This window comes from Cyanistes caeruleus, chromosome 25 (assembly GCF_971803275.1).
Source record: "Cyanistes caeruleus chromosome 25, bCyaCae1.hap1.1, whole genome shotgun sequence".
Classification (NCBI taxonomy): domain Eukaryota; kingdom Metazoa; phylum Chordata; class Aves; order Passeriformes; family Paridae; genus Cyanistes; species Cyanistes caeruleus.
In genome coordinates, this window is record NC_141725.1 from 1946839 (window position 1) to 2016218 (window position 69380).

The window sequence follows — 69380 nt, forward strand, 5'->3', positions numbered from 1 at the left end:
GACCAGCAAGGCCAGGGCTGGACCCTGCCCTGAGTCTCACCAGCACACACTGGAACTCCTGGGTTTATTTGTGGTTATCCTGGTCCCCTCAGGCTCAGGCTCAGGCCTGAAGCTGCTGATCCATCACGTCCCCACCGTGCCTGGCATCTCTGAGCCCCATTGTGCCCGGCAGGATCAGCATTACACCCTGCTCTGCTCAGCACCCCCGTTCCCAAACGGTGCCAAACAAAAGCACAGCTTGTTCAGCACCTGCAGCTGGCACAGGCAGGACACTCCATGGGGCTGAGAGCCCTGCAAAGGCAGCCAGGAGTGCTCCCTCTTGCCAGGGCCTGGGGCAGGGGGAAAGGGGAAAAAAAAAGTGATTCAAAGCACCGGAAAAATATTTTCGAGGAGGTATCCGAGAAACCTCGGTTCCAAGAAAGCTCTTGACAAACCTCACTCATCACCTGAGTAATCAGAGTAAAAACTGCACTCTGGGGAGGCGGGAGCAGGCTGGAGGTTGGTGCCAGGGCTCCGTGCCAGCCCCAGCCACACGGGTGGACACAAACCCAGCCCGGAGCTCCCTGGGGGGGCAGGGAGGGTTAGCGATGGCCAAAGGCACGGGACATCCTGGGACCACTGCCCCACACCTCAGCCAGCCCAGCAGGGAGCTCTGAACCCACGAGCTGATCCCCCAAATCGTCCCCCGGGATGAACCGGCCGGTCCCGCAGGGAATGTCCCATCCCGGAGCTCTCCGGCTCTGAAACATCCCCGCGGTGCTGCCGGGCGCTAAAAAGCCCCAAAGCGGAACTTTCTCACCCCAAAAATTCCCTTCTGGGCTACTGGAGGTTTGCAGGGCTGAGCAGAAGTCGGGTTTAAGGAGGACCGGGCACGGCGCCACGAGGGTTTGGCCCAGGCTGGTGAAACACGCGGAGATTTATGTCCCTGGCTGATCCGAGCTCTGCCACGGGAATTCTGTGCAGGTTTTGTTCCTGAAACCACCGGCTCAGCGCCGAGCTCTCCCTCCGTGCCCGAATTGGTGTGAGAATCCCCGGGAGCTCCGGGCAGTGCCCCCAGCCGGGGGTCCCTGCTCCCCTCTGTGCCCTTGTCCCGGTCCCGGGGCTGCCACACGCTCCCGTCACCCCTCCCGTGGGTGCTGCTGCTCTTTCCCTGATCCCAATGGCCCCGTGGGACTCCAGCCCCCACCGCCAACCCCGCACGGCCCCGGGCCAGCCCGTGTCACGACAGGCGACAGTGCCAGCGGCCGGGCTGGGCGGGTGGGCGCTGTCACCTCCCGTCCCCGGCACGCAGGAAACGCCCCCGCGCCCCGGCCGGGCGGCTCATTAAACCTCTCCAGGGTTATTTCCCCGGCTCCCAGGACGTGCCCGAGCCATGAGTTTCCCTCCTGTTTTCCAGCAGCCTGGATGTGAAAAGGCGGCCCCGCCATCCCCGAGCGCTGCTCCGTGCTCGGCATCCCCGGCAGCCCCGGCCGAGGGGCGGCCCCGGCCCCTCGCTCCTGCCGGGGGCAGATGCGGCTCCCCGGAGCCCCCAAGGACCTGCCAGCCGTGTCCCCTCCCTGTCACCGTGCCACGCTCCCCTCGGGGTCCCCGTACCTGCACCGACAGCCCCGGGCAGCGCCGCGCTCCTGTCGCCTCCGCCGGACTGCTGCCACCCGGCTGTGCCACGCGGGCCCGTGGGGACAGCCCCTGCCACTCCCCCGGGGTGTGCCAGCTGCCCTCCCCTCCTGCCCTCCCCTCCTGCCTCCGCTCACACCGAGCCGGCTGCCGCGGGACCGGCCCGGGCCCCGGGACACGGCCGGGGTGGCCCTGTCACCGTCCCAGGGTGGCTCCAGACTGGATCCCAGGACAGGGGGGTGCGGGGCAGATTTGGGCAGCTTCTGGGGAGCACCGGGGACCCCCAGAGCCCCTCGGGGTGTGGCGGCAGCTCGGGGAGTTTGAGCCGAGCTTTGGGGAGCGAGGCAGGCGGGAGAAGGGGACAGCGAGGAAGAGGAGGCCGAAGGCACAAAGGAGCCGCGGCAGCTCCGGGCGGTGCCAGCCCCGGGACTGCGAGCCCAGCTGGGGACAGAGGCCACCTCGTTGGTGACGGCAGCTAATGAGGCCAGAGCCTGGTGTCCACCCCGCACTCATCCTGCACACCCGCAGTGGTCCCGCGATCGCCGTCATTACGTTAATTACTGCCTGCAATTAACCGCAGAGACCCGGAGGCGATCACCCAGCGCCAGCCCCACAGCCCATAAAGCATTTACTGCACAGCCGGGAGCGGTGCCTGCTCTGTCCCTGTGTCCCCGTGTCCCCCACACGTGTCCCCGTGTCCCCCACACGTGTCCCCATGTCCCCCACACGTGTCCCCATGTCCCCCACGTGTGTCTTTGTGCTCTCCTGAGTGTACCCGGGTCCCCGTACATGTCCCCGTGTCGCTTTATGTGTCCCCACACATCCCCCCGTTCCCCTGTTCCCACACATGTCCCCATGTCCCGACATGTCCCCATGTCCCCACACGTGTCCCCATGTCCCCGTACGTATCTCCACGTTCCCCTGTGTGTCCCTATATTCCCGCTGTGAAAAACGAGGTTCACTCTCTTAATAAATTATAAAAAGTTTAATATAAACCAAAAGACAATTAGGAGACAAAGGAAATAAAGCAAAGGGTTAAAACAGCTGGGTACTCTGGCGCGTTGCACCCCCGACATCTTTGGGACACCCTTTTTATCCCATCCTGCTGTGAGGGTTTAATGCATATTCAAACTTTTCCAAGAAGTATTTTGCATGGTCACTCCTTGATTTCACCTTTTTAGAACTTTTCTCTGCAAGTGGTCGGTGCTGGTAACAGTCTGGGCTCCACTGTCCTCCCGATGACAACAGTTTGTCTTTGCCCTCTGGGGTTATCTTGCTTTTTACACAGGGACATCGCTCTAACGTTTGGAATTCTTCTAAAACTTGTTAGCAAGAGAAAAAGGACAGCCATAGCCAAAAAGAATTTAACATAAAATACTCATCCTAATACTTGCGAAAGCCAATGTCACAATATGGATTTACAACAGCACTCAGGGTGACACCGGCAGCATCTGACCCGCAGTGGGGACAGATTTGGGCACATCCCATCCTGAGGTCGCACCTCAGCTCCCGAAGAAGAGGGAGAAGCCTCCCCCAGGCTTTGTCCCAGGGGCCGGTGCTGAGCCGAGCTGCTGTTCCTGGTCCCGCAGGGCTCGGGGGCTGCTGAGGGGGGTCCAGCCCCAGGGGAGAGCTCCGGGCACTGCGGGCAGGGCAGGTTTGCATTTGAGGGTCTGGGCAGGGGCCACAGCCGGGCCGGGCCGGGCTGGGCAGTGACGGAACCGGGACTGGTCGGGGTCGGAAGGGATTTAAAGCCCAATTCACCCCCGGCCCTGGGCACTGAACCAGGGTGCCCCGGCCCTGAGCCCATCCCCTGCCTGTCGCTTCTGCGGAGATCCCGCAGGGCTGGAGCAGCACCCACCAGGAATTTCGGTGTCTCTGCCTTCACCAGCCGCTGTCCCCTCCCCTCCTGTCACCCCGAAGCGAAGGTGGCCCGGGCACCGCAGGAAGGGCCACTGGCCATTCCCAAACCCGCCTGTCCCGGCTGTCGCTGCCTCTCGCCGTTTCGGGAGCTCCGGGCTGGGTTGGAGGAAGGAAAGGGATTTCACCCCCCGAGCGCTGTGTCCCCCCCGCCGGCCGCACAGCGGGCGGCTCTGGGCGCCCGGAACGACAACGGCCGAGGTCACCCTGGCAACAGAGGCCGGTGAAGATGACATTTCCCCAATCAATCGCCCTCTGCAATTAGCTGACACCCCCCCTCCCTTGCCGTGTAATTAAGTGAGCGCCGGGAGGCCGGGGCAGAGGGTGGCCCTGGGGCGCCGCCGGGGCTGTCCTGGCGTGTCCCCTCGCCGGGAGCCCCCTGGCAGCCCCTGCGCTCACAGGGAAGAGTTAAAACCTCTGAGCCAGATTCTTCCCTCTCCTCGAGATCCCAGCGGCTCCAGGTGCCCCGTTCCGAGCGGCCGAGCAGCTACAAAGAGCCGTTTGTTGGGAGAAAATGAATAGTAATGTTAACAATATTGATATTAATAGTAATAGTAATATTATTGGTGATAGTGATAGTGATAGTGATAGTGATAGTGATAGTGATGATGATGATGATGATGATGATGATGATGATGATGATAATAATAATAATAATAATAATAATAATAATAATAATAATAAATAATAATAATAGCATTTCCCTGCGGGACAGGGGTTGTTTCCCAGCCTGGGAGCAGCCCCATGAGCATTCCCCAAACTCCAGCCGACACCTCCTGGGCTCCCATTGGTGTCCCACACTTTGGTCTGAAGGTGGTCCCCAGAGTGAGTGATGCCCTCAGCACCCAGAACCTGCCTCCAACACGCAAAATCCCCTCCCCAAATCCGCACCACCGGTGGCTGCTGCCCTTCCTGCTCCTTCCAGCCTCCTCTTCCTCTGTCCCCAGCCACCACGGGCCAGGGGACAGCTCTGGGGAGGGGACAGAGCTGCTCACTGGTGCTGACCCTGTTTCTTGCCCACCACCAGCCCCTGCTCCCAGTCTGGCCAGTTCTCCTCTCACTGGAGGCTGGAGGGTGCAGAAGGACCCGGTCCCTGCGGTGACACAGGTGTCACTTGCCCTGCAGCAACAGGGACCCAGTGCCTGGGGAGCATCACAGCCCCCCCGCCCTTTGGAGCACAGGACCACCCCTGGTGGGAGCACAGGCATCCCGTGCCGCCACCCAGGAGAATCCAAGGCACAGAGCAGTGACCGAGGCTCAGCCAAGGACCGTCCCTGGCTCCAGCCAAGCCCAAGTCCGGAGTGAGGAGGAGAGTGGAGGCAGCAGGGGCTGCGTGAGGTCCTTGTCCCCACCGGCTGTGGCAGAGGAGCCTCTCCGATGTCACCACATGAGGAGCTCTCCGGACACACACGGGACGGACACAGCCCTGTCCCGGCCCCAGCGCTCCCCGTCCTGGAGGGGCTGCACGAAAGGTGATAAAAAACTCTTTAACGAGAGGATGGATGCCCGCGGTCACCTGAGACCTGTGCCAGGCAGCTCAGGGGCAGGAGTGACACAGACACCCGAGGGTGTCCCTCCCTTGCTGGGGGGAGATGCTGCAGGACCAGGCGGATCCTGCTGCAATCCTGGAGCTCCTGCAGACGCGGGCTGGGTGTGCGGAGCTGCCCGGTGTCAGTCGGGGACGTGCTCAGGTGTCAGCTCAGTGACCCTGAGCACCCCACGGGCTGCCCAAAACCTCCCTCCCCCTGTGGGGCGGCAGCTTTGGGGCCGAGGCTGCTTTGATTCAGGTTTGGAACATCCCTCCATCCTTGGGAAGGAAAGGGTGGGGTCAGGGGGCAGGGAAAGCCAGGCAGGGCCCTCCTGCAGGGCTGGGACACTCTGCCAGCGCTGCCAGGGACCCTGGGGGACACTGGAGCCCTGACAGCTCCCAGGACCAGACCAGCAGCACCAGTTCACTGCTAGAGCTCAGACTGGGACAGGCTGGAGGTGGTTTCCATGGATATGGACACAGAGAGGAATCAGGGGCTGCACCCCAGTGAGGGGCAGCAAAGTGGTAGGATTCGTGACCCACCAGCCCCTCCAAGCTCCCCCCTTGCTCGGGGGGAAAATGGAGCCTTTTCCCCAGGATCTGCTTCCTTTCATCCCCCAGGTTCCAGCCCAGGGGGTTTTGGAATGGAGTTCTGGGATTCTCTCCACTCCTTTGCTTCCCCCGATTCAGCTGCAGGGTCTGACCAAGGTGGGGACGGGCAGTGCCAAGGCCTGGAGCCACGCTCAGAGCCAGAGGCAAAGCCACCCAAAAGGGGCAAAGGTTTGAGAGAGCAAGAAAACCCCTCCTGGGGGGTTTGGTGATGCCCCAGCTCTGGCAGTGCCCTGGGAGACAAGATCTTCCAGGGGAAAACAGGAGGGCCAGACCTGAGGCAGATCCTGAACAGGCTTTGATGTCATTGAATCTTAGATTTGTTTGGGTTGGGAAGGACCTTAAAGCCCATCCAGTTCCACTTCCACTGTCCCAGGGTGCTCCAAGCCCTGTCCAAGCTGTCTCTGTGTCCTCCTGTCCCTCCACATGCCTGGGGCTGGGCTCTTACACTCCTGAAAATCCCACCTGCCTCCACCCTCGACCTGAAGGAGACTCAAAGGCACCGAAAGAGCAACAAAGCAAAATGTTTTTGTCACCACAGGGGTTCCCTGCTGTCACCTCGGGCCGCCAGGTGACCTGCAGGGTCCCACACGGTGGGAGAAGAGGGACCCTCGGGGATGGGGAGGGACTGGAGGCCACCGGAGCTCCCAGTGCCACAAAGGCCGGGGAGGTGGCTGAGAACACGGGCCAGGCGTGACTTTTCCAGCCTCCGGAGCAGCCGCTGCCATCGCCGAGCGTTAAATAAAACACATTGCCAGTGAGGTCATCTAATGGCCCATTATTTTTTTATTTGAACTTTTTACCTTCACCTCTTCCTCCGTGCTGAATCAGCTCCTTGGCTCGGTCTTTAATTCCTGCCCCATTTGGGAGATTGATACGGGCTCGGGGGGAGCCTGGCCAGGGCTGGGGGATGCCGAGGCTCCATCGCGGCCCCGGGCAGAGGCAGCAGGAGCCGGGATGTGCCCGGTGCTGGGGGGCTTTGCACAGAGCGAGGGTCCGGCCACGGCCCCGCTCCTTCAGCCCAGGGGTTGGATCGGGGCTCTCTCCAGAAGGAGCGGCACCGCTTTCATCCCTTTTCCTTTTCCTCGGGCTCATCCCGGCGGAGGGAGGCTCCTGGAGGGGCTGGGAGCGCTGCTGGGGGAGGCTGGGCTGGGCTGCAGCGTGAGCGGGGCCACAGGAGCTGAAGGGATCCAGGAATCCCGGGATGGTTTGGGTTGGGCAGCAGCCGCGTTCCGAGAGGGGCCGGGCTGGGACCCCTCGGGGCTGGGACCCCACTCACCCCCAGCCCGGGAGGTGCCGGTGTCACCCTGTGCCAGAGCGTGGGGACACACCTGAGGGGCCACCCCCAGCCCCAAGCAGCAGAACGGGGTCTTGTCCCCACTGCTGTCACAGAATAATGGAATGGTTTGGTTTGGGAGGGACCTTAAACTCATCCCATCCCACCCCTGCCATGGCAGGGACACCTCCCACCATCCCAGGCTGCTCCAAGCCCCGTCCAGCCTGGCCTTGGGCACTGCCAGGGATCCAGGGGCAGCCCCAGCTGCTCTGGGCACCCTGTGCCAGGGCCTGCCCACCCTCCCAGCCAACAATTCCTTCCCAATATCCCATCCAGCCCTGCCCTCTGGCACTGGAAGCCATTCCCTGTGTCCTGTCCCTCCAGGCCTTGTCCCCAGTCCCTCTCCAGCTCTCCTGGAGCCCCTTTAGGCCCTGCAAGGGGCTCTGAGCTCTCCCTGGAGCCTTCTCTTCTCCAGGTGAGCACCCCCAGCTCTCCCAGCCTGGCTCCAGAGCAGAGGGGCTCCAGCCCTTGGAGCAGCTCCGTGGCCTCCTCTGGACTGGCTCCAGCAGCTCCACGTCCCCCTGATGTTGTTCCCCAGGGCTGGGGCAGCTCTGCAGGTGGGGTCTCACCTGAGCACAGGGGCACAGGGGCAGAATCCCCCCTCCCCTGCTGCCCACGCTGGGGGCTCAGCCCAGCACAGGGGGGTTCCTGGGGTCAGTGCCTGTGGCCGGGGCAGGTTGAGCCTCTCACCCACCAACAGCCCAAGTCCTTCTCCCCAGGGCTGCTCTCCATGAGTTCATCTCCCAGTCTGTGCTCAGGGCTGGGATTGCCCAGGTGCAGGTGCAGGACCTTGGACATGTTGAACTCATTTCTCCAGCTTGGGCAAGGATCTCCTGGGAAGCCTGCCCAGCCCCCCAGCTCCAGGATGGCTCCAGCACCTCCCCTCCACAACTCTTCTGCAGGCAGAGCAGTCCCAGACTCAGAAATGTGCATCTAGTCAACACTCTTTTATTAAAAACAATTACAAAAAGTTACAGGTTACAATCGTTCTGTACAACCCAACCAAAGCTCTGGTACTGGGGAGGCGATGGCAGCCCCGGGCCAGGACTGGCTGTGACCACACTGATGGTGTGGCTGGATATGGTTCCACCTTCCCAGGGACATCCCTTGACACAGGCAACACACCCCCACCCCAAAAGCCTCAGCTTAGACTGGAGCATGGGGAAAGGAAGGGGAAATGATGCCAGGGGATTCCTGCCTGGAGGAACCATCTGCCTGCCCCAGTCCCAGGAGATGGGATCGAGCCAAGCAGCTCCACAAGCAGGACACCAGCACATCGTGTCCATGTTGGAATGCCCTGGCTCTGACAGGGAAGGAGCTGCTGTGGGAAGCAGGGGCTGCCTGTCAGGAACAGGCAGGAGGCAAGAGCCAGATCTGAGACCTGACGTGGCTGCTCCAGGGACATTCCATCGCTGCAGCCAGGGGTGAAGATAAATGGGGGATAAACATGGGAAAGAGGCAGAAGCAGAACAAACCTTCCCTCCCCAGCTGGGAAGCACTGAACTCTGTCTCTCCCACAGTCTGGGCAGGAACAGCACTGTTCCCTACAGGCCAAGGTGTCCCAAGGCTGCTTGGGGTGCAAGCCCCAAGGCAGGGAAGGAGCAGAGCTGGGTGTGGAGCACTGGGGGAGCGGCAGGCAGCTGCATCCCCAAAACCTGGGGTAAGGAAAGGGCTGCCAGGAGAAACACAGATGGGCTCAGCAGTAACAGGAGTCTTTACAGCCCCATTTCTCCTGGTGGCTCCCACAGAGCCTGGCAGAGAAGCTGCCTCCCTGCCTCTGAGGGCAGCAGTGGCATGGGGAGAGTTCACCAGGCCCAGCATGGGGCTGGAGCAGGACATCCCTGTCCTGGAACACAGCCCAGCCCACTCCTGCCCACAGGCTGGGACAGCTCAGCAGGACATGCAGGGGAAACACAGCTGTCCCCAAACCCTGAGCCCAGCAGGGCTACAAGGGAGTGAGCAGGAAACAAACCCCAGCAGCTCCTGTGCCCCACTGCCCCCAGACTGACACAGCCAGCCCATGCCAGGGACACAGCAGCCACCAAGGGACACAATTCCAGTGCTGCCAGGGAGGGCGAGGTGTCACTGCTCTGGGAATGGGGTGAAGGTGCTCCCTGACCCCAGCTGAGAGACCCCAGCCCTGGGGATTGTCCCTTCAGCTCTGCTGTCCCCAGACAGCAGCAGGGTCTGGGCACAGGGACCCACCAGGAGCATCCAGTCTGCCTGGGCTCTGCCCCAGTCACCCCAGTGACAGTCACACCCAGCAGCTGCTTTTGTCCAGGTGCCAGACACACAGCTGGCTCCTTCGCTCTCTACACAATTCCCAGCATGTAAACAAGCAAAAATGAAGGATTTTCCCCTATTGCTTTTGCCTGTACCAAGTCCCAGCACCAGGGGCAGGCTGGTGGGGAGTCCTGCCTTACCTGCACACCCCAAAAAACCTTGTTCTCTGAACACAAGCTCACTGGGGCCCTGCTGGAAGCTGAGGGTCAGGGAAGGAGCCTTGTCCTACCCTGCAGTGATGGGATGCAGGTTCTCCCTGGCTCTGGGAGCTGTTTGTCCCTGTCCTGCCACGTGGCTCCCTGAGGTCTGGGCAAGGTGTGACACTCGTGGTTTCCTCCTTAGCACTGACTGCAGAGCCAGGTGCCAGCCAGCCCTCAGCAAGGAGCTCACCTGGGGCACAGCAGGTGGCAATTCCCAGATCCCACCTCATTCCTCTCCCTCCAGCTGCTCAGAGCCAGCCTCCCTCTTTGCAGCTCTGCAGTGGGATGGCACCAGGATCTCTTGCCAAGTGCTTGATCCTCAGATCTTGCTTCCCACACCAGCTACACAATCCACTCACAGCTGCCTGCCCAACCTTCTTCCATCTCCCCCCTCTCCAAACGCTGCTTTGGAGTACAGAGGCAATTTAACTTACATTTGGGAAAAAAGAAAAAAGTAAACACTCTACCTTTAACTGAACCAGAAAGATCCTTCTGCACATCTCCAACCTACCTCTAACAAGCTTCTCCTAGGAACCAAGAACTTCTGGTTGTGCTACTCAAAACCACCTTACCAGGCCCACAAGGCAGTGCTTGGACCACAGAGAATCCCTCAGGGGAGTCTGAGGATCTGAGAGCCACCAGCTGGACAGAGGGACTGCAGGTGTGAGTCCAGGAGTCCTGCTGGGATGGCTGGGGAGCAGGAACATGCTGCTGGCACGGGGGGACAGAGTGGCTGTGGGCATTTATTGCACTGCTTTTTCACAGAGGTGCAGGAGAACAGCAGAGAGACAACGCGCAGGTCATCGCTTCACTTTCGCATCCTCTTTGATCTTCCACACCATCAGCTCCATGCAGGCTCGGGCATCCTCACTGGAGTCATGTCCTTCCACTGGGGACACAAACACAGGCAGTGAGCCCCTGCTGCCTGTTCAGCACAGCACAGGGAGCTCCCCAGGCAGAGCCAGCTGCTCCATCCCCTGCAGCCACAGCCACACCTGGGAGCACCCTGAGCCACAGCCGGGGATTTAAGGAATTCCACAGAATCATGGAATGGTTTGTGTTTTATGGTTTGTTCAAGATCATCCAGTGCCACCCCTGCCATGGCAGGGACACCTACCACTACTCCAGGTTCCTCCCATCCAGCCTGGCCTTGGACACTGCCAGGGATACACAGCTGCTCTGGGCACCCTGTGCCAGGGCCTGCCCACCCTCAACAATTCCTTCAGAACAGAAGGCACAGAACAATTCCTTCCCAATATCCCATCCAGCCCTGCCCTCTGGCACTGGAAGCCATTCCCTGTGTCCTGTCCCTCCAGGCCTTGTCCCCAGTCCCTCTCCAGCTCTCCTGGAGCCCCTTTAGGCCCTGCAAGATTTTTTTTTCCCACTAAACCCACACTTTTTTCTGGGTTTCATCCTGACACCACCAGCTATGGAACAGTTGGGAGCTTCCCCAGCAGTGTTTCCAATGTGCTCAGGGAATCCAGGAGGGAACAGGCTCCACTTCCAACAGGACCCATCTCAGCTGGCCAGGGTGGGAAGGGAGGGCAGGGCCTGGCCTTGGCAGAGCCACCCTCAGCCTTCCCACACCATTTCCTTTGTCCCACTCAGCACAGGGAGGGAAGCAGAGAGCTCTGCCCTCAGAACAGGGCTCACGCTGAAACCAGCTGTGGCTGAGGCTCCTTATGTCAGCACATTCCCAGCTACCACACACATGCAGGGGAGAAAACAGCAGGAGCAAGAGGATGGGCTTGGGGAGAGCAGAGGAAGGCAGGGCTGAGGAGAGCACACCCAGGAGGAAGTGGGGTCCCTCAGAGGTCTCACCATTGTCCTGGATGATGCGTTTGAGGTAGTCGGCCATCAGCGTGCGCAGGGCCCGCTTGTAGGGCAGCCCCAGGCGGTGGGGGAACACGATGGCTGTGTCCACTACAGTGCCGTGGATCAGCTGAGGGAGGGAGCACAGGAACAGGGTTATTTCCCCCCTCCCACAGGGACAGGCACTCCTTGGGATCAGCCACGCTGCAGCAACCTTCCGGTCACCTCTGGGGCTCTGTGCAATGCTCTCGGCAGCTTCCGACCCAACCAGTCTGGCAGGAGGCTCTGGGATCCAGGATGAGTCCCCTGGCAGGGTGTGTGCACACAGGATTCCCACTGCTGTGCCAGCCTGCTCCCAGAGCCCTGAGACCTCACATGCAGCCCAGCAGAGATTCAGGGCTCATCCAGTTCGGGTAACTCAAGCAGGACAGGCCAATCCTTAATGCCCAAAGCCTGGAGGAGCTGGAACAGCTCCTGAGTCCTTCACAACTGAAAACTAAACTGAAGAGCCAGCTGACTGCACAACAGCCTCTGTGGGAGCTGTAGCAACCTTTCAACTGCTTCTCAAGATGAAGCAGCTCAGTCTGTGGCATCCCTGAGGATTGGAACTGGGTAAATCTTCATGGTGCCTCCAACCAAACCATTCTGGGATTCTGAGATGGGGACAGAAGTGGGCAGGATGTGCACGCCAAAGCAGGATGTACATCACACTGCTGCTACAGAGCAGGCCTGGCCTTCGGGGTGCAAACCAACCCTAAATCCTCCCATCCACCAGAAGTGACTCAACAGGAAGTTTTTAACCAGCACCAGCTCAGCAAGGATGGAATGGGACAAGGAAATTCTATCACTGAATCATATCAGAGAATGTTTTGAGTTGGGACTTTTTAAAGGGCTTCTACTCCATCCCTTGCCATGGCAGGGACACCTCCCACCATCCCAGGCTGCTCCAAGCCTCATCCAGCCTGACCTTGGACACTTGCAGGGAGCCCCAGCTGCTCTGGGCACCCTGTGCCAGGGCCTGCCCACCCTCCCAGCCAACAATTCCTGCCCAATATCCCATCCAGCCCTGCCCTCTGGCACTGGAAGCCATTCCCTGTGTCCTGTCCCTCCAGGCCTTGTCCCCAGTCCCTCTCCAGCTCTCCTGGAGCCCCTTTAGGCCCTGCAAGGGGCTCTGAGCTCTCCCTGGAGCCTTCTCTTCTCCAGGTGAGCACCCCCAGCTCTCCCAGCCTGGCTCCAAAGCAGAGGAGCTCCAGCCCTCTAATCCAACACCTCAGCTATGAATTGTCACCACACTGGAGGAACTGAGGATGCTGAACAGGTCAAAGTGCTCCCCACCCTGCACCAAGGGGCTTGGGGACAGTCAAAGGCCCCACCTGACAAAGTCCATAACCATAGAGCAGGCTGGCTTTTTTTAACACCAATTTCTTCCTCTCAGGCTAAGACAAGATTAATCCTTTGCTGCATCCAGTGGGAGCTAAAGGAATGTGGATGAAGGCAATGCCATATCCTGAGCACAGGAGTGAAGTGCAGGGCTTAAGAGATAAACCTGTGTCCTGTCCCAACACAGATGATTCCAACAGGATCCTGATAATCCCTCTCCCCTCTGCCTCCAGGCACCAGCTCATGTTGCAGGACAAGCCATAACCCCATCAGTAACAGCTCCAGAACTGCCCCAGAACAGCTGCACTGTAACAGAAACAACCTGCTCCCCTCCCTGGAGTATAAATCTGCCAACGTTATGGATAATCTCCCCTGGACTGCACTCAGCTCTGGCACCCTCCCAGACACAGTGGTAATTACTTATGTAGATCAGGAAGACTGAGGAAACAGGATGATAAAGCTTTAAATAAAACTTGAAATGCCATCAGCACTTGGAACTTGCCACAGCCATTAGTGAGATATGGCTTTACTGCCACAGCCCTCGGCCATTCTGCTGTGACACCCCACGGCTCTGCTGGACTGCTCTGGGCTCCTCTTGGCAGAAGCTGTGGTGCTGAGAGAAAATCAAGCCTCTGTGAGGCCAGGGCAGTCATCTCGAGCTGATCTAACTGGAAATAATGTTTTTCTGATTATGATGAAGCCTCTCCAAGGCTGGGATAAAGGGTGCCACGGAGAGGTGAAGTGTTTTACAGGCATTAAAAGCTCCTGCTTCCAGCCCAGCCCTGAGGGCTGGCAGCCACAGAGGCTTCAGCAGGAGAGCTGTGGGACAAAGAATGGCTGAGGGAAGTTGTGGCATGGGAACACAAAGACTTGGCTCCTGCCTGCCACACGCTCTCCTGGTGACCCAGGACAAACCCCTGTCAGGGCAGGACACACTCCCTGGCAGAGGTGGCTGAGGGATGGACACACCAGGCTGATGAGGGCCAGGCAGGAAACAGGACAGGTAAAATGTCAAAATAACTTCATCAAAGTAACACCACAATTCCTAGAAAAGCTGGCACAGAACAGAGAACAGATCTGGCAGGGGTGAGAGGCACATGATTTGGGATCAGTCATAAATCATGGAATGGTTTGGGCTGGAAGAGACCTTAGAGACCATCTTGTTCCATCTTCCATTAGATGAGGCTGCTCAGAGCCCTGGCCAGGCCTGTCACCCTGGGCAGCAGCAGCCACTAAAAGTTCAGGTGACACCATGAATGACACACATGACCCCACTCCCTTGCACTTCCACCACCACCAGCTTCAAACAGGCTCAGAGACTGGACAAGGAATCCTGGAATATTCTGAGTGGGAAGTGACCCTCAGGGATGATCAGTGCAGCCCCTGGCCCTGCCCAGACCCCCCACCAAGCCCACCCTGAGCATCCCTGAGAGCGCTGGCCAAACGCTCCTGGAGCTCTGGCAGCCTTGGGGCCGGGCCCATTCCCTGGGGAGCCTGGGCAGTGCCAGCAGCCTCGGGGGGAAGAACCTTGCCCTGAGATCCATCCCAAGCCCTGGCACAGCTCCAGCCCTTCCTGGGCTCCTGTCCCTGGTCACAAGAGTGAAAGGATACCTGTCCCTCCTCTTCCTCCATGAGGATGTTGAAGACCACAATGAGTCTTCCCTCAGTCTCCTCAAGGCTTAACAAACCAAGTACCCTCAGCTGCTCCTCATGAGGCCCCTCCAGACCCTTCCTCATCCTCACAGCTCCTCTGGACACTCTCCAATGGTTTCATGGCTTTTTTGTACTGTGGTGTCCAAAACTGCACACAGGACCTGAGGTGAGGCCACCCCACTACTGTGAACTCCTGGTCCTTGGAAATAAACAGTTCCTAAATTTGAAGGAGACATCTCACCCCCACCCAGGGTGGGAAAGCACCACAGGGAGATGTGAAGGCAAGAGCCCAAGTTACCTTTAGTGCAAATAAATCGCTTTCCAAGCTGTGCCCTATCAATATGGTGTCTGCACTGAACATGTTCAGTAGGACGGCTTGGACATCCCGCAGGGTGATGCTTGTGTTCTCCAGGTCCTCTTCTGTCACACCTGAGAATCTGCAACAGGACACAGGAGGGGGTCCTTCACTTGAACAAACACCTCAAGGCCCAAAGCCCCTCAGCCCTTAGAGAGTGTGGGCAGTGGAGTTTCAAAGAGTGCTCCCAGCCACTCTGAGCTCCTGGGAGAGCACGAAGCTCTGTCCCAAGGAGAACCATCCTCACCTGGTGTTACAGCCCTTACCTGGTGTTGTAATCCACCACCTTGGAGTCTGGCTTCACAAAGGTGTCGTACACCACTTTCAGCTCTGAGTTGATCACAGTTACTCTTGTCAGCTCCAGTCCTTGTTTAGTGTAGCACTGCAAGGAGCAGGGCAGATTGATGAGAGGCACAGGCCAACCGGTGTGGAGCCCCTCACCCAAGGGCTGCAGCCCCCAAAATGCAGCACATCTGGTGCAGCAAGGCCAGGCAGCAGCACAGCTCAGCATGGGCCAGTCAGAGCCTGCCAGGGCTGCACAGCCTTCAAGTCAAACACACCAATCAATAAGAGCTCATTTACACCTCCAGCACCAATATTCAGAGCAGAGAGAATGAGGTCAGGAAACAGCTTCCCTTCAGCCACTTGTGTCACACCTCAGCCAGTCCCAAAAAGCTTTGTTTTGGCTTTGGACCCACCATTTCACAGTCTAAGGCGTAGATCCCAGGGTAGCCATCAGTCGTGGGCAGCTTCTCAAAAGTCTTCACAAAGCCATCCAGGCTCTCCTTGCGCCCATCGTGCACGTGTTGCTGAAAGGAAAAGACAGGGACAGCTGGTGATGATAAGATCAAGAAGCCAAAGAGCCCACTCCAACAAACCTCCAGTTCAACAGAAATGGGTTTTTAATAATTTCTTAATGAGGAATAAGTTTTGCCCACAGTGAGCCTGAGAAGTTCACAGCAAACACAGCCATGGGCAGCCCTAACTCCAATGGCAGATCCAGGCTGGTGGCATCGTACTGACAGCACGTGGAGGAGCAGGACATCACATGTCTGGGGAGAAAGAGCTTTCAGTCTGGAGTAAAATTAGGCAGAAAGGGTCACTTTGAGGCCTGACACTGATGTAACTCCAGCTCCTGGTTCCTGTGGCCAAGACAAGCCCAGGACAGGATGCAAGTGCAGGATCCTAACCCCAGACATCCCTGTGTGAGCGTGAGCACCAGGTGCAGGTGGCAGCAGACACCCAGCTCCAGAGTGTGTCTCACAGCCACTGCATCCCACAGCCAGCCCACACCACCAGCAGCTCCAGCCCAGCAGCACTTGAGGCAATACAGGGAATTTCCAAGCACTCTGCATTGTTCCCAGCTAAAGCTCCAGGGTCAACAAGATCCAGCAGGAAAACTCAGGGAGTGATTTCACAAGTGGCTTAAGCCAGTGCATGACTGAGCTGCTGTTACAACACAGGTACTCCCACACTCCTCCACAGCACAGATCCTACTGGTTATCCTGAAACCTTCCTGGAACCAGGGGCTCTAAGCTGGATGAAGTTTAATGGGGAAGCAGGAACAGGTAACCAAGGGCAAGGCAGAGCTGTGCCCTTTTGCCTGCTGACATGGTTTTAGGTAAAACCAACCTGCTCCACAGCCAGAGGTGATGCTCTCCCTCCCTCATTCCCCGGTTGTGTTTAAGTTTTGTCTGTCCCTAAATCTCCATGTATTTGTGCACAATCACAGCAGCCTCCTTCACCATGCTCAAAACCATGGAATCACAGAATCCTTAAGGTTGGAAAGGACTCCCAAGATCATCAAGTCAACCCAGCAGTCCCACCATGGTCACCACTAAACCACGTCCCCAAGTGTCACATCCACGTGTTTTTGGAACACTTCCAGGGATGGTGACTCTACCATTGCCCTGGAAATCCCCTTCCAATGCTTTTCAACTCTTTCTGTGAAGAAATTTTCGCTAATATCCGATCTAAACCTCCCCTGGCCCAGCCTGAGGCCGTTCCCTCTCCTCCTGTCCCTGTTCCCTGGCAGCACAGCCCAACCCCCCCGGCTGTCCCCTCCTGGCAGGGAGTTGTGCAGAGCCAGAAGGGCCCCCTGAGCCTCCTTTTCTCCAGGCTGAGCCCCTTCCCAGCTCCCCCAGCTCTGTTCCCCTCTCTGGACACACTCTAGCTCTTCAAGGTCCTTCTTGTCATGAGGGGCCCAAAACTGACCCCTGGATTTGAGGTGGGGCCTCAGCAGTGCCCAGCCTGGTACAGGGCTTCCCATAGGTCTCACCCTACAAAGAATTAAATTGTTCTGGGTTGTCTCAGGATTAAAGGCTGGAGAGATGAGGAACTGAGGCCCTTGTAAAGCTGACATGTGTGGGCAGAGAGGAAACCAAAGCAGGATTTGCATATTTTCTTGCACAGGTCACTACTGCAGGTCCAGCCAGAGCACAGGAACTGCATCATTTGAAGTTAATGAGGCAGCTGGGCCAATACAGAGGCCAATCCCTCCCTGCATCCACTGCCAGCACTGCCCAAAGGCCTCATGGATCACTGCTGCCCAGGGGCAAGGGGACACATTTGTCCACTCTGCACCCACAGCATGGATCCCCTGCTGAGGGAATGGGGAGAGCAGCTCAGCAGCCAGGAGACAGCAAACACCTCTCCCTCAGCCCTTCCTTCCCTGTGTAACACAACAGAACTGAGCAGTGAAGTGAAAACAAAAACAAACTCTATTAGGTATTTTTCTCTATCAGCTGCTGTTCTGAAACTGCCCAATTCTTCCTGGCTGGGAGGAGGGCAGGGAAGTTGCTCCTGTTTTTGAGAGCTGAGGAAGGAGCAGCCTCGGATATCACAAAGAGCAGCCACTCCAGGCTCCCTGGAGCAGCACAGCTCCCTCCTGCCATCTCCTGCCTCCCTGCCTAACTGCAGCAAACCCAGGCAGGGACACCCTGTGCTTGGACACACACAAACGGGCTTTTCTAACCAGCTCTGGGTCTCTCAGACACTGAGAATGGTGTCTTATTACAGATATTTTCTGCTTTCAAAGCCCTTCTTTAAAACTGAAGGATTCTGTGCTCCCCAATATCCCAAAATTTCACTGTGTGGAAACTGAGCAGGTTGTGGATCCAAATCTTCCAAAGGGTGCTGTGAAAACTGGGGGTTTAGAAAAGAGAGGGGGACTCTTTATACTGGTATGGAGTGACAGGACACAGGGAATGGCTTCCCACTTCCAGAGGGCAGGGTTAGATGGGATATTGGGAAGGAATTGTTCCCTGTGAGGGTGAGGAGGCCCTGGCACAGGTTACCCAGAGAAGCTGATTTTAAAAAATCCTAAATTCATGTGGAAAAGAAAGAGAAGGAACAACCTGATCCCATCCAATCCAATTGTACAGGGCAGGCTTTCATGGTGCCCAGAAAACTCTTCCAATTGTAACAAACCTTGAATTTTGTCCAGAATTCACCTTCTACCTCGAGTTTTTTGTTTTCTCTTGTGTGGCAGGTGCCAAATATAAAAATGTCACTAAAACAAGTGACAAGGAGCATGCCCAAAGAGCTGAGGGAAAAGCACAAGACAGTCTGGGGATGCCAGGCTGGGACACCAACTCTCCCAAGGGCAAGAAAAAAGCATCTGTGCAAAGGCACCCTAAACAGTGCTCTGCTCTATCAAACTCCACAACTGAGCAGGTTTTTCATTATTTTTTCTAATGCTGGGCTCCCTCAAAAGAAGTTTTGTGATGTTTTGGAGGTACAACAGGCTCCTTGGGAAGGCTCGTTCCCTCATTACAACCAAGGACAGGAAACTTTTCAGAAAAGATTTGTCCACCAGGAGAAAGTTACCTCAGCATGGGAATCTGGAAAGGAAAAGATGGGAAAAAGGCTTTGGCACACTGCTGCCAAGGCTCTGGGACTGCTCCTTGAAAGGAAATCACTTATTTCTCATTTCTTCTGCAATTCACTAAAGAACATCAGCTTTTCTATGTCCCTCAAGTAGATGAGCTGGGTAGCTCAGGATAAATGAACCCAGCCCACTCCAGACAGCTGAGTGTCAAATACTGGATTTTCCTACCACTTCAGAGCAAAAAAAAAATTAAGCTGCACTTGTTTTATCCCCTTAAGGGAAGCCACTGCTCTTCTAAAGGATTAAGCAAGGATTTCCCAGCCACTGCCACTGTGAGCAGAGCACAAATGTCACTGAGAATAAAAAGGTGTTGTTCCATCACTTACTTTAGCAACCTGGCAGCCTGGTGACCCCACAGCTCCGGAGCAGCAGCTGTAGTGAGTTTCCCACCCACCTGGCACTGAAAGAGCAAGAGATGAAGGGTCAAGGAGAACAGTCTTGTTAACAAGAGACCTGAACTTCAGCTTTCACGTGCAGATCCCCTGGATCCCCACAATAACGTGTCAAACACAGGGGGAAAATTACTGTGGATTCACAGGCAGCAATCTGAAGAGTTTAAGCCTCTGGTACTCAGCCAGACAAACTCCAGAAGCCACTCGGATGCTCTGATGGAAAAGCAGAGCAGAGCTCAAACTAGGTTAGTGCCTCACTGCAAATGAATTCAACCAAGATCAGTGAATCCTCCTGGGACTGACAGACCTTTAGTGCTCCCAGTCAGCCTTTTAAAAGGCTGATTTCTCTCAAAAAGCACAGGAAGGTTTTTTCCTTTACTTTTCTGAATGAAGATGAAGCACCTCTGCTGCAGCCCCAGTGTCACATTTTGGGGATCAGCAAGTCCAGCACCTCTTTGTGAGGCCATTTCAGTGACAGGCACAGGACCTGTCACCACCTGGGAGCGTGACAAGCCCCAAAATGAAGCTCAAAGCTGTGTTTGGAGCTGGAGCAGAGGCAGCACAGGCCAACCCCCCTGGCAGGGCTGTACCTCTCTGCTTGCGCAGCCGCCCCCAGTGATGGACACACTCCTCCTTCCGGATGCAGTTCCCCGAGGCTGAGACCATGTACTCGGTGCCACAGCGACAGCAGATCCTGCACGAGGCTTGGGGACAGGAGAGAAACAACAGCCACGTCACTGGAAACCCCTCACCTGCTTAACCTGGCCAAAGCAAAGGAAATCACAATCACTCAAGCCCAAAATGCTGTTAAATTATGTTTTCTGTTAAAAAGGAATCCAAATTCCTATAAAGACACAGCAATCTCTCTGAAATCTGCCCTCCAAACACTTCCCAGAGGCAAACACCAGACTCTCTGGTGGCTTTGCTCCACATCAGCTGCCCCCCAGTTCCATCAAGGTTTGCTGCATTGTTTCTCCATGCACAGCAAATTACATTGGAGTCTAACACAGTTATTTTAAGAAACAGGATAAATAAGTCATTCTTTGGACACCAGAGCTAATGAAGCCTGGTTTCCAGGGGATCTGTGCCTTGTCACTTCCAAATGACATTTTAGCTCTTCCAGGGCACAGCTTTTCTGTCAGGATTTTCCAGCAGCTAAACCCAGGAGCACTTAGGGCAGGGTCTGGCCCAGCAAAGGGGCAGTCTGCAACTGCTCCCTCCTACCACCTCTGCTTTTACTGCCCAAAATTTGGGGAAGGGAGATGCAAAAAGCCACTGTGAAAGAGCAATCATTCTTCTGATGTCCATGTAATTCCATGAGTTCTGGTGTGAGCATTAATGCTGTTAGCACATTCCCAGCTCTGCCCAACACCAGCCCACTGGTTACAGTGGCAGCAAACAGCTTTAGTTAAATAAGAAGAAATTCAAAGATCCTGCAACATCTGCAGAAAACTACGGGAAAAAAACCAGGAATGTGAGCTCAGGATCATACAAAGGAGCTGGCTGGTTCCTTGGAAAAAAGGGCTCTCACAAATACAGCACTTGACAGTGTTAATGCAAGAGAGCTTTTGCCCAGGTTGCTTCAGCAACCACAGGACAAATGTAGGCACAAGGTGTTAACATGGATGAGCACTTAACACACTTTAGAGAGGTCTCTCCACACAGATGCTCAGGGGAGCGTGGCAAAGCACCTCAAAAGAAATCCCCAGTCTGGGTTTTATCCCTGCTGCAGCACAGCCTGCTTTAGTCAGGGGCTGAGGAGCAGAAATCTTGCCATGGGTTCAGAAAATTCAGAGGACCCCATCCTGTCCTGAGGAAACCTGTGGGATCAAGGCCAGGTTGGACATGGCTTGGAGCAACCCAGTCTGGTGAAAGGTGTTCCAGGGACACCTTCCCTGAGAGGGGCTTTAAAGTCTAATCCTAACTATTTTGTGATTTTATGATCAGCTGCAAAAAGGGCTCTGGGGAACTATTTGGCCCAGCAGTGCCGTGAGATCAAAGAGAAAACTCTGCAATCCAGAGCAGCACAGCAGGACCCACTGCAAAGCCAGCCTGGCCCAGTGTCAGTCCTTACCCCCCATAAGAGCAGCTCACAGAGCTCACAGAGACAGAAAAATCCTTCCCCTGGGAAAGGGGAGGGTCACCAAGTGCAGAACAGGAGCCTCTTTCCAACCTGCTCAATTGCTGTTCTTTGGCAGCACAGAATCATGGAATTGCTAAGGCTGGAAAAGACCTTTAAGATCAAGTCCAACCAACAGCACCACCACCATGGTCACCACTAAACCATGTCCCCCAAGTGCCCATCCACACATTTTTTCAATATTTATGGGGAATGATGACTCCAGCACTGCCCTGGGCAGCCTGTTCAATGCTTCACAACCTTTTTCATGAAGAAATTTTCCCTTACATCCAATCTAAACTTCCCCTGGTGTGACCTGAGGCTGTTTCCTTTTATCCTGTCACTTGTTAACTGGGAATTAGAAATTAGAAACCTCCCTCAGCCTCACAGTCCCACAGACTATAAACTCTGGGTGAAAAACAGCATTCTCAGGATGTGAAAGCTGAAGAAACTCCCCATGCAGGAATCCTGCAGCCACATTCTCTGTCACAACAGGAGCAAAGGCTCCACACTGAGACCTTTACACAACCACAACAGGCAGCTCCAGCTGCATCCAGCAAATCCTGCAGAAGGAAAGAGCCAGCAGAGCTTACAGTCAATCACTTTCTTCTCCTCTGCAGTGAAGAGCACAGCACGTCCGGCCTTCTCGGGGTGAGGCATTGGGTACCCGTTCTCCTTGAGCTGCTCCTCGGTCATCAGGTACTCCTTGAGGCGCCGGTACAGGGCAGCTCCTGCACACAAACACAGGGCTGAGCTCCCAGCACTAAAGCACTGCCTGCTTCTCTGCCTTTACCAACTCTCCTGCCACTATTCTCAACTTGCTTCCACTGCCTCAGCTCAGGATGGACAGGAGAAAAGGTGCTGGTGGTAATTTTTGAAGTCTGGTCATTAGTGCACAAGTTGATTTTTAAACTCCTTGAACAAGGAGCATGAAGTCTGGAAAGCACAGCTGGAACAGAATTCCTCCAAAAGACCCATCTTCAGCCTTGCTGTTACTGATAGACCCAGCCCAATTTGGGACCCTGGAGATCATCCCATTCCTGCCATGGGCATGGACACCTTCCTCTGTCCCAGGTTTCTCCAAGCCCCGTCCAGCCTGGCCTTGGGCACTGCCAGGGATCCAGGGGCAGCCCCAGCTGCTCTGGGCACCCTGTGCCAGGGCCTGCCCACCCTCCCAGCCAACAATTCCTGCCCAATATCCCATCCAGCCCTGCCCTCTGGCACTGGGAGCCATTCCCTGTGTCCTGTCACTAAATGTGAGACTTCTCCCATTTTAATGTTTAAATTCAACAGCTGATAATTGGTAACCCAGCCCTCAAATACTCCTCAAAGGCCACCCACAGCTCACTAAAAACTTCATTATCGGAAGTTTCTTCCTGATTTCAGGCTGCTCATTTAATTTCACAGAATAATTATAACTTCTTGCACTCTGCCCAATATCTCCTTTGGCTGCTGTGTTAAACCCTTCCAATATTCCTGGGTGCCCTTTGATGTTGCTTAGCTGAGCTATACTGGCCCTTTTAAGCTTTCTCAATGTCAATTCCTTCTGCTCCATGGCCTCCCTGGCTCTTCTCTGATCTCCTGCACAATTTGCCTACATCTCTTGGCAACCAAAATACCCATAACTGATTTGAGCTCACATGAAAAATGCTCATGGCACAACCCTTTGGCTACGATACGACCTTACTGTGACATTGGTGAAAGTGAAACTGAGCCCTGCAGAGATGGAGATTTTTAAGTTTGCCTTTTAATCTGACAGGCACATTGTAAAGAATTGCTTCAGGGCAAGAAAGTTAAAATTAAATAATGCCCAAAGCACAAGAGGCAGCTCTGAACAGTTATTGATGCTCCATCAAAGCCAGCCAGGCTGCAGCAGTGACCTCACAGCCCCAGTGAGGATGGAAGGAGGGCACTGGTCAGGGGTGTCACCATCCCCCAAGGGACTCTGCAGCTCCATGATACAGCCAAGTGATAATTCCTAACAAAGAAATCCCAGCAGGTCATAAAATCCTGGAATATCCTGAGTGGGAAGGGACCCTCAGGGATCATTGATCCAGGCCCTGCCCAGACCCCCCCCAACATTCCCACCCTGAGCATCCCTGAGAGTGCTGTCCAAACGCTCCTGGAGCTCTGGCAGCCTTGGGGCCGGGCCCATTCCCTGGGGAGCCTGGGCAGTGCCAGCAGCCTCGGGGGGAAGAACCTTGCCCTGAGATCCATCCCAAGCCCTGGCACAGCTCCAGCCCTTCCTGGGCTCCTGTCCCTGTCCCAGAGCAGAGCTCAGCCCCTGCCCCTCCGCCTCCCCTCGGGAGGAGCTGCAGCCCCCGAGGAGCCTCCCCTCAGTCTCCTCTGCTCCAGCTGAACGAGCCAAGTGCCCTCAGCTGCTCCTCAGAGCCTTCCCCAGCTCCGTTTCCCTCCTCCAGACACTCTCCAACACCTTTGGATCCTTCTCACAGGGCCCAAAGTGCCCCCACAAGTCGAGGTGAATGCAGCAGCCTGATTCTGCTCCCCCCAGTCAGTGTCACACCTCAGCTCCACCCTTACAAGTGACAGCCCAGCAGGAGCAGGGTCTGACCTGTCAGATCCTCGGCTCTCAGGCTCCCTGAGCGGTTCAGAGTAAAGCTGGTCTTGGCAGCAAGCTTCCCTCCCAGCACAGCTTCGTGGGACACCACCTTCTTGTTACTTGTCTCTGTAAGGAGAGGGGAACAGCACAGGGGGACAGAGATCAGGTACCCAGGGGGTGACTTCAGTCCTGGTTTGGGACACTACACATGGGCAAGAAGAGGGCTGTGTTTATCCTCTTGAGCTCTTGTTTTGCTCCAGAAATGGATTCTCTGTGCCACATGCTGGCCCAGCATTTCCATTCCAGCACCACAGAGAGTTTTCTGTTCACACCGTCAGCCTAACACTTCTACAGTTCTGCTAGAAACTTGTAGCTCTCCCTGCTCACTCTGCACAGCAAGCCCTCCAACTGACCAAAAGCAAGAGAGGAGACAGAACAGAAACAACTTGACCCCTTCATGTGCTGTGCGAGGGCATCACCCACCCCCGGGAAGCAGCTTTGATTCTGGGGCCCTGCAGACCAACCTCCCACGCAGGACCTTTCAACTTCTTTCAGAAAGGAGCTTCAGAGCTCTAGAATATGCTCAGCACATCAGATAATGGCAGAGAGGGGCTTTTTACTAATCATTAACTGGCAGCCCTCTCCTAAAGGCCAGCCTCCAAGTTCAGCTGCTCTGCCTAATGGCCAGGAACGTAATGAAGACAGAGGGGAGAAAAAGGAAGAGACCAGAGGAAAAAAAAATTCACAAGAACAGCACAAATTGATTGTTTAATGTACCCTCTCGAGAGCCAATAATGAAATGTCTTAACCCTCTTCGTTTCTCTCTTGAAGCTTAATGTGTGTAACAGATTTCTGTGGTGATGGACGAGTCTATCACTTTGAAGGCATCATGTGAAACTTACTCCATTAGCAGGGCTTTTCATTTGAAAGAACTTGTGCTAAAAAAAAACACACCCGTGTGGCATTATCTCCATTTAGGCTCAGAAAGCCAACAAAGCATTGCAGGACCTGCCTCTTGAAGGCCCATTAAAGCTTGCCAGGCTATAAAAAGCTAAACTGGAGCTGTTTGCCTTTCAGCATAATGCTGCTGAGAAATGGGTTCTGGCTCTTCAAACAAGTTTCTCTCTGTGGTTTGTACTCCCAGCAGGGCTCCAGCTGTTAAACTGCAAGGTACCTACTGTTGGTGCTGGCCGGGGAGTTGGGCACGAGGCTGCGGAGCTTCTTCAGGGTGTTCACAGCCACGTTCAGGTAGATGTTGCGACTGGTGCTGCGCTCATAGGCCACCTTCTCCTCTGCCAGGGCCTGTGAACAGCAAAAGTCAGCACCACACACTCCCTTCCCACTGGTCCCAGAACCCCAGAATGGTTTGGGTTGGGAGGAACCTCAAAGATCATTTTTTTCCACCTTCCACTATCCTAGGTTGGTCCAAGCCCCATCCAACCTAGCCTTGAATACTTCCAAGCATGGGCAGCCACAGCTTCTATTGCTTTTGGAGAAAATAAATGTTTGGTTCTTAAAATACAGACTCCAAGTAGGACCCCCCCTAAAAACATTGCCTGACAAGGAATTGAGTAATAAAGCAGAACATGGCACCAATATGTACTGTGTGTGGGGCCTTGCTCTGGTAAGCAAGAGAAAAAATAGTGATTTTATTTTAAACCAAGTGCTGGAAAAAGCACTTTAATGTGAAACTTTCCCAAAGAGATTAATAAAAATTTCCTAATTAGCAAAAAATTATTTTCTTCAAACTTTAGCATATTTTAAACTGGTATCATCCCTTCTCTCCTCCCCAATATAAAGTCTGCTGCCACCTTGGCTTAAGTATTCCAGAGCTGCTCTTGATCCCAGGAAGATTTATCCTTGCCATGTTTTCATCAAGTAGTTCTTGATTCTTGCTCTTGCCTGGGAAAGGCTGCTTTCCCCACTTTGGTGCAGTGCAAGATCTTAACTGGTAGGAAAAGGAGGTTTGGCAAATGGTGACTCCTTGGATGCAACAGGAAGTTGGGAAGGTGGAATCCCACAAAAGAAATCCCTGTGGTGTCTGCTTTGATTCGGAACACACCCCACAATGTCACACATTTACCCAACTAATGGCCAAGGTTTTCTAATAAAATGTATTACCTTCTCAACTCTGCTTTTGGAAACCCTACTATACTGTCCCTACTGCTAGAAGGTTCCTTAAAAGTCTCCTTAAAAGCTTTCAGAAGCAGTAAGTGACCAATTCTAAACCAATTACATCTATCCCAAACACTTCCCTGTGCTCAACACCTTCATTCCAGGGGGTGTTTCTGGCTGCACCAGAGCAAAAGGTCTTCAACCACAACATATAATTCCTCTGCATTCCTCTCCTGGGGTTATTAAAGGGATCAGGCAAGCTTTCCAAATGAAGGGAAAAATGGGATTTCCTACTGGAAGCCCCCACTGGAATGACACTTTCAGTCTGGTAATATTTAATGCTGGTTTCCTCAACTGAACTGTTTGTGGATAGGGGAGTTTTCATGGAATCAGGGAACAGTTTGGCTTGGAAGGGACCTTAAAGATCATCTAGTTCCCACCCCCAGTTTTTGCAAGCATAAATCAAATCCATTTTTCTGGATTTGCTACAATTTTAGAAAGTCTTGGCCAAGGCAGAAATGTCACTCTCTGCTGCAAACTTTATTCCTGAGAAGCAGGGATCTGTACAGACCTTGTCGAAGGCTTCCTGGGAGGAGGAGCAGAATTTCAGGCACTCATCAATGAAGAGATTGAGATACCTCTGACGAATGTTGGTTGGGACTTTAGCACCAAATTCTGTGGGAATAACAGGCCTCTGTAAAGTGGTGCTCTGGAGGTGAGACAGAGAAAGAGGCTGGTCAGGCTCCAGGATGTTGCTCCGAGGCTCTCCCACTTCCTGTTATTAATCAAGGGGTGACTTCCTTTTTGAAAATCTGGCCAAACTTAACACGCAGCACTTTTGATACTAAAAATACCACTTGAGGCTTCACCACCTTCAGAGCCTTAACTGCTCTAGAAAACAGCTGTATTTGACTCTGAAATCAGCCAGGAGCCAAGGACTCCAGTGGCATTAGTCACACACAGGCATTCCAGAGCAGGGAATGCTGACATTTCCAGCAAGAGATCTGAGGTTAGGATGGTACTGAGCATCACAGACTGCTCTGGAGCCAGGAACACACAACTCCAGTTATGGGCACCAGAGAGGTTTGGTTCTCTGGCTGTGAAGAGTGAACAGGAGGCCCCTCCTGCCAGGCTGGCAGTCACTTAACCCATCCACTTCCTGGGGCATTCCTGAAGAGTGACTACATTGGGGGGTTTCTTTCTTTTTTAATGTCAGTCATGATGTTCCTGAATGGATTTATCCCTCCAATTTAATAGTATGTTCTTCAAAACCTGCATATTGGACTGAGCTATGACCCACCACTGCAGCTTTCCATTTCACACCAGTTTATTCCCCACATCACAGCACAATTGCCTCTTTTTTCAGAGAGGAAAATGTACATTCATCTCTAAAACACCCAATTGTTTTGTCAGTTGTTCTCCATCCCACCCAAGAGATATCCATAAACCAAACCATCTGCTGCAATCTGGAATAAAAACAGCTCTGTAGAAGATGTGAGCTTGTTTCAAGGGGACAAACTGGTCCTATCTCAATGGGAAAAGTGCTCATTTTCCCCAGGAGACTCTCACTTTGATGCCCTGTTCAAGGGGATTTGGTCCTTTTTGTTAAATATATAAATTCTCAGTCTCTAATATGATACCCTTAAGCACCTCTGTAATTCTGCTAAATATTTTATCCTTTCAGTTATTTCTCTTATTTTTAATCAGCTTCAAGTTCTACGTTACTATGGTGGCAGATTGGGTGGGAAAGGAAAAAAATTACCTTTCACTCTTCTAGAAATAATCAGAGCAAGTTATGACAGATCTTGACAAAATATCATCAATTAAGGGATCTTTAATCAAGTCCTGGCACTAACCACATTCTGCCATCCACTCCAGCAAACAGCTCCTTCTGCCATCCCCAGGCTGCTCCATGAGGAATTCTGAATTCTGTTATTGTCTGAGCAAGTAACAGCTTCCCAATGCTCACGGAAAGGAGGAACTTAACAGAATCATGGAATGGTTTGGGTGGGAAGGGGCTTTAAAAATCATCTCATTCCCACCCCCTGCCATGGCAGGGACACCTTCCACCATCCCAGGCTGCTCCAAGCCCCGTCCAGCCTGGCCTTGGGCACTGCCAGGGATCCAGGGGCAGCCCCAGCTGCTCTGGGCACCCTGTGCCAGGGCCTGCCCACCCTCCCAGCCAACAATTCCTTCCCAATATCCCTCTATCCCTGCTCTCTGGCACTGGGAAGCCATTCCCTGTGTCCTGTCACTCTGCTAAGAAACTCCTAGCAAAGGTACCCAAAGGCTGGGCAGAGATCCCAGAGGGTAAAGAGAAACAAAAAAAAAAAAAAAAAAAAACCAACCAAAAAAAAAAACCAAAGCCAAAAAACAACAAAGACAAAATAGTCTTTTCTTTAAACACTAGCAGCAGCATGAAGTTCAGTGATCACATTTTACTATTTAGGTCACAGAGGGACATTATTCATAACCACCTGCCTCAGTGTGGCCCACAGAGCCTGGGAAGGCCATGAATCCATCTCTGGCTTTTCAGCACAGGAGGTTCCAAGCCCCTGACCCAAACACAGCCAGGCCAGTCAGCACAAGAGAAGGCTTAAACTGGAGACAAGTGATCAATATTCACAGAGATCAGAGCAGCACTTAAGTATTTTTACCTTTTTCAATTCCTATCCCTCGAGTGTTTAATTTTTTATACAATGCTATCTAGGAAAACCACAGGAAGAAACAAACCCACTTAATCAACATAATCAAAACACCACTTTCAGGGAGTGCTAAACTTGGAACAGCAGGATCAAACATTCCACCCTCCCCAGGGAATGACAGGAAAGAGTTCAAATTCCCCTTACCTGTAAGGAGGGAACATGTGCTACCCTTTTGGGCACGATGGTGGTGGTGGTCTTGGAAGCCATCCCAGCCAAGGTGCAAGGCTTCAGAGGAAGGGTGGGGGCTTCAGAGTCATTGGAAGGTGTGACACTCCTGCCACCAAGAGTCGTCTTACTGCTCCCGAGGCCTGCAGGGAACACAAAACACCCGGGTGCAAATCCTGCCACTGGGCTTCAGGCTGCCAGAATGAACTCACTATCAAAGGCCTGTGCTGCAAGCTGTGATTTTCTCAAATCCAGGTCTCCAAAGGGATACAAATTGGGTAATTTTACCACCTTGCAGGCAAGGATGAAGAAATCTTCTGCCAGGAAACGTGTCTCATTTGTGTTTGTTTTGGGGTGACTGAGTCAGCAGAGTTTAAAGAGGTAACTCTGGCAGCTCTGTCACTGACACCCCACACGTCAGCTCTGAGCCCTTCCACTACAAAGGGACAGCAATGAGCATTAATTAGCACTTCCCTCCTGCTCCTGCCACCTCTGAAGGCTTAAATGGAAGAGAGAATGAAGAACAAACACAATCCAAGGAAGAAACAGAAAAAGGAAAGGCTGAAGTAAGGGAGGCCAAGTGAGACAGATGAGGCTGTACACATCTGACCTGTCACTTTTCAGAACAGGATGGAATTTCCCAGGTAAAGACCTTCCACTGGACACTATCAGCAAAGATTCAAGTCATGGGCAGCCCTATACATCCCCTGACAGTTCCACATGTGCTCAGGAGAAATATAAACACACGGTAGTGCCTTTGACCAGGGGGAGGACAGGACAGCGATCCCAAATCCCACCGCTGGCTTACTTTGCTTGGCTGCTGCGGTGAGGGCTGCATTTGGCACGTGAGCAATCCTCCTCTTTTCTCCTGGCAAACTGAGGGAGGTCTTCTGAACAGCCCCAACCAGCTGTGCTGCCTGCTGCTGAGCCAGCTGGATCCTCTGGTAACACACCTCCTGGGCCGTGGGGGGACGGTACGGCCGCACCACCGGCTTGCTCGGGGCCTCTGCCTGCACAGACAAACAGCATTTATGGGCAGCAGCTCCCCTGCTCCATCCACACCCCCTGCCTTCCACTCACCCCAGAAAGGTCTCTTCTTCTCAACCCCTCCGTTAGCAAGTACAGGCTTTTGAGAGGACAAGATCCCTAATGTCTTCCAGAACAAAATAATTAAGAGTCACCCTTAACAAACATGGCATTAATGATTCACGCTCTGGGAAGGCCTCCCAGCTCACTGGCACGTTCCTCAATTGGCAGGTGGTATTAATGAACTGCTTTAAGTGGCGTGATGTTCCCCATGGCTGTGCCCAGCCCAGTCCTGGGTTCCATCAACACTCTCAGCCTTGCCCTAGCACACAAACCTAGCCCTGTGCTGCCCACTTTGCTTTCTATTGCAATAAAATGGTGACAATTCTCCACTCCCCTTTGCCACATGACACTGAGCTCCAGTGCTCCCTCCCCAAGGACCTCCTGCATCCACCTCTGCACCACAGCAGCTCCCACCTCTCTGCAGCCCTGGAACTGCTTAAAACCCTCACAGATACATATTTATGAGATCAGGGCATTACATAAACTGAGCTCTGAATTTCAAACAGGCTCAGGCCCTGCCCACTTCTGGAGGCACCTCACTGCCTCAGCTGGTACAGCACAAACAGGTTCCACACACGTTCGTTTCCTTTGATGGCCAAATTAAGGTTTGCAGCAAAAGTGCCAGAAATTATGTCAGCAAAGAGAGAAGTTTCCCAGCAGTAGAAGTGCAAGAGAAGCAGCAGTAGTACAAACTTCTCCACTCTGCTCAACAGCCTTTGAAATGTGAGGAACAGGCCTCCCCTGAAGTCTCCCTGGAGGAGGGTGGCCCGGTGTAACACCTAGGGGCAAACTGGCACCTCCTGCATTCCCAGCCTCTGATGCTGACAGCAGCTTCTGGATACCAAACTGAACTCAGGCAGACATTAAATTATAATTACAGACTTCCAAGCAGGACAGGCCACTCATTTTCTGCCTCACCTGCAATTCCTTTGGCCCCCCATTTCCCCTGGCAACCAACTCCGAACTCGGCTTCCTCCCCTTCTCCTGCTCAGTCCTTGAGCCATAAATCATGAGCAAGACTGAGCAAATATTCCACTTGGAGGGACACAGCAAAGCACAGGCCTCAATTCTGAGGTGAAAAGTGGCAGCTCAGGTGTTACAGCACCTCCTGGACAGAGCTGGGAGCTGCTCTGAGCTGAGACACTCCAGGGAATGCAGGTCCTGGCAGCTGAACACACCAGATCGGCTCTGTTTGCCCAAGCAAAGGCTGTTCTGGGGCTCCAGTCTTTGCAAAGCATTTTGGGTTCAGCTGTCACATTAAGAAAATACATTTAAAAATTTGTACATGTCTAAAAGGTGCCTCTTTACAATAAATATTTGAGTTAATGAATTTCCAAGCCATTTGGTTCAGTCTCTTATCTCTTCACTTTGGAAGAAAGAGCCCTTATCAAACCACATGAACTGGCTGGAGATATGTAGTTAAATAAAACCCTTTGTATTGACCCCAGGGCTTCAAATTATTAAAGGCAAAAAAACCTTTCCTAGGCAGAGAGGAAAGACAGAACAATTAATTTGGACTACCCAACTCAAATTAGTGCACAAGCCTCCACTCTTATCCTGCTGTAACATAAAACTAATCTGTGCTCAGCACCTGGAGGGAAACACATTAAACCCTCAGAGAAAACATGAATCAAAATCCCAGGAAGAAAGGAATAAAAAATCAGAACGTCTTCTTTGCTGTTTTTGGTTTTAATTGTTCTCCTCTGTATTTGCACAACTGGGAAAGAAGAGTATCCAAACAAATGCTGCTGAGATCTTGGCTGATTCAGAACAGATGTAAGGTAATGGTTTTAAACATCTGACCAAATTCCTGCAGTATCTTTTAGGTCCACAAGGCTCAGAAAAATACCAGCAGAGTCACCTTGTGTTAATTTTTATTGAAATTGCTGAATGAAGCTATACTGGAGAAAAATAAACACCTCAACCTATCCCAAAGGGTTACACCAAGAGCACAATCCATTCACTCTTCCCAGCCTACCCTTGGTTTTAGGAAGGTTTATTAAGTTTTTCTATCACTTTTAACAGGTCTTAAGCATGGGAGTTTTTTGAGAAATTAGAAAGAGGAAACAAAAGTGCCATAGACTGATTCCAGCACAAACAACTCCCACACTGCTGCCTGGCCCTGGGAGTGCAGCCTTTTCCAGGGTCAGGACAGAAAATCCTCACTTGGAACAAATTAACATCTGCTTCTAAATTTGTACTTACATTTCCTTGTTTGACAAGATGAGAGATCCTTCTTTTTTGGCCAGGAAACAAGGTAGTTAAATTATCTTCTGTCTTTTCTTCATTTGCTTCCTCTTTGGATGGCTGGAAAACAAAAGAACAGGAGAACAGACTTGAAGATCCCTTGCAAGAGGGAGATGTGGGAAGTCTCCTTTTGGGTTAACCTTGCAGGGGGGGCAGATGAGAACACGTGGTCAGCTGCTGGGCCACTGACAGGAACCTTGCTGTGACCCCAGGAGCCACCAAGAAAGCCAAGGAACAGCAGCAGGTCATTCCCACCCCAGCAGCAGCTCCAGGAGCTGGAATGGGGCAGGATCAGCCTTACCTGCCACAGGAGCCTTGAACAGCCCTCCCCTGCCAGCCACTCACACACCTCACCTCCCATGGCATTTTTAGAGTCCAGGGGGTTTGGGGTGGTTTGGGATTTTTAAGAAGTTGGGAACTGACTCATTCCTGCCCCAGGCAGGTACTGACACCGGCTCAACACCAAATCATGGTGCCCCCACATGTAGGGAAATGTTTTCTGCAGGTTCAGCCACAGCTGTCACTGCAGGAAGACTGTGGTGACACAATCCAGGTCACATCCAGAAACTCAGCAGGAGGCAGAAGCACCTCTTCAGCCAGAACTACTCCAAGCTGACACCTCAGACCTGCTCCTGGACAACGAGAACCGCATGGAAATCTGCTTGAAATCCAACTCAGTTGTTAAGTGATACAAAACACAAGTTTATTTTTCAAAATTCCAGCTGCTCTCCAGACAATATTGTTTTCAGTTTTTCAAAACAACTCCTGGCAAAACTCTGAGATGAGCCTCACAATCTCTGAAATTCAGCAACAGAGCCCAAGGCTGGATTTAGGGATGAGCCTGTGTTCATCACCACAAGGGCACTCTGGATGAGCACTTCACCCTGAATCACTTGGCTCCCTAGGAACTCTGAAGTCTGTTAATTCACTCACATCCCTAATAAACTCTCTCACAATTCAATTTTCCCAGATGGAAAAGCATGGCACTGCCCATATGCAGCTTCCTGGAATCCTGGAATATCCAGAGCTGGGAGAGACACTCAGGGATGATCAGTGCAGCCCCTGGCCCTGCCCAGACCCCCCAACATTCCTACCCTGAGCATCCCTGAGAGCGCTGTCCAAACGCTCCTGGAGCTCTGGCAGCCTTGGGGCCGGGCCCATTCCCTGGGGAGCCTGGGCAGTGCCAGCAGCCTCGGGGGGAAGAACCTTGCCCTGAGATCCATCCCAAGCCCTGGCACATTACTGAGACCAAACAACACCAGGTTGTGGTGGTTTTGCACGGCCTGCTGTTTGCTAGAGGTGGCTCCTGTGAGAAGCTGCTGGAAGCTTCCACCATGTCCAGCAGAGCCAATCCCCAATGGCTCTGAGGATGAACAAGCTGCTGGTCGAGGCTGGGTCAATTAGAGGAGATGGTAACACCTCTGTGATAACAGATTTAAGAATAAAATCAAAATAAAGTGGGGCATGCAGTTTTAATTCCATCTAGAGGAGGAGGTGGGAACATGTGAGGGAAATGACATGGAGACACCAAGGTCAGTGAAGGAGGAGCAGGAGGTGCTCCAGGCACTGGAGATTCCTCTGCAGCCGTGGTGATGACCATGGTGAAGCAGCTGTGCCCCTGAAGCCCATGGGGATCCACAGGGGATGCAGAGATCCACCCACAGCCCATGGGGATCCACAGGGGATGCAGAGATCCACCCACAGCCCATGGGGATCCACAAGGGATGCAGAGATCCACCCATAGCCCCTGGGGAGCCATAGGGGAGGCAGAGATCCACCCACAGCCCATGGGGAAGTGCCCACACCAGAGCAGATGGATGCCTGGAAGAGGCTGTGAGCCCATGGGAGACCTGCTGGAGAGAGGGGGCCCTGCTTCCAGGCTGGAGTAGCTTGTCCTTGGGGGACTGCACCCCGTGTAAGAGTGACCCACACCACAGCAGTTCTGGGAGGGCTGTGTGCCCAAGGAGGGACTCACGGTGCAGTACAGCTGCTCCTCGTGAGAGCGGAGCCACACTGGAGCAGCTCACAGAGAACTGTCTCCCGTGGGAGGGACCCCATGGTCTCACAGGGGAAGGATTTCTCTCCCAGAGCAGTGGAAGAAAATGTCAGTGATGAACTGACCAAAAGCCCCATGCCCTGTCTTCCTGTGCTGTCAGTGGGAAGAAGGGAGGGGCTGGGGAGTAAAAAGGTGTTTTAAGGGCTTATTTTACTTCTCATTATCCTACTCTGATTTTGTTAGCAAGAAACTCACTTTGTACCTCTAAGCTGAGCCTTTTGTGTCCTTGGAGTATTCTCTCCTGGTCTTTATCTCAACTCATGAACCCTTTGTTTGAATTTTTTGTCTCCTCTGCCCAGCTGTAGCAGGGATGGGCAAGTGAGTGACTTTTGTGGGTACCTGGTGTTTGGCCAGTGTCAAACCAGGGCGTGTCCATCTAGGAAATCATTCCATGACCAAAAGCAATGCCCCATGACCAATCCCACCCAGCAGGTGCCTACCCACAGACACCCATCTCCCAAAGAAGGATCCCTGTGCTGCAGTGAGCCTCCTTCCCAAAAGAGCAGGAAACCAAACCTCAGTGCAGGGATACAAAGGAGCCACACGTGGCTGCTGACAGCTGAGCTTTGTCACCCCAGGCCACAATTAACTGTTTGCTGTGGCTGGCAGCCCCTGGTTCAGCACTTTCTGAATTCAGTGATCAGTAATTCCTGCTAGGGCACAGATTATGTGCCCTTCAACTATTTTCTTTTTATGTAAATACTATCTTTTTACCTCCTTAATCTGAAGCCCCTGGTACCACTGGAAGAAATTTTATCCTCCATTTCTTGCTTGCACCATCCACAAGGTATCCAGAGATCCTGAGGAACTACCTGTAGTATGCATTTAGAATAGGAAAGATGAATTTGGGGAGTCTCCAAAGTGTCTGACAAATACTGGACTTACTTGCACCAACACCCTGTCCAGGTTCTACCTGCCCCAATGTTCCTTAAACTCTGCAGCAACAAGAAGGCAGTGCCCAGACTGGCAATCTTAGATTGGCTTTGAAACCCCCAAAACTCACTACCTGTAGCGTTTTCTCCTGCCATCCACACCCCCAAGGTTCTCAGGCCAGATGGAGACAATAAGTAATTGATAACCCCGAAAGCTGAAAACCTTCCACACAAAAGGGAACTGAACCCTCGCATTTCAGAGCAGCTTTCAATCCAGCAGGTAAATTGAGGTGCAAACACTTACAAACACTCAGTCACAACAAGGAAGAGATTCTTCCAGCACATGGAGTCTCCCTCTTCAGCTACTTGAGATAAGCAAGTACAATCAGTCCTTCCACCTTTGGAGGGGAGAGAACCAACAACCCCAACCCAGCATTACCTGTTTCCCCAGCCTTCCTTTGTCTTCAGTTTTCACATCTTTAGATTCATTAAAGATCCTGAGACACTCCTCCATGGGATCTGACTCAAAGTCCACATCTTTCTCAAGGATGGAATAATCAATGTCATCAGATGTTGAGGAAGATGATGATGACTTGGATAACTTTGAGCGCTTCACTTTCTTTGTCCTGTCCTTGTCACTCTCAGAGGCCGAGCCAGAGTCAGCCCCATCCAAGTCTGAGCTCACATCAAGTAACGAGGAAGACAAAGGCCGGCCTTTGTCATCGTCATCTCCACTCTCATCTCCAAACAGGTCCACGTGACTCAAACTCCGCTGCTTCCGACCCTTCTTCGGGTCTCCCTGTCCTGCAGAACTGACCTTGTCTTTCTTTCGTTCCAGGGAGGTCTTGCTCCCTTTCTCTTTGTTTTTACGACCAGAGCTTTCCTTTCCATTTTTCACATCAGCAGTTTTGCTCTGCGAGTCCTTCTTGCTGCTCTCCACTTTCTCTGTGCCCTTGGTGACACCCTCGCTCTTGTTTTTCCCTGAATTGCTTGTGGTGGACTTGGATTTTTCTTTCTTACACCCATCCACTTTTTCTGACTTCTGTTTCTCAGGTTTCTTCAAGTTCCCATCTGTTTTCAATTTAACGCTTTTGTCTTTACAGTTTTTCTCTTCATTCTTCGTTTTTAATTTTTCGTCTTTCTTGACCACTTTATCTTTGTCTGTACTTTTAATTTTCTCCTTTTTCCCAGCCTCACTGAGGCCTGGTGTTTTATTAACATCTGTTTTCTTCCTTTTTTTGTCTTTCGAGTCTTTGTTTTTATTTTCAATTTCCTTGCTGTTCTTAACAGAACACAACTTCGCTGCTTTTGAATTCTTGTCTGATGAGCTCTTGGCAAGGTTTTTCTGTGAATTTGGAAGGTTCTCCCTGTGCTGTGCTGCTTCTTTGCTCTCCTGGGAAGCAGAGCCATCTACTTTTGTGCTCTGCTCTTTGCTGGAGAACTCATTTGACTCATTCTCAGAACCAGCTTTTGAGGGTGAACTAACAGAAGCTGTTTTATATTCCACCTCAGCTTCATCCTCAGAGGAGGAGAACCTGGCCAACACCTCATCATCATCGGGATCTTCGCAGAGCTTCTTCTGCAATGGCGAGTAAGAGTCCTCATAATCAGAGGCCCTTTCCCTTTTGGACCCCTTGGTTGTGGCTTTGCCCAACAGCCTGGCAGAGTAATTGGAAAGGGGGTCGTATTCCAAGTCTGTGGAAGGCTTGGAGTCATCAATCACGTATTTATTGTTAGTGACAGTGCTGCTGTATTTTTTATTCTGGACTACAGCTTTGGGGACATATTCCAGAGAGCTCCCTTTGGAGCGGGAGGAATCCAAAGTGTATTTACTGGACCGGCCAGCAGCAGCCAGAGGAGTGGGGTTGTAGTCCGAGTTATTATTGAAGTTGAAGCTCCCTGGATTATACTCCAAGGAGGCAAAGGAATCATTCTGAGGCCCAGCTGCTGACACAGGTGTGTTTGAAATGAGTGAGGAGCCCTCTGAAGCACCAAACTCCTTCGTGGTTTCCAGCAGCTCCTCGTATTTCTTCTGCTCCCTCTCCACTTCATTCTTCACTGCCTCGATGGCCTTGTTGACCAGCTCCAGCTCCAGAATACCGGGTGTGACATCTGTAATGTCAGCCAGAGTGCCATCCTCCGCCTCCAGCGACGGCCTGGGAAGCTCAGGGTTGTAGGGATCATAGCCTCGCTCTGGAAAGAAAAAAAATAATCATTTACTGCCACCAATTCAAGTAAAATATAAAGACACTTTTTAAGGTCTGCTCTGATCAAACCCCAGCACTGAATGACACAACCAAAAGCCACACTCTTGCACCACAGAATAAATAAATATTGGATATCAAAAGCCACCGGTGATGTTCTCTGGCCTGCACTAAACCAGATTGTACAAACTTCTCCCAGGACTAAAGATCTGTTAAACAAAGTGCTTTTAACACTCACAGAAAAGCCCTATAAATTAAATATTCTACAGGGTACCAAAGAATAATCACTGTATTAGGCCCAAGAGGGGCTGACTGTGCACACAACTATCTGCTTAATTCAATAAAGGCACCAAAGAAGAATGAGGATTCCAGTGAGAAACTGTGGATTAGGTTCTCACTTCCCAATGCCAACACCTAAAGCCCACCAAAAGCCTCCAACACTCCTCAAGGCTCAGTGTTTCTCATGGCAGCTGCAGGAAACCACTCTGATCTGGACTGACAAACTGAGAGCTGCTGGTAGGAAGGAGAAACTACAACAGGCAACACAACTCAATCACTCAGAGCAACCAAGACTAGAACACTGAACATAAAAAACATTTCCCTCTTCCACACTCCCCTTCCCAGAAAAGTCCCTTCACTGGACTCTCTTCCACATCCAGCCTGGAGAAAAGAAGACTCCAGGGAGAGCTCAGAGCCCCTTGCAGGGCCTAAAGGGGCTCCAGGAGAGCTGGAGAGGGACTGGGGACAAGGCCTGCAGGGACAGGACACAGGGAATGGCTCCCAGTGCCAGAGGGCAGGGCTGGATGGGATATTGGGAAGGAATTGTTGGCTGGGAGGGTGGGCAGGCCCTGGCACAGGGTGCCCAGAGCAGCTGGGACTGCCCCTGGATCCCTGGGAGTGCCCAAGGCCAGGCTGGACGGGGCTTGCAGTGATCTGGGATTGAGGAAGGTGTCCCTGCCCATGGTGGGTGTGGGACTGGATGATTTTTAAATTCTCTCCCAACCCAAACATTCCAGGACTCCAATAATGACAGCTGCATTTAGCAAACCTGAGAGAAGCTACAGGAACATTAACAGCTGCTTTTTGACTCTGAACTGTTTTCAATCCTTGTTTTATCACAGCATCTCTGGATGCTGACATTCCAGAGGAGCTTTTTGTTCTTTGCTACAAGCACTAAAACTGGCTCTCCAATGTGGATATGCAGAAGATCCAAACAATAAGCAAAGAGACAGAAAACAGAAAATTAAAAACCTCTCAGGTCTATGAGGGATGAGAGAATTTCTTGTAACATTAGAAACAGACAGTGTTAAAAGAGCTGTTTCTACCACTCTTGTAAGACTGATGGGTTTGGGGTTTTTTTGCGGGGGGCAGGGGTAGGTTTGGGGTTTTTTAGAGAGGATACATGAATGCACAGCTTCCTTTGGCAACAGGAAAAGGATCTGACTAGCAGTTAGCAGAAATGGCCCCCAAGGAAGCAGAATGAAAGAGGCTGGGTTAAAATAAAAACAGCAGTTTTAGAAAATACTTTTTATCCCTCTGGGTTTGCGAAGTTTTCTTCCAAACCAATTAGCTCCTGATTGAACAGGGACTCTGGGCAACAGCAGCATGATGTCACCACCTTCCACAGGCCTGTCTGAGCCTTATTCAGAGCCAGAAACATGGGGAAGAGGAACACGGTGCTATTTCTATAAGCAGCTCCCCTCCAGCTATTGCAGAGAGCTATAATGATGACACAAAGAGCATTTCCAAACCCAGGCTGTGCTCCTCCCCTGGCCACCCAGCACAGCCAGGGACAGAGGGAGGGAGCAGGTGACCAATTCCTGGTTAGAAATCTTGAAGAAAAGCAGGTAACAAGGAAAAAACATGAACAAACCCATAAGCAAAGGAGCAGCATCAAGGCAAGGATATGAACGGATTCTCAGAATCGTTAATGTCAGCTAAGAAGTGATAAGGAGCAGACAGCTCTCCATCCCCACCAGCTCAGCTCTGACCATGGTGTGAAACATCAGCTCCACACTGGCAGAAAGGAGCAGGGCACTGAAACCTGGAGGAGTCAGCTGCTACTCTAAATCAGGATTGAGACCTAAAATTCAGCACAAATATTTTAAGGCAACAGCTGAAAGCCTGGTAATTCATAAAGGGCTAAATATCAGATGGTCTGCAGAGAACACTGAGTCTGGGTCTAGAGACTTGCCAAAAAACCCAACAAACCCTAACCAAATAAAAGCCATCTTGTCCATGCAGAAAACCAAACTATGGTAAATGTATCAGGAGCAGGGAAAGCAGAGGGCACCCCCAGCACAGAGGTGGTGTCTGCTGCTCATCTCTAGCACAAAACTCCTGCAACAGTTTGTGTGGCTGGAACAACCAGATGAAAATAAACAGACATTATAACACACACACATTATAACACACACACATTGTAACACACACACATTGTAACACACACACACATTATAACACACACACACATTATAACACACACATTATAACACATACACATTGTAACACACACACACACACACATTGTAACACACACACACATTATAACACACACACATTATAACACACACACATTGTAACACACACACACACACTGTAACACACACACATTATAACACACACACACACACATTATAACACATACACATTGTAACACACACACACACACACACATTATAACACACACACACATTATAACACACACACACATTATAACACACACACACATTATAACACATACACATTGTAACACACACACACACACACACACACACACACACACACACAAACACATTATAACACACACATTGTAACACACACACACACACATTGTAACACACATACACATTATAACACACACACACATTATAACACACACACATTATAACACACTATAACACACACAGACATTATAACACACACAGACATTATAACACACACAGACACATTATAACACATACACATTGTAACACACACGAACACACACATTGTAACACACATTGTAACACACACACACATTGTAACACACATACACACACATTATAACACACTATAACACACACAGACATTATAACACACACAGACACATTATAACACATACACATTGTAACACACACAAACATACACATTGTAACACACACACATTGTAACACACACACACATTGTAACACACACATACACACACATTATAACACACTATAACACACACAGACATTATAACACACACACATTATAACACACACACACACACACACATTATAACCTCAGGACATGCCACAGGCTTTGAGACAGGGCAGGGAAAGAGCTCCTGGGTAAGTGTGGGGGAGCCTGATGGATTCTCCAGCACTGCTGATCAAAGGCTGCCTGGCCATGAAAGACTTGTGTAAGTGGCTCCACGATGCCCATCAGCACTGTCCCCTCTGGCCACGAGGCATCTGCAGATAATGCAGCAGAAACATGGCAGAAGGGGGTTTTATTTATAGGAAAATGCAAACACAGATCTATATATATTTATATGTATATATATGATGAGGCATAAACACACAAGTCTCCAAACCAAAGATGTTCAACCTGCTATTTGAAATCAGAGCAGCTTTTCAGCTGGCAAACTACACACCCAGGAACCTGGAAAAGGAAGGATCTTCCTGTCACTGGGATCTGACACTCAAAGGAGTCTGCTTGATGTTTTCCTTTATTCCTCTTCCTTTCACTAACCTGCACACTCAGGGTGTAGCTCAGGATGAGCTACACTGGGGTTGCTGTTCTGATGCAGCAGATGGCTGCAGCTCCTGAGGGAGCAAAAGGACTGAGAGATGCTCATAGTGAAATAACTCTTTTTGGAGGGATGGAAAGCAGAGTCTGCTCTGACCCTCGGGAATCATGAGATAATGAGACTTGAGATGCCAACTCCTTGCAGGATTGTGAACTAAATACTTTTTAAAGTACAAACTATTTTAATAAAATAATGTACCTCAGACATATGAAATAACCCTCCTGAGAAACAAAAAGTGAGGTTACCATCAGTATTATAAAAAACAAATTATTAATATTTTATACAGAACCTCAGTGGATGTTTTATTTAACCCAGAATTGCTTTAGAACACACCCAACTGAGCTGTGCTTAAATCAGCCATTGCAGCACAGAAAATACAGAAGCATAAAACAAGATTCTACCTAAAAAAACTGGGCTGATGGGTTTTTTTCCTGGTTACTGTCATGTTCATTGCAGGACATGAAGCCTCAGTTCCAAGGTGGAGCTGGATTATTACAAAGCTTCCCCTAGCCAGACTCCTCACTGGTCCTTCTAGTTTGGGCAACAGGCAAGGGCAGTAAACAAAGCTGATATTAAAGAAGAGTGGGAGGACAAGGTCACCTGTGTGAAGGTAAAACTTATTTCACAGTGAATCATTCCAGAGAAAAGTCTTTCTTCTTTTTTTTTTTTTTTTTTTTTTTTGGTCCAGCCCTGCCACAGCACATACCTAAGATGTTTTAAACTCTGAAAAGCCCAAATGTGTGACAGGTGCTGGTCAATGCAAACCTGCATGTTTTGGAAAAGGAATCCAGCTCTTGAATGCATGTGGGGGACAGAATCCTGGGATGGTTTGGGTTGGAAGGGATCTTAAAGCTCATCCAGTCCCACCCCTGCAATGGGCAGGGACATCTTCCACAACCCCAGGTTGTTCCAAGCCCCATCCAACCTTGGACACTCCAGGGATGCAGCAGCCACAGCTGCACTGGACAACTGGATGACAACTGCTTCTTCCAGATCCAACAGAGCTACTCAGCTCCTGCTGCCAGACAAAAAGCCTGCAAAAATTAGAAACTTTCAAATTTACAGCAATTAGGAATTCAAAACAAAAGGCTTTGCTGGCCAAGCTGCAGAGGGACCAGCATGGGTCAAAAGACATTGAACATTTCTTGTAGTGAACCCACAAGAAGGACACTGAGGGGCTGGAGCATGTCCAGAGACAGGAACAGAGCTGGGGAAGGGTCTGGAGCCCCAGGAGGGGCTGGGGGAGCTGGAAAGGGGCTCAGCCTGGAGAAAAGGAGGCTCAGGGGGCCCTTCTGGCTCTGCACAAGTCCCTGCCAGGAGGTGACAGCCGGGGGGGTTGGGCTGTTCTCCCAGGGAACAGGGACAGGAGGAGAGGGAAGGGCCTCAGGCTGGGCCAGGGGAGGTTTAGATTGGATATTGGGGAATTTTTTTCACAGAAAGGGTTGTCAAGCATTGGCACAGGCTGCCAGGGCACTGATGGAGTCACTGTCCCTGCAAGTGTTCAAAACTCGTGTGCATGTGGCACCTGGGGACACGGCTCAGTGGGACCATGGTGGCTGTTGGACACAATGATCTTACAGCTCTTTTTGATTTTCAAGCCCTGCTGCTGCAGAAGTCACCCATCCCCCTGGGCCACCTGCAGCTGGAAACAGAAGGTGCATTCATGGGGAGGTGGGGAAGGTGAAATCTGTTTGGAGGCTCTTTGGAAAAGAACAAAATAAAGGCATTTTTATTTCACGTCATCGGAACAGCTTTGTTGGCTTAAGAGCTTGCTGTGTTTACAGTGCCAGCACTCAGCAAAGGGAAAACCTCTGTGATTGCAGAAAAATTATCACCACTGGAAAATCATTCTGAGCTTTTCACTTAACACTTCACAGAAGGGACAGTGGTTTCTCAAAACAAAATGTTTCAGAGAGGCTTTACCAGCAGCTTGAGTTCTGCTACTATTCAGAATTAAAGAGCACACAAGAAATGGCAGGTTTTGGCACAGAGCTCATTTGCCGGGACCCAAAGCAAATTTCCAACAATTAATTTAACAATAATATGCATCCACTTGGAAATAATTAACACTGAGATTTAAAATAGTACATTTCAAATAATCATCCAGAGGAAATGGGTTAGGAGTGCAGAGAAGGGGAGCTAAGAGAAACGTTTCTTCAACTTTAAATTCAATCCTAATCCAAGGATTTGTTTTGCTCCGTTTTTGTATTTTTGAAAAGTAATTCTAATTATAAAATTGTTAAAAGCAAAGATAACCTTGTGCTAGTCAAGAAATACCAGGAATCAAGGCTTGAGAGGTATTAGAGGCAGAAGAATCCCTGTGCACCCCAATCCTTGGGGATTTGTTCCTCCAGGGGAGGTATTTAATGCCACAGCCTCAAAGTACATCATGAACCTCTACAGTCATTTCTTTATTGGAAAAAAAGATGCAAATATGAGAAAAGAAAGCCTGATATTAGCAAGGCTGAAAGAAAGTCTGAACAGTCATCTCTCACTCCGAGGTATTTTTAGCCCTGCTGGGACCCAGCCGGGGCAGCGCTGGTTTCTCCAGGTGTTGTGGCCAATGGGGCCACCTGTCCCCATGGGCTGAACCCCGGGGTGACACAGCACAGGGAGGGGGACATGTCAAGGGACAAGAGCAGTCAGACACCACCTCTGTAATGTACTCTGAGCTGTTTCCTCAGCTCAGCCATCCCAGACTGAGGGCAGGCAGTGCCCAGGGAAATCATGGAATGGTTTGGGTTGAAAGGGACCTTAAAGCCCATCTCGCTTCTGGACACCTCCCACCATCCCAGGCTGCTCCAAGCCCCGTCCAGCCTGGCCTTGGGCACTGCCAGGGATCCAGGGGCAGCCACAGCTGCTCTGGGCACCCTGTGCCAGGGCCTGCCCACCCTCCCAGCCAACAATTCCTTCCCAATATCCCATCCAGCCCTGCCCTCTGGCACTGGAAGCCATTCCCTGTGCCCTGTCCCTCCAGGCCTTGTCCAAAGTCCTGAGCTCCTGAGACAGGGACCTGCTCAAGTGGGTTCATTCCATCAGGAGCAGCTCCAGAGTGTCCTTCCAGAGCTCGAGGCACTACCAGGGAACAACTCATTCAGTAGGAAACTCATCAGGGCACATCCCACAGAAACAGCCTGGGATGCAGCACCCACCTCCTCAATTTATTCAAGACAACACAACTTTGGGCAGTTTTGTCTCTAGTGCACAAAACAACAATCTGAAAGGTCCTCAAGTCACTGACCATGGCAGCTTCACCCTCTTGGTGGCCTCACAGGGAGTCCCCAAGGACACCTGGGGCTGTCACTGCCTCCTGCAGCAATATCACTTAAATCCAGGGATGCAAAAGCCGGAACACAATGACCTGTCCCACACAAACCCATCACTCCCCTCCCACCATGGAACCACTGACAGTCCCAACCCACTCTGGTGTAAAACAGCAAAGAGCATCGAGGTCTGTGATACATTTCCTAAGAGGAAATCACACCACTGGCACATCTCTCTCATAACTTAGGAAAGAATATAACAATTCCAACTGGTTGGATTGCCCAGGACAGGCAGAGGACAAAGACTGGCACCAAAAATACAGCCTGACCCCACAGCCTGTCATGCACAAGCTGGAAGGACTCTCACCACTTGAAAATCTGGATATTCAATGTTTGCGTCCTTTGGAAATCTTTCCATTCCCTCTCTCATTTTAGCTATAAAGTTACTCCTCAAAATACAAGAAAAGTTGAAATTCTGTTTGGGGAAAAAAATAAACAAAACAAACTTAACACAGACTTGTTTTTTCTCTGAGAAAAAGCCCAGGAACCATTTTCACGTCTCCTGTGTAAAGTGCTGAATGAAACTAAGGATCTACTCAGAAATGCAATTAGCAGAGCAACTCTTCTTTTCAAAGAAGAAAAAAATAAAGTATTTAAATATTTCAAGCATTCTGGTGACATCACTCTATTCAACTTCACCTTCAAAACTTACTCCAACCAGCACAGCCACCAGCAGCAATACCCATCAATCCTTTACTTTTCCAGCCTTTTTCTGGTGGGCTCCAGATAAGTTATCTTCTCAACACGAGTCTTATTCTTTAACTAGTGTGGGTGAAAAATTTCTCTTTAAAACAAGGGAAAAAAACAACAAAAAACAACCAAAACTCAACTATTTCAACTCAGTCACGACTGGACACTTGGAAAACGAAGTTAAAAGCTAAAGAAAAGCACCTTTCAAGTTGTATTACATTAAAACACTTCAGCTGTGATCTATGAAAGGCTAAAAGCAAAACTTACTGTGTTTTAAAACCTGTCTGGCTTTAAACAATTCAAAAGCTGGAATTAAAACTCTGCAGTTCCTTTAGGTTTCGGACACCTGCAGCTCCACAGCCACTTTTAACCACAGAATCCAACACCCCCAGCACAATTCTCTCTTCAATAAAAATCCAAAATCCACAGGGAAATGAAAACCCTCTCCAAAGCCAATCTGAGCTCTTTGCACATATTCCAGAGGCAGATGTGCCAGGACTCGGGTCTCCTGTTCAATGAATGGTGACCACGTGAAAGCCTCCCTGGAGAAGTCGCTTCTCTCCAGCTGCACCCCCCAAACCTCGACCTCACCCCGCAGGAAGGCAGAAACTTCACGAAGAGTTACCTGAGGTGCCCGGGGTCAATAAACACTGCAGATATTTGTTCATGCCGGAGCCACGGCGGCCGGGGCTGGAGGCAGCACGCGGTGCCCGGCTGCTGACACAGCGCTCTGCGGGGCCGGGCAGGACCTGCCCGAGTCCCGCCTTCACCCCCGTGTGCTCCCAGCTCCGTGGGGCTCAGAGTGTCCGCAAGGGCTTCCCGATCCCGCTCCTCTCTCCTAGCGCTGCTGCCCTCACCTTGGGGGAGTTTCTGACCTCCTCCTCTTCCTCTCCCCACCTGCAGCTGCTCTTGGCTCGGTCTGAGCTCCGCACATTGGTGTGTGCGGTGGTTCCCCAAAAATCCATCCCCCGGCCGTGCTGTGCCCTGAGCCCGACCCAAACCCCCGTCCCCGGCTCTCCAGCCCCGCTGTGGCAGCAGGGGAGGAGGTGGCAGGGCTGGGACACAGCCGGGCCCTGCCTGTCGCTGCCTGCCCCAGCCCACGGGAGCCGCCCGGCGCCTCCGCCTCGCCCAGCGCAGGGAACACGCTCCGGGAAACCCTGCATTAGTGAATTGTGCTTCCCACTGCCGCGGCGGGGCTTGGCTGGAGATTAAAAACATAAAACAGAGTAAGTGTTCAAATGTCAGGGAAGATATCCCACAGCGGAGAGGGAGGTGTCCGGAGAGCAGACAAAAGGCTCGGGCAGAGAGGAGCCGGGGACTCACCAGCATTGGCACAAATCCAGCTGTGCCAAGCCCAAAATCCTGCTGGCTTGATGGAGATCTGCTCCCACCTCCTGCTTTCCACACATCTGGAACTGCCCCACGTGGGGAGGCTCGGATTCGGGGTGGAATCTCCCCACAGCCACCAAAAGAAAGACCAAAAATGGGAAGTGTCCTGTAAAATCCTGGCACAAAGGGCACCTGCACCTGCCCACCCCCAGGAAACTGCCCCAACCGACAGTGCAGGGAAACCACCACAAACCCCTGAAAAGAACTGCTTTTCAAACTGCTGAAAAGATACATCCCGACCTCACCACCAATTGATTTTTCACTCTTCATTTCAAAACTTGATTAAAAATAAAATCCACTGGGGTGGCATTTCGGTAATTATTCTCCCAAACACAAATATGGGGGAAAGCAGAATTGATGCCCCCTCCCAGTTCACAGACTGGAGCACCCAACACTGAACACCTGCTTTGATCTGTCAGTGAAATGATACTGAAAACACATCATGGGTTTCCTCTTCTGCTGTAGCAAACACAGTAATAAAAATTCTTTGCTGAGATGATCTTAAACAACAGCAATTCCAGGAAAGGAAAGATACCAGAAAAGAACTTTTTTCATCTCTTCTACACATAGTTGTGGACATGGCCTGCAATGTGAGTCATGGCAAGGCTCAAAATCCCAGCCTTTGCCAAGGCTGCTCCCACCAACCAGGCACAGCCCCTCAGCAAAGTGCCAGAACCTGACAATGGCTCTGACCCAGTGTTGACATGTGAGCTGATTAAAGCTGGGTTTTAACTTTTAAAGAGCCTTTTAAGGTTTTACCAAGTATCACAGAACCACAGAATGTCCTGAGTGGGAAGGGACCCCCAGGGATGATCAATGCAGTCCCTGACCCTGCCCAGACCCCCCAACAAGCCCACCCTGAGCATCCCTGAGAGCGCTGTCCAAACGCTCCTGGAGCTCTGGCAGCCTTGGGGCCGGGCCCATTCCCTGGGGAGCCTGGGCAGTGCCAGCAGCCTCGGGGGGGATCATCCTACTCACAGCCAGCCATGTGGCTGCTTTTGGGCAGAGGAAGGGAGAGGTGAAGTGCCTCCCTGCACCAGTGACAGGATCCAGGGCTCAAGCTGGGGAGGTAAGCCCAAGGATTTCTCCCCACTTGATCGGAGCCCAACAGTGTTGCAGCAGCTCGCTGTGTCAATCACACAGAGGAGCAGAACTCTGTCCCTGACACCTTCCACAGATTTGATCCAGGTCTAACCTGCAAAGCTTTGTACACCCAAAGAGAAAATCCACACAGCAAGAAAACTGCTCCACAAGCTTTGGACCACATCAGGAAACTGCTGAGCAGCTCAGTAGTCTCCACTACAGAACAAAGTACTTGAGGCAGGGTGCTAAAAGCCTGGCTGGTTCTTCCCATCCCACAAGAACACAAGGATCAGGACCTAAGGGAGTGGCTGGAGCTGTGCCAGGGATTGGGATGGGTCTCAGGGCAAGGTTCTTCCCCCCGAGGCTGCTGGCACTGCCCAGGCTCCCCAGGGAATGGGCCTGGCCCCAAGGCTGCCAGAGCTCCAGGAGCGTTTGGACAGCGCTCTCAGGGATGCTCAGGGTGGGCTTGTTGGGGGGTCTGGCCAGGGCCAGGGGCTGCACTGATGATCCCTGGGGATCCCTTCCAGCTCAGGACATTCCAGGATTCTGTGATCAGTGCAGACAAAAGAGCTCAGAGCTCCAGACCTTGAAGCAGCTTTCTGCTCTGGGCTCAAAAACATCCACCTACGAAACAGCCCCTGACAGCATCAAACCAGCAAACCAGGGCTGCCTTACCTTAAGATATTTATGAAGAGCTGTATTATGCCTCTTTTATGTCTTTCAGCATACTCAGGACCTCGACTTTAAAGAGAGACCTATTTTTCCCCTCTACAGCTCTTAAAAAGACGCTTTTAGGACTGAAGGCAGCTCTTCCCTCCTCCTTACAGCGCACGCTTTCAAAGCACTTCACACACATTCAATAATCTTTTCATCCTGCTCTGAAGCAGGTGGGTTTTAGGCATCTCAGAGATGGAAAAAGCACTTCAGCCAAGTCAGGATGAGAATTTTCAATCTCCAGATTCCCAGTCCTGGACAGAAAACCCCATCAGCCTCAGTGCTCAGCCAGCACAGAATTTTCACAAACCTTCAATGCAGCCACATTCTGTTACCACACAGGCAACAGATCCCTGCTACAAAACACAGGAATAGATTTCCCACAGCAAGCATTCCATGTTTCAGACTCCAGTTCAAACATGTCCCTCACTCAACATGTTTGTATTCATGGACCTTCTTCCAGACAGGAAGGAAAGGGAATGCCCGACACATCCAGAGAGCAGCAGTTGGGGAAAACTCAGTCCTCCTGCTCCTGCAGATCTCCAAGGGGCATGGAGGGCTCTGCATCACTGTCCCCCAGTGCCTGGGAGCACACGAGTGCTGTGTATGAAAAACAGGGATCATGTTAGGAACACCTGAACCTTGGGAAGTCTGGAGCGGTGAGGGTGGGCAAAAACAGGGGGAGAACAGTGCTACATCCCACTAATTCCTCTTTTCATGTCCTCTCTGCTCCATCTGGCACGTATCCACAGTCCCCTCCCCATCCCCAACCTGCCAGGGCCAGCTCCACTTGCAGTTTTCAAAAGCTCCTTTCAAAGCTAAGAAATTGCACCAAGAGTTTTGGGGTTCCTGCCAATCCTCCGGTGATCCTCAAACATCAAAGCCAGCCCCAGCCTCAAATCAATATGCTTAGCAGGCTGCTCCTTTAGATGTTATCCTTTTTTTCTAGGCACCATCCCAGAAAACACCAATCTGTTCTGTAGCTCTTGGTGTAGAAACCCACCTGCCTTGGCAAAAAAATGACGCTTTTAAAGCTGCTCTATCGAGTGATGTGATTAAATAGGTCAGATCTGCCCACGTGCATGGTTAGGAGGCTACTTCAAAACAAGACAGGCAGTTTCCCTGGCAGGGAGCAAGCCCTGGGGGATGGAGAACCTGCTCCCAGAAGATGGTTGCCTGGTTCTGGCTGAGCTACTACACCCTCTAGTGTAAATCCTACAGATCCTTCCAGGCGACAGGAGCCTCAGGCAGGCAGAGAAATGACAGGAGCACTTCAACCAGAATCCTTCCCAGGAAGCTGAGCCAAGCCCTGCAAAGTAACTGCAAAAGTGTCTCATTTGTCTACAGGAATCAGGAACATTTTGTGACCCGCTGGAGTCTGTTCTAAAAGCCTGAGATTGCAGCAGGTCCATCACTTATCTCCCATTTCTCAATTGCAATCACAGAATCCCAGAATGGTTTGGGTTGGGAGGGACCTTGAAGCTCATCCAGCCCCACCCCTGCCATGGCAGGGACACCTCCCACCATCCCAGGCTGCTCCAAGCCCCATCCAGCCTGGCCTTGGACACTGCCAGGGATCCAGGGGCAGCCACAGCTGCTCTGGGCACCCTGTGCCAGGGCCTGCCCACCCTCCCAGCCAACAATTCCTTCCCAATATCCCATCCAGCCCTGCCCTCTGGCACTGGAAGCCATTCCCTGTGTCCTGTGCCTGCAGGCCTTGTCCCCAGTCCCTCTCCAGCTCTCCTGGAGCCCCTTTAGGCCCTGCAAGGGGCTCTGAGCTCTCCCTGGAGCCTTCTCTTCTCCAGGTGAGCACCCCCAGCTCTCCCAGCCTGTCCCCAGAGCAGAGGGGCTCCAGCCCTTGGAGGATCTCTGTAACCCTCTCTGGACTGGCTCTGACGGCTCCCCATCCTTGTCGTGTTCAAGGCCCAGACCTGAAGACAGATCTTCAGGTAGAGTCAACACAGAATCAACATTAAAAAATGCCTGGAGGTGAACCCTGAGCTCAGACAGAACTCACAGATCCCTGTAATGCCAGCTGTGCCGTGTGCTGGATGCCAAGAGTTTGGGAAAGAGGCAGGAACAGGCTCTGAGCCGGCGGCAGGGAGCGGGAGGCAGTGCCTGGAGTTCAGTCTTGTGATCCTGCTTCTTTCACAAGTGGCAGAAACTTCTTGGGAAACCAGGCCCATACTGTGGGTTTTATTTGCCAAAAAAATTTTCTCTAAGTGCTGTAGATTACATTGGAAATTAAGAAAAATTCCTTCATAGGAAAAGTTGTCAAGCAGTAGAAGGGATTGCCTGGGGCAGTGGTGCAGTCCCCATCCCTGGAAGTGTCCAAACATGTGGATGTGGCTCTTGAGAACGTGGGTTAGTGGTGACCACAATGGTTGAAGGCTGAATTTGATGAACTTGGAGGGCTTTTCCAACCTTAACAATTCCATAATTGTGAGTAAACTCTAACTCCCCAAAACTCAGGCTGCTTCTCCTGTGTCTCTGACACACCCAGGCCAAGCCTAGCAAGGCATTGGGGTATTTTTCTTGCCCTTCACACTCAGCTTACACCAACACTTCCAGTCAGCTCTTGGAGCCTCACACACTTTCCAGGGGCACGCAGAGTTTTTCCCTTCCCCACTTCAAACTCCAAACCCAGCTCCAGCTGTTACCAAGCACAGTAGCACCTGGTACAGGCCAAAATAAGCAATTCCAGTTCCAAAACTGTCACTCCACAGATATTTAAAGACATGCAGGAACAGTACACTGAAAGATAATTATAACATCATCTAAAGAACCATCCTTAAGCATTCTACAGAGCTTTTAAAATTAAAAAGAACACTGAAATTGGCAAAAATCTTTGTCTTTCTAACAATTATCTGCCAATGACAGCCCTGAGAATGCTTCTTTTATTTTAAAATAAACTAGTGGTGGTAAACTGGCCTGGTAACCAGGAGACACCAATAATTAATCCTCTTCCAAACTTGAGAGCAACCCAAAGTTAAGTAATGACACAAAAAACACAATCTGGGCTTTGTTTTGGCAATTTCTGCTTCAGATTTTAGAGACTGTCCAGACCAGCATTATTATCCCATTATACCTAACAGAAATAACAAAGCTTTGACAAAAAGAAAGCAAACAGGGTTCTTCTGGGATGAAGAATGAAGGCTTTTTTCTCCCAACAAATCAGCAGAACAGCAAATAATGTGTATAAATAAAATGACAAGAGTTGCTGGAAGAACGGACAACAATAGCTCACTATTGATCCTTGTGGGTCCCTTTCAACTCAGGGTATTCCACCACTGCCTCATTCACTGGGTTTTTTTGTGCCAGGCTGCCTTTGAGAAGCAAAGAGGCCCAGAAACCCCTCACGGGGGGGTCTGGCTGACCACAGTCCCCCACTGGCCCCAGTACGAGCCGTTCCGCCCCGATCCAGGCGGCTCCTGAAGGGATCTAAGGGCAGGTTTGGAACTGGGCGCTGACACCTCAGTGCCACGTGAGCCGAGTGCCTGGAGCGACAAAGAACGGGCTCAGGGCAGCGCTGCCCTCCCGCAGGTGTCCCCGGCAGCTCCGGGAAGCTGCTCCGCAACACCCCGTGTGCCACGGCCGAACCAGCGACCCCCACCGCTCTCACCCGCTGGGGCTGCAAAGCTCCTTCAAACCCTCCCTTGGGCCAGGCCGAGGTGACAGCCTCTGGTCCGGGCAGGGCTGGGCACACGCGGCCCCAGAGCCGAGGCACGGGCGGACTCCGCCGGCGACACCGACAGAGGTCACCGCGCTGCGAGGGGCTGAGGGGGGCGATCCCGCGGGGCTGGGCTGGCTCAAGGGGGCAGCCGGAGGCAGATCCGGGCCCTGAACGGTGGGCAGGCGGGGGAGGAGGAGGAGGCCAGGCACGGGCCTGCCCTCACCCGGGAGAAAACACACGGGGTGGGGGAGAGCGCACGACCGGGCTGGGGGCGGCAGGGACGGGAACCGCCGCAGCCCGGGGAGGGGGTCGGGGGAAGGTGAGGGGGTACCGCGGCCGGGACGGGCCGTACCTGCGCCGTGTCCGAGAGAGAGCCCCACGCTGGGGTCGCCCAAGGCTCCGGAGGCTCCGCACGGCGCCGGGGCCACCGGGGGGTGCCGGAAGTGGCAGTAGGGCCTGCGGCACCCCCGGCCCGGCCCCGACCCCCCGGCGTTGAGGAACGGGCAGTCGATGCCGCGGAAGTAGCCGGTGGATCTGAGCATCCCGCCGGCTGCGGGGCGGGAGCGGGGCCGGGCGGACGGAGGAGCCGCGGGCAGCCGGGACGCGCTCTCGCCTCACACGACCGGTACCGGCCCCGCCGCCATCTTGGGAGCGCCGGGCGCGGCGGCGAGGACCCCAGGACGCCGCTGCCCGCACAGGGCTGCCCGCGGCGCGCCTGAGAGCGGGGCGGGGCTGAGGGAGCGCCGGGAGCTGTGACAGGAACCGGGAGCGTCCTGAGCTGGATCCCGCAGGAATCACTGATCCAACCCCTGGCCCTGCCCAGACCCCCCAACAAGCCCACCCTGAGCATCCCTGAGAGCGCTGTCCAAACGCTCCTGGAGCTCTGGCAGCCTTGGGGCCGGGCCCATTCCCTGGGGAGCCTGGGCAGTGCCAGCAGCCTCGGGGGGAAGAACCTTGCCCTGAGATCCATCCCAAGCCCTGGCACAGCTCCAGCCCTTCCTGGGCTCCTGTCCCTGTTCCAGAGCAGAGCTCAGCCCCTGCCCCTCCGCCTCCCCTCGGGAGGAGCTGCAGCCCCCGAGGAGCCTCCCCTCCAGCTGATCCTCTCCGTTCCCGTCCCCTCGGGGCACGGCCGGGCTGCAGGAGCCGCCATCCAGACCCAAGGCTCTCAGGGGTGCACAGGGTGGGATTGGGATTGTTGGGGTGTCTGCAGGGCCGGGAGTTGGACTCGGTGATCCTTATGGTTCCCTCACAGCTCAGGATGTTCCAGGATTCTGTAATCCAAGCTCGGCTGGGTTTGGCACATCCCCATAGCAAGGGGAGACACAGGGGCTGTGGGTACCAGCCCCAGGGCTGTTGCCACCTCGTCCTGCTGCCGAACACCCCCAGAGTCCCCTGGCACCCCCAGAGTCCACCAAGCACCCCCAGAGTCCCCCACACCCCCAGAGTTCCCCAGCTGTGGGCACAGTGATGGTCACAGGTTCCTTGCTCTGTGCCCCATCAGCCCAGCATCCTCAGTACAGACCATGGTGGAGCACCATGGACCACACCAGCAGAGCCTGTGGATCCCAGCATGGACCACTGGCCCAGCACATTCCAGCATCCCCAGCATGGACCAACTGCCCCAGCATGGATCATCCCTAGCATGGACCACCTCCCCAGCACGGGCCACTGCCCCAGTCTCAGTACACCCCACTGCCTCAGCATGTCCCAGCATGGACTACCACGGACCACCAGCCCCAGCACAGCCCCCAGCCCCAGTACAGCCCACCCACCCCAGCATGGACCAGCTCAAACCAGTTCCCTGAGCCTCAGCGCAGCTTTGGCCTCCTGGAGAGCAGCAGCAGGACACTGGATGGGTTTGAGCAGTGGCCCTGGGGCTGAGGCCAGGCCAAGAGCTCGTTCCTCATCCCATGAGGGCCCAGGCCCCTCCTTGCCCCAGGTAGTCACCACACCTGCATTGACCAGTGGGAGAACAGGCACGCAGTGACAGCACTTTGAGCTGAGCCTGCACCAGAGCAGGGACTTGGAGCTGGCCCTGGGGGGATCAATGAGCTGAGGGGCATCCACAGCTCCTGGGAATCACCTGGCACTGGCACTGCCCCTGCCTTGGGTGTTCAGAGCAGGGGGAGCAGCAGGTGAGGCCCTTCTGGGGCCAGCAAAGGGACATAGCCCTCTGAGGAGAAATCTCATGGAATAGAACTGGACACCCCAGCCTGGAGAGACAGGATGATCCAGGAGAGCCTCAGCACTTGTGAAAGGAGAGATGGGAAGCTCAAGGGCAATGCCAGGAACAATTGAGTGATGCAGAGAAAGGTGCACAAGCAGGAGTCAGCCTTGGCCAAAGGGAGGGACAAGGGAAAAATTGCAAAAGTTTTTTTTGTAATAGTCTTAAGTGAAAAAAAAACCACTTTGTTTTCCAAATTGGGCACATGCTGCTGCCTCCTTCCTGCCCATTGCTCCCACAGCATCCCAGCAGAGTCCAGAAAAGGATGCCAGGAGAGGAGCACAGCAGCTGCTGACCCTGGGAAACCTGAATAATCCATAAAAAAGCTCCTAAAAAGCAGGAAACCTCAGGAGATAAGTTGCCTTTCCTCCAGCAGAAACCTGGCCCTGGCACAAGGTGCTTTACAGGTTCTGGGGGTGCTGAAATCCCTACCCACACCTCCCCACCCAGTTTCCCCCCTCCCTCCAGGCCTGGGAGAGCAAGCTCATCTTTCCCCCACAAAAACAGAGTGGTTTTATTTTTATGGTATGATTAAATCTATTTTATAGAACTTCAGCTGTAACAGAAGAGCTTCAAGAAAGACACATAAACAAAAGTGCAGACACACAGGGTATTTCCCTGCCTTGTAATTCTCATCCTGTGCTTCCTCAACTCACAAACCAGCAAAATAAAATAAAATAAAATAAAATAAAATAAAATAAAATAAAATAAAACAAAATAAAATATAGTATAATAAAATAAAATAAAATAAAATATAATATAATATAATAAAATAAAATAAAATAAAATAAAATAAAATAATAGTAAGAAAATAAAATACTTGTTTCTGCCCAGACTTGGAGGACCCCACATGGAAAACCTTCACAGAATCGAGGCTGATCTTGGCAATGCTTTGCCTCCTCACCTAAGCTCAGTTAATTGGGATTCCCACTCAGCTCCCAGTCAACAGCACTGGGAAAGGTCCCAAGGGTCCCTCTGCACACCAAGGCAGCTCCCCTGAAACAGCAACCCCCAAATTCCCCCACGCTGCTCAGCAGGATTCCCTCCACAGGAATCCCTCCAACCCTGCCCAGGACCTAAACCCCCCCCAGCCTCCTTGACTGACCAAGGGATCCCCAAATCTGACCTCGACACCTCAGAGCTCCTCAACCTCTGCAGAGAAGTGAGGGGTCCCCAACCCCACTGCCCCCCATGTCCCACAGCCACAGCCCCTGATGCCAGGTGAGGAGGGGGACAAGCTGGGGCAGGGGTGGGCACAGGGTGGGGCTGCCACTGACCTCAGTCCCTGCAGGGACAAGGGGGACAGGGGTTTGGCCCTCACCTCCCCAGGACAGCCAGGCAGGGGGATGTCACTGTACAGGGGCCAGAGTCACCCCTGGCACAGCCCTTCCTGCTGCTGGAACAGCTGGAACTGCTTCCTGGGACACAGGGACCTGTCCCCAGCTGCAGGGAGACGCCAGTGTGCTGGGTGACAGTGACAGGAACCTGCCCCCCGTGACAGAGACACCACACTGTGCTGTGGTGGGTGACACAGGGACCTGCCCTGGTGCCAGGGTGACTTCACACCTTGCTGGGTGTCCCCCACACACCCAGGACCATGAAGGTATGAGCCAGGAATGTGGCTCCTGGATTCTCCAGGTTCACTCCCCAGAGCAGAGGTCAGATCCAGCCCTGGGGCTCCCTGGAATCTCATCCCCACCCTCCAGCCCTGTGCCCCCAGCTGGGTGAATGTGAGTTTTGGGAGAAGAGACCAAAGAAATGGAAACCAGCTGGAGATGCTGGTGTGACCAGAGCCTTCCCCCACAGACCCCCACTCCCTGCTCCTTGTTCTGCATCACCCCATCTGAGCACCCCAGGACGAGTTTCTGCTCCCCACGGGAACTTTTCCACTGTCCCGGCACAGCCTCAACACGAGGTGCTGGGTGGGGTTTGTGAAGCTGGAGAAGAGAACAGAGCTGGGAGAACAGGGGCTTCCCTGTGGCTACCAGAACATCCTCACACAGGGTCACATCTTCACAGGGATGGGCTGATCAGGATGGACATCGCTCCCAGTACTCCCAGTACCCCATCCTGGTACCACCCTACATACAACAGCCCATGGTCCATGTCCCCCATGGGAGTTCCTCCCCAGACAGGGGTTCTCTGTGATACTCCATAATCCCATCCACATCCTGGGGCAATGGCCTGGCTGCTGCATCCCACCCTGCACAGCCCACAGGGTATCAGCCACCCTGGGGGATGCTCCAGCTCCCCACGGTTCTCCTACAACCCCAAAGGGATTCTTTTCCTTCCCAAGGGGATGCTCCAGGCCCCCACAGGTGCTCCTGGTACATGAAGGGGATGCATCCCAGCCCCTCCTCCAGGACGTTCTGGTCCCTCTCTGGGATTTTCATGCCCCCAGGATGTTCCTGGTGTGCTAAGGGGATGCTCTGGCCCCTTAGACAATGCTTTTCCCACGAAGTGGCTGCTCCCAGCTCCCCACAGGGATGCTCTGGCCCCCAAGGGGACATTCCAGTCCCGCAGGGTGTCCCAGCCCCGGAGCGTGGTCCCGCATGTGCTGTCCAGGCGCTGTCACCGCAGGGCTGTGGCAGCCCGTGGGCCTCCCTTGGCCGTCCCAGCCTCCAGGCATCGCTCAGGCATAGGATGACAAAGGGAAGCTCACAGGGGGCAGCGGGCCCGGCCCCGCACTCCTCCGAGAGCTCCTGCGGACAGAGGAGAGACGTGAGGGGAGAGCAGGGAGCCTGGGGAGGGTCCGAGATGTCTGGGGGATTCTGGGGAGCTGGGAAATCCCGAGGAATTGAGGGATCCCGGGGATTTGGGGTAATCCCAGGAAGCTGGGGGATCCTATAGCAGCTGGGGCATCCTGGGGGATCCCGTGGAGCCAGGGGAGCTGGGGGATCAGAGGGAACTGGAGATTCACATCTCCAGGAGGTGAAAAGCAGCCCACGGGACTCGCTGGTGCAAGCCACAGCCCTGGCAATGCTGCGGTCCCCGGGCGTGGTTTGGGAAGTGCCGCTGGGTGCAGGGGCTGAGTGTGGAAGTGAGGGTGAGGAGAGGGGCAGAGGGAGTGTGGGGCTGCCCAGGGATGTGTGCACATCTGTGTGTGTGAGAATGTCTCTGTGTGTGTGTGTGTGTGTGTGTCTGTGCACATCTGTGTGTGTCTGTCCACACCTGTGTGTGTCTGTCCACACCTCTGTGTGTCTGTCCACACCTCTGTGTGTGTCTGTGCACATCTGTGTGTGTGTGTGAACATGTGCGTGTGTCTGTGCACACCTGTGTGTGTGTGCACACCTGTGTGTGTCTGTGCACATCTGTGTGTGTCTGTGCACACCTGTGTGTGTGTCTCTGCACACCTGTGTGTGTGTGTGAACACGTGTGTGTGTCTGTGCACACCTGTGTGTGTCTATGAACACGTGTGTGTGTCTGTGCACACCTGTGTGTGTCTGTCCACACCTGTGTGTGTGTCTGTGCACACCTGTGTGTCTGTGCACATCTGTGTGTGTGTCTGTGCACACCTGTGTGTGTCTGTCCACACCTGTGTGTGTCTGTCCACACCTGTGTGTGTCTGTGCACACCTGTGTGTGTGTGCAGGTCTCTGCACACCTGTGTGTGTGTGTGAACACGTGTGCAGAGGTCCCTGGGTGCAGGGTGCGTGTGCTCACCACTTGTGTGCGTGCTCACCTGTGCTGTGAGCACGTGGATGTGCACAGACAGGGCAAGGTGGGGCCATCCCACAGCTCCCCACCCAGGCCCAGGGTCCCAACCCAGCTCAGGGACCCTCAGGGACCGCCACCTGCCACCCCTGTCCCCAACGCCAGCCAGCAGTGCATGGCCAGGTGTCCCCTCGGGTTCTGGGTGCCCCCTCAGGGTTCTGGGAGTCCCCAGGGTGGTGGGTGTCCCCTCAGGATGTTCCCAGGGTTCTGGGTGTCCCCTCATCAGGGTGGTGGGTGTCCCCAGGGTGGTGGGTGTCCCTGCCCCCCCTGCCCCCTCACCGTGTCTCACCAGGGAGGTGCCGCCGGTGTCGCGGTGCAGCCGCGGGCGCGTCGGGCTCTCACAGCTCTGCTCTGCTCGGGGAGTGGGGACACAGGCTCTGCTCCCCCAGATCTGCCCCCATTCCTGTCCCCATTGTCCCTGCTGTCTCCAAGGCCTCACTCACCGGACAGGGCAGAGCCAAACGCATCCTCCCCTCGCCCCGTCCTTTCCCGTCTCCCTCCCTCCACCTCAGCCAGCACCATGCTGTGCCCCTCTCCCTGGCATCCCTTTTCCAACACCGACCCCTCTCCCAGCCTGACCACCAACGGGATCCTTCCCCTCTGTCCTTTTATACCGTCTTTGTTCATATGACAAGCACGTGGAAAACCAAAGCAGAGCTTGGAAAAAAGCTCCTTAAGATGCTTTAATTCAGTTTCCTGGATCCCATGACTGAGCTCGGCCTCTGAACAAGGTCTCATGACTGTGGCACGCAGGCCCTGGCCATCAAAAGCCTCATTTATGCCCCAAATGAGACTTAAACCCCTCTTGGCCCGATATCCCCCATGCCCAGTCTGGGCCCCTAGGCCTCCCTGGCTGGGGGCTTCAAACCAGCCAGAGGAACACCTGCCCTGCCCCTGCTCTGCTCTAGCTGCAGGAGGGACTTTGGGAACACTCAAGGCCTTGGCTTTGCCTGTCCCCTCCAGGGAAAGGACAGTGCAGATTCCCCCTCCAGGTACCAAAACCATCCAGCCCTGTCCCCCACCCTGTCCCTTCCTTCACCCCAAACTGCAGCACCAGTGGAGGGGACAGAAGTGCCATCCCAAGGGGGACAGAAGTGCTGTCCCAGTGGCACATGGCCCAGTCTGGCCCCAGATGGGAGTTCCTGTGCCCAGGACCCCCAGCCCACGCCCTCTGAGGTCCCTGCAGCTCTTGCATGGGTGAGTGCTCCTCTGTCCCTCCTCGCTCCAGCTGCTGAGTGAGGATGGAGCCTCCATCCTGGGCCAGGAGCAGTGACAGATCCAGACCCAAAGCCCCAATCCCTGAGCCCAGTCAGGGCTCCCAGCCATGGAGGTAGCACCCAGCAATGTCCATCTCCATGGACTCCCACATTCCTGACCTGGCTCTAGACTTTGGGGATCAGGCTGAACTTTACTGACCCTTTGCCTTTGTTTTAAACTGAGACAAAGGAAATACAACCTCGAGCCACCTCAATATGTCCCCAAACCCAGCGAGCTCTGAGCCATCCTGCTTGTGAGACAGAGCTGACCCAAAGCATCTGCAGCTCAACAGGAAACAGGCAGCAGTAAGAGGATAAAAATACCCTTGGTGCACACAGAATGTCTCTGTGCCAGGATTAGGGAGCCCTGGGACAGCGGGGCCAGAGGGAGCTGGGCTGGGTGGCTTTGGCTTCCCACACACGTGTGAGCCCAAGGCTCCCAAACCACCTGGCCACTGCAGGCAGAGGGATGGGGAAGGAAGGACTGGGGGGATGTGCAGGGAGAAGCCAGACATCCCAGCTCCTGCACCCCAAAATCCCCCTGGATACGAATGAGGGCCCCCCCAAAGCCATCCACATCCTCTTCCAGCTCCTGCACAGCCCCAGCACCAAGGAAGGGTCATCCCCCCTCCTCTGGAACACCCTGCTCTGGTCCTGGGGGAAACAAGGGATGTGTGGGGAGCAGGGGGTCCCATGCCCCCCACCTCACCCTCCCCCCAGCTCCCAGCCCCAAACAATAGGAGCATTGGAGTGCTCAGAGTGTGGGGGTGCAGCGAGGCCCCCCCGCCTGGCCCCTGAGCCCCTAAGGAGATTAAATCCCTCCTCACATGAGCCCGGCGGGCCCCAGGGCCTCGTGTTGGGGAGGGGACACAGGGAGGACAGGGACAGGGAGGGGAAGGGCAGAGCAGTGCTTTGCTGTTTGGGTTGGGGCCAGGGATGTCCCAGGGGCAGGAAAACACACAAACAGCTCTTCCCAGGGGTGTAAGAGCAGGGGCTGAACCAAAAATCACCAACCTGAGCCTCTCCCTTTCCCTGGGGCAAATTTTCCGTGTGCTGGAGGACTCCGTGGGACAGCCCTGCAGCTGCCCCCATGGCCAGTGGTGCTGAATCACACAGCTCCGGTCAGAACTGGCCATGGAGCAGGTCAAAAATAAGGCTTGAGACCATTCCATGTACCCCAGGACCACTCTCTGTCCCTTGCTCTGCTGGCCCTGGGACAGAGCAGGCCCTGGGGATGTCTCCCTTCCCCTGTGGCACACCTGTCCCCTCCCCCAACTCCTGGAAGGCTGAGACCTTCCTGCACCTCTGCATCCGTGATCCCAGAGGATCCCCTAATGACACGGACAGGGCAAGGGGTTCCTGTTGTCCCAAGTCCCAGTGGGCACACAGAGCTTTGCAGCGTAGGCCCAGGGGCCAAGGGCACCTTCCCTGCTCCCGCTGGCACCCTGGGGCTGCCCAGTCCCCAGAGGAGGGTGACAAACACTGGGGATCTGGCCAAGGGCAATCCAGGGAAGGTGCTGAACAGGGGGAAGGGCTGAACACCCTGGGGCTGGGTCAGGGGCAGGAGCCCCCAGGGGTACACAGGGAAAGGGCACACACGGGTGAAACGTTAAACCTCTGCTCTTTATTCGCTGCCTGGTTCCCTCACCCCGTTCCCCAGGCAAGTGGCCCGGAGGTTTTCCAGGGGTGACCCAAACACCAGGAGTGCTCTGGGAAGGCTGAGCAGCGCCAGACTGGAGGAGGTGTGGGGCAGAGGGCACCTCCTCCGTGCATCCCCATAGTCCCCGTGGGGACACGGCTCTGCCCCAGCCGCGGGGTGAACTCTGGGCACCACCAGCGCTGGTCCCGGGAAAGCTCCGTGGAGAGCAGGAACTGCCACCTCCTCTGTCCCACCCACGGGGACACCGGGGAGGGGGCGGGGCCCCAGCCCCTCTCCAACTCGCCTTATTGCTATGGTCAGAGCAGCAGAGCGGCCGGGAGGGACTCGGGACTTGGCCAGTTTGGGAGAGGAGAGGAGAACATGTCTGAAGCCAAGGATCCACCATCGGAGGGTGGGCTCATGTCTCTGGGAAGGGGGAAAGAGGGAGCTGCCGTCTCTGGCCAGCCAGGCCGGTGGTGCCAGCAGGGAGGAGAGCTGTGCTCATGTCCAAGAGCAAACACTGTCCATTCCAGGGCCTCCCACCCTCTCCTGAGCCTGGAGCTGAGGCTGAGCAAACCTGTTACAGCTCCAGCAGCAGGGACTAGGGAGAGCTACTGGGAGAACAGGAGGAACAAGCAGAACCCCCTGCCTGTCCCCCTGGCTAGTTGCGTTGACTGGCCAGCTCCTGGGAGATGAATTTCCGAAGGCGCTCGAGGTACTGGCTGTAGAGTTCAATGTCATTGTGCCCGGCCCCGTCCACCCACAGCGGCTCCACAGCCTTGGGGCAGCGCTCGAAGAGCGCCAGGCCGTGGGAGAAGTCGATGACTTCATCCTCCGTACCGTGGATGATGAGGACAGGAGAGGTGATTTTGGAGATCTTCTCGATGCTGCCAAAAGGATGGATGGGGAAGAAAGGAGAGAGGGGATAAGCACAGGGAATGAGACATTTCCACTTCTCCTGCCCCCAAAACATCCCCTGGGAGAGGGACCAGGAAGCACACTTTGATCATGGCAGAGCACAGGACAGGGAGGGACACAGAGTTTCTGCCAAGGAAAAGATCTGCCCCAGTGTGACAGACAGGGAGCAGACAGCAGTGACAACATCCCCATGGGACCTCAGCAGGGCTGATGGGAACTGCTGCAGGACAGCCCTTCCTTGTTGGGATCAGCCCTGCTGGGCTCCAAGGAAGGGAAGCACGGCTGGTCCCAGCTTGGTCCCGAAGGCCACGCGAGGCCATCGGGATGCAGAGTGTGGGCTGGTGGCTTCCAGCCACAGCTTCCGGCTCAGGGACTGTCCCCTGGGCCCCACTGGTCCAGCTGCAAGGGAGAGGCAAAGGAAGAACTCATCCTCTCAGCCATCTCCTGCCATCTGAAGAGCAGGAAAATCCCTAAGGAATTACTCCAGGGGGACAGAGGGGTACCGGGGACATCCAGGGCTGGTGACACTGTCCAAAGGGCCAGTGGCACACCCCCAAAACTGGTGGGCAAAGTCACTGGGAGGGTGGCTAGGAGGTGATGCCACTGAGGGTACGCTTGTGGCACAGCCCTCAGGAGAGGGCACGGTGACCCCAGGGAGGGCTACAACTCCCAGAGGGCACCAAACACAGAGCAAGACGATGCCGAAGGTGATGTTTAAACCTATCACAAAAAATGTCACGTGTCCCCTGGCTGTGACCAGAGCTGCTCTGGGCACTGCCCCTCCAAACCCCCCATGCCCCGTGCCCCAGGCACTCACTTGGGGAAGGCATCGAACCAATAGGTCTTCTTGGTGTCGGGGAAGGCGACGCGCATGCCGGAGGTGAGCGGGGAGTGCAGCACGATGGCCGCGCACTCGTAGCGGGAGGCCAGGTCAACCGTGGGCACTGTGCCGATGCTCTGTCCATACAAAATGATGTTCTCCGGGCTGATCCCGTACCTGGCACAGGACAGGGCAGGTCAGTGTCCACGCACATCGCCAGGAGATACAGCTCAGGTCACTCACTCTGCTCTGGTCACTGCATCCACAAGGCTCTGGGGTCTGTCCTCCTGACCTTCCCCCAGCTCCTCTTGGCTGGGCCCCAGGCAGCTCCCTGCACTCCCAAAGGACCAGGGAGCAGCCAGCACTGAGCTGCCAGGTGAGTTCTGGGGGAGGTCAAGGCTTTCCCTCACCAGTCAGGGTTATAGGGTGCTCACAGACCCTGGACTCCAGCTGTGTGGGGCAGCCCCAGCTCCAGGTCACACTGTGAGCTAGGCCTGAGGAAGAGGAGGCAAAGCCTGGCATGGGGCTGCAGCCCAAACCTGGCAGGGGAACCAGAGCTGAGCCTGGCACAATGAGACAGGAAGCACAGCTTGTGCCAAGGTCATGCCCTGCAGCATCCCTGCCCCTTGGATTCTCCTGCTCCTCCCTCTACAGTTCTCCAACCACCCCTTCCTGTCTCAAGTGGCCCAGGGTTTCCCTTCTGGGAGATTTCCTGTTTTCCAGGCTGCTGGAGCACTGGGTTTTCCTGGAGGCAGCAGGGCTGTGCTCCCTGCCCCAGCTCCCCGCTCACCGTGTGCGCAGCGCCTGCCACGCGGCGTCGATGTCAGAGTAGAGGTTCCGCTCCGAGGGCTTGCCCGTGCTCACGCCGTAGCCCGAGTAGTCGTAGGAGAAGATATTGCAGTTGATGCGGGTGCCCAGCCCAATGTAGAAGCTGCTCATCTGCCCCAGGTCCACGGCGTTGCCATGGGAGAAGAGCACCGTGTACCTGGGGCACGGGTACGGAACGTTAACCCTGAGCTTGCTGCCGTGCCAGAGCTCAGGCATCAGATATCAGGATATCCCCGGACATCTGCCTCAGAGACCAACAACCAAACCCCGGGACACGAAGGGCCAACACCCCTCTGGCCACCAAGGAAGGTCCTCATGACACCCCCAGGGACACCCAGACCCTTCTGCTGCCAGAGCCAGGGGCTCGCTCCCAGCAGGAACAGGCAGCTTGAAGGCAGGATGATGATTCTGTTCAAGTTTTTAAGTCTATTTTTGGTAAAAAGCTCAGGATTTGGGGCCGTTTGCCCAATGGGGATTTCAAGTTAGAATTCTGACAGCGGGTTTTTTCTCTCCTGAGCCTGGCAAGACACCAGATGCTAAGGGAGAAGTGAATTGTGGGAGTGACAAGGCACAAGAAATTTCTACCATAAGGGGAAAAACAATGTTAATCATAAAAATTAACACTAATAGCAAATTGATGGGAGCTTGGCTCCCTTCTGCCAAAGGGAAGGAGCAGGACCCACTCCCTGCTGAGCCCCTGCTGGGGACTCAGCAAGTCCAAGGGGTCTGTGGCCAGGCTGAGCCTCCAGTCCTGGCCTGGATGCCCAGGGAGCCTCAGCTGGAAGTCAGTGACAGGATGAGCTGCAGGACAACCAGCAGCACCTGATATCCCATGATTTGGGAGGTTTGGTTCCCCCCAGCCCTGGTTCTCCCCTCCAGCCCTGCAGCCTGTGATGCTGAGGACCTGTTGTTTCTGGGAGGATATAGGAAAGGGGTCAGCTGGGGTGAGCTGGCCTTCTGCTCCACCTGAACCCCCAAACTGTGCCACTGCTCAGGGAGCAGCTGCAAGTCCCCTCTTGTCTCCTCCTGCCCAGGCACTAGCAGCAGAAGGTCATCTCCATCTCACACTCCAGGGTGCCTCTCTCCGGTTTCCCAGTTCAGACACACAAGAGTGACCAAACCCTTCCTGGCTTTCACTCCCATCACTCGTTTCCTTGAGGAATCAAATGTCCCTGTGAATCTGACTAAACCAGGCTCTCCTGGCTGGTACAGGCAGCTGTCCATCCCCATGGTCACCGCAGGGCTGGGGATGGGAGAAGCAGCTGATGCAGCCACCCCAGCTCTCCCTGAGAAACAAGCTCTGTGCAAAGAACCGGAGCGTTGCATCACTGCCGTGACACTGGGGGATTGTGAGACAGCCTGGGGAATCCCCGCACCCCTGCAGCCTCTGGCTTTGCCTCTGCTCCTGCTTTAACCCCACTCCCAGTGTGGCCACAAGCCAGACCGGTCCTGGGAACCCAGCTGGCCCGTCCCACCGGATGCCTGCAAAGCCCCGCGGCAGGGCCAGCTCCTCCGGCGATGCTGAGCAGAGGGGACAGGAGCCCCCAGCACGGCCCAGCCCAGCAGAGCCCCAGCTGGCACACCCACGGCTGACTCACCTGGCGCCGGGCACGCAGCGGACGTACATGCAGCCGACGCGGTTCCCCCGGCTGCTCTTGGTGACGAACACCTCGATGTTGTCCAGCTCCCGCTGAGAGTACTGGAAATCCGCCCGGTCCTTCAAGTGCAGCTTCCAGCGGCCCGCAGCGCCTCGCAGGGAGCCCGTGCTGCCCACGGGCTCGGGCTCGGGCACCATGGCGTAGGTGGGCTCCGGGGGCAGGAAGGCGAGCTTGGCCGCGATGCGGCTGGGGCAGGGCGGGCAGCAGAAGAGGCAGCAGAGCTGGCTGATCGACAGCCCGTTCATGACGGCGGCGAGGCGGGAGGCGGCCGCGCCCGGAGCGAGGGAGGATCCGAATCGGACAGAGGCCGGAGACGCCCCGTCCTCAGCTGGCCCTGGGCACGGCTGGCGCCGGCCGTGCAGCGCGGGCCGGGGCGTGCGGCGGGGCTGCCGTGTCCATCTGTCCGTCCGGCGGCTGCGGGGGCCTGCGGGCAGGGTGAGGGCTCTGAGGGCTCTGTCCCCTCTGCGACCCACAGCTGGGGACAAGCCTGCTCCCCGCAGTGTCCCTCCCCTCGAGCACCTCTGCGGCTCGCAGCCCCCAGCGAGCCCACGCAGCCCCCCCAAAATCAAACCTCCTGCCACATTCGGCAGCCCCCGCGGGCAGCCCACGCGGAGGGGGCGAGCACAAGCGCAGGATCACACACACACCACCCCCACAGCAGCCACACGGCTGGTGGGACAAAGGACACGGCTCCCCCGGGGCCACCTAGGTGCCGGCACAGCCGTGCGGGAGTGCCAAGCTCCCGAGGAAAAAGGGGAGAGAAAGGGGGAAAGAGGAAAAAAAAAAAAAGATGAAAGGAAAAAAAAAAAAGAAAGAAAGAAAAAAAAAGAAACTATTTTCTGCAAGTTTGGGCACAGGCTTGAGCTGAGGAATGTCAAACCAGCCCACACCCCGAGGAATTCACTCCATCTGCTTCCAGAGGGCTGGGAAAGGAAAGGGTGGAAGAGGGATATGGCACTGAAGCTGGGATAAGGCACTGAAATATGCCAAAATACTGGAAGTGAAGGGATGCCCCGTGCCCCGGTAGGAGCCAGGCCCCCTCGGACCGGTGACCATCCACAGCATGGCCAGGGCCAGTGTCACACCCGGCACGTGGCAGCCCTGTTCCCCCCAGGTTTGGCACCCGTGTGCCTCTGGGAGCAGCCAGCAGATCCACCGTGTGCCTCTGGGATCAGCACTCCCGGGGCACATCGGGGAGTCTGGTGGCCACACACCTGCATGGGCACACGCAGGGAGGTGGCACTACCGGCCACACTTACACCGTGTGTCACACTCGGGTCGTGTGTCCTGGGACAAAACCAGGCACCAGCTGGGGACACCCTGCCGTGGGTGGGCAGCCCCACCCGCTGTGGGGGCCTCACCCACCGCACCCACACTGACCCCACAGCCACAGAGAGGGGATCCATGCCCTACCCAGCCACTGGCCTCTGTGGGGCCCCCCAGCACTGACAGCCATGGGACCCCCACCCATCACACACTGACTGGGATGGGGCTGTGGGACCCCCACCCCTCACACACCGACTGGGATAGGGCTGTGGGACCCCCACCCCTCACACACCGACTGCACACACACTTTCCCCACTGCCTGCTGCTGGCCTCCCTCCCACCACCGACCCCTCCCCGCCAACCCGCCCGTGCGGCACCCCCAGCACTGACCAGTGAGTTTTTCCTTCTCACTGTCCTTTGTGGCGCTCCCACCTCGCATGGAAAGCCCCCCACCCCCACCCCACTCACACTGACCCGTGCGGGCCCCCCCGACTGCTGTGGGCCTCAATCCCCTGACTGATCCCCGGGGGACCTCCCAAACACACACCGAATAGTGGGACCCCCCCCCCGATCACTGTGTGTGTGTCCCCCACAGCCTCACTAGACCCGTGTAAGCCCCCAGACCCCCCCAGTGATCTCTCCGAGATCTCCCCCCGGTTACTGAGGGATTCCCGTGAGCACACACTGACCCGCGTGGGTCTCCCCCTGCCCCCCCGCCTGCCGTGGGACACCCCCGTGAGCCTCTCCCGCCTGCCGGGGGGATGTTAACACACCGGGGCCTCCCCCCTCCACTGTCCAGCGTGACCTTTCACCTCCTACTGCCCGCTGGGAGGGCCCCACACCCTCACTGACCCCCCCCACTGTGTCCCCACCACACCGCCCAGCGTGGCCTCCCCCGAGCGCCGGGGCCTGCCCGCCTGTGACCGCGCTGTGGAACCCTCCATCACCGCACACTGAGAGCTCCCCCCGCCGCTGGGGATCCCCGCAGCCCCCCGGCCGTGCGGCCCGTGTCCGGTACCTGCACATTCTCCCGACCCCCGGCCCCGCTCGGCGCTCCCCGAGGCCCCGCGGCCGTTGCGGCCTCCCAGGCGGGGGCGGCGCTGGCCCCGTCCCGGCCGGAAGTGACGCAATCGCCCAGCGCCCGTTGCCATGGGAACAGCGCGGTCGCCTCATGGCGGGGTCGCGGCGCGGCCTCTCCTCAGTCCCTGGATCCCAAATGGCGCTGGAAGGGGCGGCTGGAGATCATCACCAGCCACCTGCAGCAGGCGGGCTTGGAATGTCTCCGGAGAGGGAAACTCCACCGCCTCCCTGGGCTCTGCCACCCTCAGTGAAAAGTTCTTCCTCATGTTGAGGTGGGACTTTTTGTGGTTTCTTTTATGGCCGTTGCACCACTGAAAGGAGTCTGGCACTCCCGTTGGAGATATTTGTGTGGATTGGTGAGATCCCCTCTTGCTGGTGTAATATATGTTGGTATAATTCGCGTTTTATTGTACACATATAAAATCAAGTATAAAAGCGTGTTTTATGTAAAAAACAAAAGCTACTTGAGATTGCAAAAGCAGCTGCTGGAAAACCAAGAATTTGCAAGAGAAAGACCAAACAATTAAGATAACACCGAGAAGAGGTGAGTCCACCCAATCAAGATAAGCGCTCTAATGACCCGGTGATTAACCAACCTGATCTGATTCTCCAGGAACATGCATCTCAATGTCGGTTTCCCGAAAAAATACTACTCAAACTTCATCTCTTTCTGAGGAAAAACTCACCACGATTCTACATCTCAAAGCCTGCTTCTCGAAAAAAAACCACTCAAACTTCATCTCCTTCTCAGAAAACTCATCAGCAGTCCAGCAGCAGAAATAGGAATATGTAACAACACAAGAAAAAGAAAGAAACTAAAGCTGCGTAGCCTCAAGCTGAAAAACCTGTATAAAACTCAGCTCTCCGAAAGACAGTTTGTGAACCTGGGGGAATCAGTGCGGCTGATTCAGAGTTCACCCAGCGCCAATCCCAGGCTCGATGCTGACCGTGATTGTAGGTGTTTACAAAGTTCGATTTTGCAAATCTTTCAGTAAAATTGTAATTTATAAATTTGGCTGAATTTCATTTATAACACTGGAAAATATACCAAGTTTAAAATTTTTATTTTCTAACTTTAGTCACGTTTGTTCGCCTTTGCCCCGGGGAAAGGGAACCGAAGTTTCTTTCCAAAGCATTCTTGCTTTGGTTGCTGATGAGTTCAGCATCTCCGCAGGCTGAGAGCCATTGGAGAACCATCAGCAAACATCCACAAACATTGTTCCAGAGACACCGGGAAAAGGCTGATAAGGAAATGCAGGAGTGAAGTCCTAATTAACAATCCGTATCCAATAGGAAACCAAATACTAAGACCTGCACAACTCGGGACCAATGAAAATTAAACCGATGGTATTCTATGGGATTTGGACTGTATAAAGTTTGGGAAAAACCTTGTAGTTTGAGAACAATCATGGACCGTGGTCCCCCGCGGCTAAAGGGCAGTGGAGGCACCCTGGGGGCCAGCAATCGGAAGAAGGGGAAAGACAAAGCCCAGATCACAAGAAGGTGAAAGATAAAGCCCAGATCCTGGAGCAGATCACAAGAAGGAGGAGGAGAAGCGCGGGCTGGACAAGCGGATCCTGGCACAGGCGGCCTTCGAGAAGATGCAGGAGAGGCGGCAAATGAAGCGGGTCCTGAATAAAGCATCGAAAACCCACAAGCAGCAAGTGGAGGAGTTGAACAGGCACTTGGATGCTCTGACTGAGCACTACGACATTCCCAAAGTCAGCTGGACTAAATGATCGGGCTGTTTGTCACAGCTCTGGTTTGTATCAAGGGCTGCCATGTAAATCTGTCCGTTCTCCGTATTGTCAAATATAACTTCTGAGCTTTCATTACTTTTTACTATTTCATTTTATAGTCTTGTTTTTTAAAACCAAACATCCAACACTCAGTCTTCTCTGGACTACCCAAGCCCAGCTCCCACGGTCTCTCCTCATCACAGAGATGCTCCAGACCCCAAATCATCTGCTAGACCCTGTCCAGTAGCTCCTTGTCCTTCCTGTCCCAGAACTGGACACACACCCCGGGTGTGCCTCACTAGGGCCAAGTAGAGGGGCAGGGTCACTCCCTGCCCTGCTGGCCACGCTCCTCCCAAGGCCCCCAGGGTCCCATTGTCCCCCTGGCCCCAGGACACTCTGCTGCCTCGGGGACAGTTTGTCATCCACCGGGACCCCCAGGTCCTTCTCTGCAGAGCTGCTCTCCAGTGGGTCACCCCCAGCCTGTGCTGGCAC

The 69380-nt window shown here is 53.9% G+C and overlaps 3 protein-coding genes and 1 pseudogene across 5 annotated transcripts in view; 1 reads left to right on the forward strand and 3 right to left on the reverse strand.

Moving 5' to 3' along the window:
- Positions 1 to 1669, reverse strand: part of ATP8B3 (ATPase phospholipid transporting 8B3) — a 23292-nt gene extending 21623 nt beyond the window's left edge. For both annotated transcript variants that reach the window (XM_086862650.1, XM_086862649.1), the window contains exon 1: positions 1594 to 1669. The gene's annotated coding sequence lies outside the window, so the exon portion shown is untranslated. The remainder of the gene's footprint in view (positions 1 to 1593) is intronic.
- Positions 1670 to 7930: 6261 nt separating this feature from the next.
- On the reverse strand, positions 7931 to 52460 carry REXO1 (RNA exonuclease 1 homolog). 2 transcript variants are annotated; one of them, XM_086862435.1, is made up of 16 exons: positions 52100 to 52460; positions 35336 to 37089; positions 31927 to 32028; positions 29441 to 29642; positions 28612 to 28775; positions 26334 to 26471; positions 24826 to 24949; positions 23660 to 23773; positions 21681 to 21818; positions 19559 to 19672; positions 18903 to 18976; positions 15386 to 15496; positions 14954 to 15069; positions 14631 to 14769; positions 11309 to 11429; positions 7931 to 10376 (listed from the first exon to the last, which is right to left on the reverse strand). In XM_086862435.1, the coding sequence occupies exons 1-16, from the start codon at positions 52287 to 52289 to the stop codon at positions 10288 to 10290; spliced, it is 3690 nt and encodes a 1229-aa protein (XP_086718561.1). In that variant the 5' UTR covers positions 52290 to 52460; the 3' UTR covers positions 7931 to 10287. The 2 variants fall into 2 exon arrangements, with proteins under 2 accessions (XP_086718561.1, XP_023798788.1); XM_023943020.2 differs by lacking the exon at positions 52100 to 52460 and adding an exon at positions 45514 to 45623.
- Positions 52461 to 60542: 8082 nt separating this feature from the next.
- ABHD17A (abhydrolase domain containing 17A, depalmitoylase) lies at positions 60543 to 67194 on the reverse strand. The gene is made up of 5 exons (XM_086862436.1): positions 67088 to 67194; positions 64744 to 65227; positions 63108 to 63302; positions 62315 to 62494; positions 60543 to 61466 (listed from the first exon to the last, which is right to left on the reverse strand). Exons 2-5 carry the CDS (start codon positions 65046 to 65048, stop codon positions 61241 to 61243), a joined length of 906 nt encoding a protein of 301 aa, XP_086718562.1. The 5' UTR covers positions 65049 to 65227; positions 67088 to 67194; the 3' UTR covers positions 60543 to 61240.
- A 1363-nt stretch (positions 67195 to 68557) lies between these two features.
- On the forward strand, positions 68558 to 68984 carry LOC111940394 (protein FAM32A pseudogene; annotated as a pseudogene).
- The last annotated feature ends 396 nt before the right edge of the window (positions 68985 to 69380 follow it).

Excerpts from the sequence above, each read along its gene's own strand:
- REXO1 (XM_086862435.1), bottom strand. The coding sequence starts at position 52,289 with ATGCTCAGATCCACCGGCTACTTCCGCGGCATCGACTGCCCGTTCCTC. Across the intron at positions 24,950-26,333 it reads CCCAGGAAGCCTTCGACAAG|GCCCTGGCAGAGGAGAAGGT; the intron begins GTCTGTACAGAT and ends TGCTGTTCACAG. Across the intron at positions 10,377-11,308 it reads ACGCATCATCCAGGACAATG|TGGAAGGACATGACTCCAGT; the intron begins GTGAGACCTCTG and ends TTGTGTCCCCAG.
- ABHD17A (XM_086862436.1), bottom strand. The coding sequence starts at position 65,048 with ATGAACGGGCTGTCGATCAGCCAGCTCTGCTGCCTCTTCTGCTGCCCG. Across the intron at positions 62,495-63,107 it reads TGGCAGGCGCTGCGCACACG|GTACGGGATCAGCCCGGAGA; the intron begins GTGAGCGGGGAG and ends GTCCTGTGCCAG. Across the intron at positions 61,467-62,314 it reads TGGTTCGATGCCTTCCCCAA|CATCGAGAAGATCTCCAAAA; the intron begins GTGAGTGCCTGG and ends TCCTTTTGGCAG.